General features: G+C 31.3%; 4 protein-coding genes across 4 annotated transcripts in view; 2 read left to right on the top strand and 2 right to left on the bottom strand.

Moving 5' to 3' along the window:
- Window positions 1-3593: 3593 nt before the first annotated feature.
- Window positions 3594-5229, top strand: LOC129912170 (UDP-glycosyltransferase UGT5-like). The gene is made up of 4 exons (XM_055990314.1): window positions 3594-4279; window positions 4335-4503; window positions 4572-4608; window positions 4655-5229. The coding sequence occupies exons 1-4, from the start codon at window positions 3594-3596 to the stop codon at window positions 5227-5229; spliced, it is 1467 nt and encodes a 488-aa protein (XP_055846289.1).
- A 13609-nt stretch (window positions 5230-18838) lies between these two features.
- LOC129912178 (uncharacterized) lies at window positions 18839-42138 on the bottom strand. Its single transcript, XM_055990325.1, has 10 exons — window positions 41395-42138; window positions 41167-41335; window positions 40349-41093; window positions 33374-33916; window positions 33031-33212; window positions 32696-32966; window positions 31627-31879; window positions 19868-20437; window positions 19646-19814; window positions 18839-19576 (listed from the first exon to the last, which is right to left on the bottom strand). Exons 1-10 carry the CDS (start codon window positions 42078-42080, stop codon window positions 18839-18841), a joined length of 4326 nt encoding a protein of 1441 aa, XP_055846300.1. The 5' UTR covers window positions 42081-42138.
- Window positions 33092-34201, bottom strand: LOC129907078 (UDP-glucosyltransferase 2-like). The gene has a single exon (XM_055983121.1). The coding sequence runs from the start codon at window positions 33948-33950 to the stop codon at window positions 33261-33263; it is 690 nt and encodes a 229-aa protein (XP_055839096.1). The 5' UTR covers window positions 33951-34201; the 3' UTR covers window positions 33092-33260.
- Window positions 42139-63890: 21752 nt separating the features above from the next.
- The window catches only part of LOC129907079 (RING-box protein 2), a 92273-nt gene continuing 84074 nt past the window's right edge, over window positions 63891-72089 (top strand). The window contains exons 1-2 of the mRNA XM_055983122.1: window positions 63891-63987; window positions 64045-64242. Of these exons, the coding sequence (XP_055839097.1) occupies window positions 64071-64242 (172 nt within the window). The 5' untranslated portion in view covers window positions 63891-63987; window positions 64045-64070. The remainder of the gene's footprint in view (window positions 63988-64044; window positions 64243-72089) is intronic.

Below are 72089 nucleotides of genomic sequence, written 5' to 3' on the forward strand. Positions count from 1 at the left end.
CCCATCATGCATATGCACAAAGGACATACAAAAATAAAAGCCCATAGTTCTAAGGTAAATGGATGGAAATTTCACTAAATAAATCTTCATGCTCCATCATAATAACAATAGAAATTGCCTTCAATCCATTTACCTCACTGCTGCGATGCGATGGTTGCATTCAGCCAAAATTTATATATTTCGCGGTCTATCCGAGAGGTAAACAAACAAACTAACAAATAATACAAAAAATCCACCGAGAGATCGAGCCTGCACCTATTTTCTCTGCTGTGCTCCGTCAAAAACACACAAAATTACCATTTTGAAAACAAGTCTATTTTACCCCTCTACCGGAGATTGGAGGAACTAAAAGTGGGTGTGTTTGCATTCATACACACAAACCCAACCGAAATGACGTTGATGAAAAAGAAAAGCAACCTTGCGACGAGGAGCACCCGCTGCTTTTGTTTGTCTATGAGTGCTTTAGTTTTCTCAAAATCAACAAAAGAACATCCACCGCAGCACAATGTTTCAATTCAAAAACATACAAAGTAAAGTAGGTATAGAGAATAGGAAGGTATACACTGTTATTCCGCCTCAAAAATGTCATCCATACTGCTTCCGTCGTCGTCGTGGGTCGTTCGTCCTCATACTTATCGCGTCGATGTTCGTCGTCGTCGTCGGTCGTTGGCTCATCGCATGAATCAAACCAAAAAACCTTCCTGGCTGCATGAATTTAATTCTTCTACCATCTCATTGTGCTGTGGAATATTTGCATAACGGAATTTCATCCGCCAAACATAGATCTCATCGTGACGCAACCCGTCATCCAAGCATCCGCATCTGCACCGCGTCCCAGTAACTAAAAATGACATGCAGGCGGGCGCGAATAACATACCCCACTCACTTCCTCCTCTTTCATTACACTTTACCCCCGCAGAATGATCCCTCCATCGCGTGGCAAAGCAACTCCAAATCCAAAACTCGCAGTCTCTCTCTCTCTCTCTGCAATTGCATAAATTTGCAAGTCAGACACGCGATAACAAAATTTCATTATGCGGACTGAATGAGGAAAAATATGCAAAGGCAAAAAATAAAAAAGAAAATGAAAAAAATTAAATAAAACTAGACACAATCAGGGGGTAAGAGAATGAGGGGGATTGGCGTTCTAAAATTAGCGCACGTCCTTGGCACAGGCGAAAGAGGCTTTTACGGAAGCACTTTCCAGCGGAAACAATATCCGCACCATTGCACTTTTTGAATAAAACAGACTTTCCCGGATGCACTGCATGCAACTAGGATATAGGACTGGGAATTTACATGTGTTCTAGGATTTTTTTTATACATGCTTGTGTGTGATGATGCACATATCTTATCTCTAGTCTGTCTGTCTCTCTTTCTCTCTCTCTAGAGACTTTCAGATGAATTTAATCATTCAACTGAATCTTTTTGTATCTTTTTTAAGAAAACTTTTTTTTCACAGAATGAGAGAAAAAATAGAAAGTTTTCTAAAGAAAAATAAACAAAAGGTTGAAAAAGAAAGAAATAAGTCGACTAGCTTTTGTAACCCGGTTGTTCATTCAGTCGAAATTTATATATGTTAATCCTGGATTTGTTGTCGAAATGTGAAGCTTTGAAACAAATTTTGTGTTCTCATTCGAAAAAAAATGAGCTAATTCCGAATTTCCGGTTTAATGTGTTTTACTAAAAATTTTAAGTACCCCATTTTGAGGAATGCGAAGCTTGACAATGTCTAGTAATGCATTCATGGTATAGAACATTGAGGGTTTTGAAATTAAAAAAACTTAAGCATAATCGCACCAAGCGTTCGCACGTATTCGCATTTATGTTTATAAATTTGCTTGTTCATTCTCACGCTTCCAAGCTTTTTAGTTTTGAAGCTTCCATTCATTTGTACATTCACGCATTCTAGTACTTAAGCTGAAGTATTCACAAATGCACTGAATAATATTTCACGCGATTACGCATTAACGGAATCAAACATTTTACTAATCACGCTTTACTGGATTTGCGCAATTACACATTCGTAATGTACGAGTTGAAGCTATCACATCAATTTGCACTAATGCAATCGTGAGTTCTGGCATTCTTGTTTTCACGCATTTACAATTCAAAGATAGACACATTCAAGTGTAAAAGTATTAATGCATTTATACCTTAACGCATTCACAAATTTGCGATTCCAAGCAATCACGCTCCTTCGCACTAAAGCATTTTGTAGAATTTATGCTTAAGCGCCTTGAGCATTCATTAAGGCGCGGATTCATGTTATCAAGCAAAAACATATTTGCGCATTTGCAGATTACTCACGCATTAACGTTTTGCAACGCTTTGCGGATTCATGCGATAGCAAATACGAGAGTTCACACTAGGTCTGTTCCAGACTTTTTGTGCACTAAATTAGGCAGTCTGTCAAATTAATGAGAGTTGGCAGAGAGTTCTCTCAGTAGTAAAGAAAACTACGAAAGACTGCCAAAAAGTCTGGAACAAGTTGAACACCATTATACAACACAATTTCATATTTTATGCTTAATTCGATAAACATTAACACTTTTTTAATGCAAAAAACACGTAAACGCTATTCAATTTAAAAATCATTACAATTTGATTTGTTTTCTTCTCTATTTATTTGTTTGACATACGTCAACTTTTCATTTGACAGAACTCATATTTCTGCCGGAAGAAATTCGTTGGGCTAAATTTGTCAGGGTGGTGAAATTTTTTACTCTCTCGTGAGCGCTCTCTTCTACACAATTTTTGAAGTTGGGAACAGACTCTGACCAAAAATAACCAAATATTACCAAATCGGCAGTTGCAAACTGAGTGTGGAGCGGACCTACTACGCTGTAACGCATAAAATAATTCTGATATTAACGCCCTTGCGCATCCAGGCCATTTACTTTTAAACGTTTAGCGGATTCACAAATATAAGCATTTTCGTATTGATGCTTCAAACCATTAAAATGATGCAAACAGTTTGCAAATAATGCAAAAATATGTAAGGAACGCAAAGAATCCAAAAATTCAAAAGAATGCAAGGAATGCAGAAGAAAGCAAAACAACACAAAGAATACAAAACAAAATGCGAATAAGGGAAAAGAGTCCAAAGAATGTAAAAGAATGCCAACAAATGCAAAGAATTCAATGAATGCAAAGACTGCAAAAGTTTGCAAGAAATGCAAAAGCCTTTTTTATTATCCGACTCCGGAAGCTTCTCTCCACTGAATATCAAATGGAAATGGATTTACATAAGTTGCATTTTCATCTTCTATGAAAATAGTAACTAAATGAATGAAAGAATGAATGCTATCGATAGTTCCATAGTTTTTTATTCGATAGTTCCCATCACTAGTTTTCAATCCTAATCAAAAAAAACATTTTTTGAAAAAAATATGCATTTTATTGATATGATATAAAAAAAGAGAAAAAACCATTGCATGATAAGCAAAAAACCAAAATTCAAAAGAAAATTATCAAAATATTTTTGATAAGAAAATAAATGATTGCCAAATTAAGATTACAATTAAAAAATCACCATGATTTTAAGTTTAGTAAACATTTAAACCCCATCAGGAACAGTTCATCATACAAAAATGGGTGAACATCTGAAATTGATAACCCTTTTGGGCTTAATTGTTGCTATTTCGATCGGTTCAATTGAATCGGCAAATATTCTTGGTGTCTTCACAGCAACCAGTCCATCGCACAATATTATTCACATGGCATATGTGAATGCATTAATTGAACGTGGACACAATGTAACAGTAGTAACAGCACTTCCTCTTAAAGACGAAAATCCAAAATATCATCACATCTTAATACCTCCAACTGAGGCTAGTACAAAACGAATGGATGAAATGAAAGCTAACGCAATAAAGAAAGTAACTATTAAGGATAGGATGGATAGGATTGAAAGTATTTTAGTATTTGGTTCAATGATGGCTGATCCACTGAAAGATCAACGATTTCAAGAAATTATGCAAAATCCGGATAACAAATTCGACCTGGTCCTAGTTGGTTTATTCTTATTCAATCCCTTCTATGTTGGATTAGCAGCCCATTTTAGATGTCCAATGGCGATAAGTTATACCACAGCGCCAAATAATATTTTGCCAAATTTTATTGAAAATCCAACGGAAGTGTCATATGTGCCAGTATCGCCGTTGTACGGAATGTCCGATTTAACGACTTTCAAAGGGAGACTTTTTAATTTTATGAAGAATATTCAATTTAGCGTATTTACAACGCTGCTGAACTATCAAATGGAAGGAATTTACAAGTAGGTTTTACAAACTTGTGCTTAAAGTATATTCTTATAATTCTTGACTTTGCAGTGAAATCTTCCCTGCTTCGGATTATCCGGCGTTTGAAGAAGCCAAAAAGAAAGTTTCGTTGGTTTTGTTTAACTATCATTTTACTGATGGTTTGATTCGGCCGAATGTACCAGCTGCTATTGAATGTGGTGGAATTCAAATTAAGGACAAAGCCGATCCTTTACCAGTAGTAAGTTTATAGCAAACCAGTTTATATCAAACTAGTTTATGTAAATATCAATATTTTTTTTCTTCTAGAATCTTGAAAAACTCTTCAATTCCTCTTCGGAGCATGGTGTTGTCTACGTTAGTTTCGGATCGAATTTAATGGGCTGATTCAGAACTCCCTGGCACAGCACCAAATATTCATTATTACCGTTGGCTTCCACAAGATGACCTTTTGCAACATCCCAATTTGAGACTTTTCATCACTCATGCTGGCAAAGGTGCTGTTACTGAAGCAGAACATCATGGAGTTTCAATGGTTGCTGTACCAATGTTTGCCGATCAAATTGGAAATGCTGATCAAGTTGTGAAAAATGAATTTGGACTTAAACTCGACAAGGCTACCATGACAGAGAGCTCATTTAAGGAAGCAGTATTAGAAGTTTTGAACAATCCAAAATACACTGAAAATATTAAACGCTTTTCGAGTCTTACGAAAGACAGGCCAATGACTGCTAAGCAAAATGCAGTCTTTTGGATTGAATATGTGATTCGACATAAGGGTGCTTATCATATGCAAAGTCCTGCGGTGCATTTGAATACGCTTCAAATTTACAGTTTAGATGTTATTGGTTTTCTTTTAATGGTGGGATTTTTAGTCTACAAGTTGATTACGATGCAAGTAAAATTCATCCTTAGGAAAGTTTGCGCAATGAAACTTTCAAAAACACAAAAAATCAAAGACCAATAAGAAAGATGATTTTATGAAGAAGTACCTAAACTTTTTTTTATTTGGTGTAATTTTATAACTAATATTCAAATGATTAATCCATTAAGTGATACGATTTTTATATTTAACTTTATCAAGCTTTTTGAAAATGTTTCGCAAAAGGCTTATATAAAATTTACAATTTCCAAATTAGTCGCCAAACATTCATTTGACGAAAATAAAAAATGATATGAACTTGTTTGTTACATAAAATGTAATTATGAACATTTCACAACAAACGTATGTTCCAAGTTTAATCCGTTGCACCTGTTTGTTTGTCAAAAAAGAAACTCTTTTAGTTTTATATAACTTGTCAGAGCATACTCATATTCCAACCTTATTAAAACTATAATAACAAGCAAAAAAAAAAAACTATAACTTTGCTTCAAAAATTGCACCCTTGTTGACGTAAAAGTTTTCATATAATCTTCTTCTCAAAAAACAAAAAAAAAAAACTTTGTTGCAGCTCTGATATGATAGTTGCGCGAAATATTTTCACGTAATTTAGGAAAAACTTTATGATATTCAACATTTTGCCCATCGAAATAAAGTAGGAAGGTGTACCTGCGATGTACCTATCAACTTTTTTTGTGAAGCATTATTCTCACGTTAGAGTGTTGAGAAGAGAGCTTGAGAATGAACTTTGAATGAAGTTAAGGTAGGTAACTAGTAAATACTGGCACGTATTTCTATGTAAGCTATGAAAGATTAATATGACACGTTGATGATGATTATGATGATGATGAAACTTTGTTTTTTTACATGTAATAAATGCATTTATGAATAATATTCAGTTATGATGTTTTTTAAATTAAATATTCAAAATTAAGTTAATTAAACTATAAAATTAATTGTAATTAAAAGTTAAAAATTGTTTGATGAATGAAGTTGTAAAAGAAACTTTAACATGTTAAAAACAAAATCCAACAGTCCAAAATAATTTAAACAAAGGTTACAAAAAACGTAAGTTTTCTTCTCAATTATTTTTATTGAAATAACAAACGGCGTTTACGACAAAGTCAGAAATCAAGAAAACGGTTCTGCGTGTGGTAGGTACCTACATATAGCTGTGTTTTTTGGTATTGATATCCATATCCGCAGTCAGCGTTTACATACAACCAAGCTGCAGATAGAATTTTGACGAAGTGTATAAGTCTACGTCTTCCTTTTTCTCGGTGTGTGCATACCTATACATTTTTGTTAGGTGTTGATATTTGTGAAATCCTACTGCGGATGCAAAGTGGGACGACCCATAGCAATAAATAAAAAAATCGAATATTATTGCGGTACTTTTGAGTTATTGGTATGTCATCCCAAATATATTTAGGTTCTAACTGCATCAAAATTATTTGCGTTGTCCAATTAGTGCAAAAGTTATAGAGTGCTAAACATTGTTTAGTTTAATTTTTTTTAGAGGTGAAAAATCAGGTTGTAATTTGTCTTACTCCCAAAATTTTTTGTCCGGTAAAAAATTAATTTAATAATGGATAATAACACTCCTCAAGGTATATTAATTAATATTTAACTATAAAAAAATTTTTGTTTTGTTGAGTTATGTTTTTATTAGTGATTTTCCAAGTGTTGGTAGAAAAAAAAAAAAATCATGTGTGCAATTCACACGTGGTAGAAGTGAAACCTTAAAAAATCATTTTTCTTGCAAAAAAAAAAAAAATTGAAAAAATCTACCTATTTTGATTCTATCACCTTCAAATCCATGTTTTTATATGACAACCTATATAAATTTTATATCATCTGAAAGCTTATTGTCTAAGCTCAAAATAAATATATCGATCAAGTCTATGAGACATCTACAAAAAGAGCTAGATTTTTTTAAACTCGATGAAATTTCATCAAAAAAAGCAAAAAAAACATTTAGTTTTATGTTCTCATGCTATTAATTCAATGTTTTTGTTTGACAACCTATAAAAAATTTTATACCATGTGAAAGCTTATTGTTTCACCTTGTATAATGATCTATAAATCTTACTTCAAAGATGTCTACAAGAGAAGTTAGAATTTTTTAAAGTCAACCATGTCGAATTTCCAGACTGATATTACGGTACTTCCTACACAGGTAGCTGGTCATCGCCAACAGATCTCCACAGGTGTTTTGAGGTATTTTTAAATTGTTTTCAATTTAAGATTGTGTAACTTGTAGAGCACGTACCGTTATGTGTGATATATCAAATAAAAGGTTATGTTATCAGCATGCGTATTAAAGTTAAATCAAATTTGTACGTGCACTAGATCAAAAGATATAACGTGTGTTGGAAAAGAACATCTTTTTACCGTTATCTCCGAATTTTGAATATGAAATTAATTGAAATTTTGTACAATTATAATTTATTTAATTACCTATCTACAATACAAATTTCATTCATCTATCTATTCAAACAAAAAAGTTATAACAAGTTGAAGTCGTGTCGCGTTTTCGTTTCATCTTGTTTCAAATCACTACGATACTAAAGAAGTTTTCACTTCAAAAAATTTTTGACTTTGAGTAAGATTTTCTTTTTTACACCTAAAAGGCTCTCTGGGGTTTTTATGGTTTTATACTCAGGAAAGTGTCCTCTAAAGGAATCAAGAAAAAAATCTTGCCCCAATTTGCCCCAAGTACTTATAATCGCGTTTTTTAGGTTCGACCCCCTATATCAAAAATGGCCAAAATTTAAAAACTTGGCTGGATAGTGCGAAAACAGACGATTTGATGGGTTCTGTTTGAAAATTCAACAACTTCTTGGCTTAGAGGAGTCAACAGGAGACGTAGAAGCTCAAATACAGGAAGTAACTAAATTTTATTGCCTCAAAGTAAAGTAGAAGATGGAGCAGTCTTCTAGAAGACTCAATCGGTTCATGAGCGCTAACGAATAATGGCTGAATTCTAATCTGAATATAACTAAAGCTATACATGATTGCGTAAGTGATGACATCAATTTAAAAAAAAAAAATGCAATATTATTTATAACATTTTACCATTTTAATCAAAAATGATGGGATCAAATTCTATAAAAATGCAAAAATTCTTAGTTGTAAAATTTCCGGTCAAAAAATTCACATATATCAAATTATGATCGAGATATATACCAATATTCATCAAAAAATTATATAGATCTTAGTTTTCCCCTAGAATTTAACCCGGACGACTTAAGTTATACCTCCGAAATCGACAATGAATAAAAAGTTTTGTTTCTTTATTTTATTATTTGTTTGAATATTCAAATTATAGTGTTTTATTATCTATACTATTATTAGTTCTATTTTACATAAATTAAAATTATTTAAAAAAAAAAAAAAGAAAATAAAAAAAAGAAAATCCTAAAAAAAAAGTTCGCTGCTCAACTCTTTTAATAAATAAAAATTAATTTCCTGGCTGAAACGTTTCCATTTATCTGGTTTTCATGTTTAATTCATAGATTTAGGTGTAAATAGACGTCTTAATGCAACTTTACGTAGTTTCAGTCACTAAAACACAAGATATTAGAAATGCCGATTTTTCCATACATTCGTCCCACTGTGGGATGGCCTTGCCAAAAAAACACGCCTTATGACAGGTCAAAAATTATATATATATATTTTTTTAAAGAAGAATCTTATGTGCGAACACGTGTTTTTTTATCAAAATCGTTTGATCCATTTTTGAGAAAAAACAACCTTTTCCATTTTGTTCATAAAGCAAGAGTCGTTAGTATTTGAAGAGTGACTTTCGGCATAAAATTATTGCCACTTCTGTTTTTCACATTAAAACTCAAGTTAAAGGAAAACAGGAAATGCATTCCAAAAATCGGGCTTTGAAAATGAGTGAAAATTGAAAATCGTATGAAAAATCACAATTTTGATTTTAGTTTTTAGATCTTTTGAAAAATTATTCCTTTTTTAAAAGTTACTCCTCATTTGATTAAAAAAAACATTCAATTTGCCCTCTAGGGAAAATTCTTATCTACCAAAATTATTTTTTATGAAATTTTAAAGGTTACTAAAACTTTTTTGTAAGTACAAAAATTTTCTATGAAATCGATTACCTAAATCATTACAAGGTAGAAAAAAACAATTTTTTATTCCAAAAGATAATTTTTTTTAACATATTTTTTTATACGAATTTTATAAATATGTTGTATGTTATTCTAAAGCATTCGTGAAATAAATAATTTTGCAAAGATTTTTTTTTCACACAAAAGTTAAATTTGTACTTGCCACTTTTTCTACTTTTTCTTCTTATTCACATTTCATATTGCTCTTCTCATTTTCAATTTTAATCTAAGAAAGTTGAATTAAAATATGTATTGTATATACAAATGATAAATCAAAAAGCTGGAAACTTACTGACAAAGTCGTTTTTATTTTAAAGATTTTTATGTGTTGTTTTTACCTAGTCATTAAATTTGTCAATAATTTATAAATTAATGAAATAAAATATGCCACAGATAATGACTTTCGTTTTTTTTTTTTAATTTGATTTCCTAATATTAAATTTGATCTTTTAAAAAACAGTTTGAATTAATTACTTAATTTTTATTTTTTAATACAATAATTGTGTGTTTTACTAAAAAAGTCAATAAATTAAGGCAATTTGCAATTAGTGTGCATATTAAATTAAATGCAAATTTAAATAAATATAAATATAGTTTTTTTTTTTTGTACATATGCATGAAAATTGAATCAAAGCGAATTAATTAAAACTTACAAAATTAAATTTAAAAAACAATACAAAAAAATCTACTTCTATCAAGGGGAGGATGCTTAAATAAAATAACATAATATTAAATCGATTTTGTTAAAATATTATAACATATTCCAATAAAAAAAAAAATATAAAATATTTTCATATTCAAAAACATTGATATAGCTTCACACATAAAAAAATGATAAAAATATATTAAAATTGGAAAAATATTTAATCCACCAATTAAATCATAAAAAAAAAGAGTGTGTGTACACATGTACACGCGACTGAAGTTATACTTCTCATTCAGTTTATGTAAATGAATTTCATTTGATATTTTTAATTTCTATTATTAAATTAATTAATCCACACTTCGTTTTTTACATTTTTATCAAGTGAACAATAAATTAATTCTTTCATCCTCCTTGCGTCCATGTAGTTTTCAATTTAATCTGTGAAATTTACTCATGTTGTGCGGTTCAGAACGTACGGTATATGCTTAACGAAAGTAAACAAATTGCGCATAAAATATGCTATATGGTAATTTTATGAGGATTGTGTGTGCTTCAGCACTAGTAGTAGCAATATGCAACTTGCAGGGTTGCTACAAAGCTCAAAAGTGAGCTGAGCTCAGCTCGCAGCTCAGCTCAAATTTTGAGCTAGCTCACTTTTGAGCTATGTACCATAGCTCAGCTCATTTGAGCTAAGCTGAAAGTGAGCTGAGCTGATGGTTGAGCTGAGCTGTTGGGTGAGCTGAGCTGTCGGTGAGCTGATAATATTATATTATATTGAGCTGAGCTGAGCTGTGATGGGTGAGAGGATACATTGATTTTTATTTGGAAAGTATAATGAAATATGAAGATATTTTAAACTTTTATATAACACCATATCTTAAGATGTTTGGTTCTAGTTATTAATGGAATTATTTTAACACATAGATATTTTTATAAATAAGACAGATAATTTTTCGTGATCTTTTCTCTTGGTGTTTTTGATAGTAAATATATTTCTATTTTTTTAGTAAAATATTTCTTTTTTTATCATAAAAAAAAATTCCGGTACAATCCGGTTTTTCGACTTTTTTCAAAATTCCGAGAAAATCGGTTTTGAAAGTTGGGGTACATTTTTTTTTTCGAAAAATCCCCGAATCTTTAAACGCTCCTGAAAGCTAAACCGCTTTAGAGCAATTTTTGGGAGTGATGCCAAATGATAGCTTGTGTCATGGGCCTACGCTTTGCACATTATCAGATTTTTAAAAAATCGCCTTCCATGTTAAACCACCACATCATGCCTTTTTTTCAGAATCGCGCCTATTTTTTTTTTACTTTTAAGTTCTCACGGTTTGAGAACGCGTGGACCTACAGGAATGGGAGTTGTACCCAAATGTAGGTTAGAGTCCCCGCTATCTTTTGAAATCAAAAATTTTATTTTCATTTTCTTCAAAATTCCGCGATATAGGCGTTGGAAGTTGGGGGCGCGAAAAAACTTCTGGGAGCTGAACGCTTTGATCTAGAGACAGTGGAGTGGTGCCATATGAAAGCTTATATTCTCAGCTAGCCGATAGTGGTATAATCTAGGGCTCTTGATTCTACCCGGGTAATACCCGGGTCCAATGCTACCCGGGTACCCGGGTACCAAAATACCCGGGTATTACCCGGGTAGCACCCGGGTACCCGGGTACTCGAAATACCCGGGTACCCGGGTCCTCAAAATACCCGGCTTCCCGAGTACCCGAGTATATTCAACAGCTCGTGTAACCAAGTAGATACGCAAATAAAAAATTTAGTTTTTTGTTTTTTCTTATTTTTTCATATTTTGCTATAATTTATTAACCTAGTTGACACTTTTAAGAATATTGTTTGGCATTGTTAGTTGATAACTATAATGAAAAATATAGGGCTGCCACTTTTAAAATTGGAACTTTTATAAAGCAACCTTATTTCATAGGTAAAATTGGTACATGACCAAATTGGTCATATCTTTGTACTTTGGTTCAACCAGGAAACTCTTTAAATGCCAAACAAATTCCCAAAAAGTGTCAACCAGGTTAATAAATTATAGCAAAATAAAAAAAAACACAAAAAAAAGTTTTGTTTTACGCGAATTTACTTGGTTACACGAGCTGTTGAAAACATTCGGGTACTCGGGTACCCGGGTACCCGAGTATTTTAAGGACCCGGGTACTCGGGTATTTCGGGTACCCGGGTGCTACCCGGGTAATACCCGGATATTCGAATACCCGGGTACCCGGGCGGGTCTTCGGGTACCCGGGTTTCAAGAGCTCTAGTATAATCCGGTTTTTCTATTTTTTTCGAAATTCCGAGAAAATAGCGTTTGAAAGTTGGGGTAAAATTTTTTTTCGAAAAATCCCCGAATCTTTGAACGCTCCTGGAAGCTAAACCGCTTGAGATCAATTTTTGGGAATGATGCCAAATGATAGCTTGTGTTATGGGCCTACGCTTTGCACATTGTCAGATTTTTAAAAAATCGCCTTCCATGTTAAACCGCCACATCATGCCTATTTTTTCAGAATCGTGCCTATTTTTTGTTTTACTTTTAAGTACTCCCGGTTTGAGAACGCGTGGACCTACAGGGATGGGAATTGTACCCAAATGTAGGTTAGAGTCCTCGCTACCTTTTGGCATCAAAAAATTTTGTTTTCATTTTCTTCAAAATTCCGCGATATAGGCGTTGGAACGCTTTGATCTAGAGACAGGGGAGTGGTGCCATATGAAAGCTTATATTCTCAGCTAGCCGATAGTGGTATAATCCGGTTTTTCGATTTTTTTCAAAATTCCGAGAAAATCGCGTTTGAAAGTTGGGGTAAAATTATTTTTCAAAAAATCCCCGAATCTTTGAACGATCCTGGAAGCTAAACCGCTTGAGAGCAATTTTTGGGAGTGATGCCAAATGATAGCTTGTGTCATGGGCCTACGCTTTGCACACTGTCAGATTTTTAAAAAATCGCCTTCCATGTTAAACCGCCACATCATGCCTATTTTTTCAGAATCGTGCCTATTTTTTGTTTTACTTTTAAGTACTCCCGGTTTGAGAACGCGTGGACCTACAGGAATGAGAGTTGTACCCAAATGTAGGTTAGAGTCCCCGCTACCTTTTGGCATCAAAAAAATTTTTTTCATTTTTTTTCAAAATTCCGAGATATAGGCGTTGGAAGTTGGGGCGCTCACTTTCAGCTCAGCTCACTTTCAGCTCAGCTCAAATAAGCTAAGCTATGGTACCTAGCTCAAATTTGAGCTGAGCTGTGAGCTGAGCTGAAATGTAAGCTTTTTGCAACCCTGGCAACTTGCCACATGGAAATTACCACATGCAACTTGCCACATGCAACTCTCCACATGTAATTTGCCACATGCAACTTGCCACACGCAACTTGCCACATGCAACTTGCCACACGCAACTTGCCACATACAACTTGCCACATGCAACTTGCCACATGCAACTTGCCACATACGACTTGCCACATGAAACATGTAACTTGCAACGTGTTGTGTGTTTTATGTTTGCCGTACTGCGGCGTACTGCATTTTTAAATACTAAAGTACTGCCTACTCTAAAGGTGAAACGACAGCCCTGCTACCCAGGGTGATCGCGTCATAATCCCTTTGACATTCTTGTCAAAAAGTAAATTTTCATACCCACCCTCCCATAAGAAGTATAACTTCAAAAAAAATGAAAACAATTCAAAGCCTCTTGCCGTGATTTGTTTTTTGTTATAATTAAAATCTTTTATTTTATTTTTTTTTATTCTTCTTGTTGTTGCCTGTTGTTAGTTATTAAAATAAAAAAATAAAAATGACCACAGACACAAAAATCAAAATTCAATATTTATTATTTTGTTATGAGAAAATATTGAGTTTCATTGAAAAACAAATTAAATTGCCACCCACTCGAATGCAAATATTTAATCAACGTGACAGCAAAGTGTTGTTGTTGTTGTTCGATGATATACAACACAACTCTACACACATTGCAACATCATCGTTATAACTTCATCACCCTTCTTCATACTACACCCGACGACGAAGCAATAATTCATTTTGTTTTCAGGACTCGTTTTTTTTTATGTTTTACTTTGTTTTCGATGTTATTGCCTTGTTGTTGCATCCTGGTCGCATGACACTGTTGTATGTAGATATAGCTTGGCTGGCACCTTTTTGCATGCCACACGGTTACGCGTGTCCTGTTGCATAGCCAATTTAAGCTGATAATTAAAACTGCAGTGGTATAGTGTTGTTATCGTATTCGCTATCGCAAGCTCCAGCTCCTGGCTTCAGCTCATGATTTCGAAAAACAATAACATTTAAAATTTATAGTGCAGCAAGTGTATTTAAAAGGATGATACAAAAATTAAAAAAAAAATACAAACACACAGAAAAAAAAAACAGAAATCGAATTATTTTTTGCCACGCATATTGGCTTAACACAATTAATAGCATTTCAATAGGATGGTGGTTTTTTTTTTTTTAATTTGTCTCTTTATACCAAAAGTTTCATATACAGAGCATCGTGTCCTTGCGTCCGGAATCCTATTTTGGACACAGCTGGAAAGTTTCTCCTTCGATAAGTGGTAACATTTTTGCGCCTTCATTGACACTTTGTTAAGTGAAAATGGGTGTCATCCTGCATATATACAAGGTGGCTGCAAAAAAATATAATTTTCCAAAAAGGACTCTATAAAGGCATTGCAATAACGCAATATAAGAATGGTATACCCATCACTTTACAAAAAAATCACTTTTTTTTTGTTCATTTTAAACTACTTGAAAACATTATTTCGAAGGGTGAATCTGAATTTTAATTGAATCAAGTTTTAATTAAATTTGGGAGTCTGTTATATGAAAGCAATAAGCCTTCAGCGTCGATTTTAAATTAAATGATTTCAATGAAACACATACATTTACACAGTATATTGAATGTTTTTATATGTATTTGTATAAAGGAAAGAGAGTTATCGAAAATTGCCATCGATATACGATATTAAATTGCTTCAGGCCAAATAATTTCTGTCTTGGTAGATAATATAAATTTGTTCTTAAATAAAATTTTAATTGAGATTTGGTCAAAACCAAATTTCTCTTAACTTCAGTGAAATCTTTTTGTAAACAATACCTACACATTTCAGGCAAAAATATGCAACAGAAGTTGCTGCTTTTCATAGTTTTTTTTTTCTGTGTGACACAAAAGTATAAATTCATTCAGAGACAAACAAAAGAAATATAAAAAAAAAAAAGATTGGAATAATTCTCGAGTTTTTTTCTGAAATTTTGAGTCATTTTGACCTCAATATACAACGAGATTTAACAAAAAAAATCCCTTTAAAAAATCAATGAAATCTTTTTTTTCATCAAATCAATAATATATTTGAGTTTTTATGTCTAAGTTATATCTTGGGAAATTTTCAAGTGACAAATCGAACTATTAACGGGTCACTATGGCGTATGCGTAACATTATTTTCTATATAAATAACCCTATTCTCTATAAAATATGAGACATAAAAAAGTTCTAGCGACATGAAAAAATAGAAACCAAATTCGCACCCGTGTGCCTATCACGTCACAAAAACACAACAAAGAGGTATGCCTACAGAGGGCTAGTTTATCAAAGATAAAGCCATATTTACAATTTTTTGTTCAAATCTTTTGACGTACTTTGTAAAAGTCTTGTAGGTTCTTTAAAAAAGCGAATTAATTAAAAAAAAGATGTTTTTAAAAAAATAATGGCCTGTACGCATACAAAATAATAAATACTTGTACAGGAGAATTTAAAAGTATAAACAAATTTTGATTTGAATTCAATTTTTATAGAAAAAGTTCAAGAAAAAACATTAACTATTTTTTTTTTTGCAATGAGTTATAGATGTCACGGGTGCTAAAAACTAAATTAAAAAAAATATTCAAGGATTGTTTTTTGCAAATATTACAAATTTTCATTGAAATCAGTTAACCCCTTGTAACCCAACATCGTAAATTTTAAAATTAATAATGCGAATCGAAAGGGCTTTAGCTATAATAAAACACGTATTTTTTAAAAATTCAATAAATTCATGATTTGCTTAGTTATTTCGAAATTTACGCAAAATATTGGTGCTATTTATTAGAAATATGGCGCATTATATCGATAAAGCAATTCTTAAAGATTGTGTAAGAAGCTTTAAAAGAATAAAAATATGTTTTTTACAGTTTTTGGGCGATCTTTTTCGGTTTGTTACAGAAATGTCACATGGGGGCTACAAGGGGTTAAGGCCTCAACGGAGAAGTCATATTCGATTTTTTCAGAACCCCTTAAATATTAACATGTTTAAATTATTTAGTGACTTTTAGAAATACAAAACATAATATCTGTCAAGTTTATTTTTTAAAAAAATGTTCTAGTACAATCTTGTTTTAGTACAATATTGTTCTAGTACAATATTTTTTTTTTACAAACAAATCAACATCAATCAATATTTTGTTTATTTTTCATGATAAGACGACCTCCAACAACAACAATCAAATGTCTATCAAAAAATTGAAATATACCACAGTTAAGTTTATCATCAAGACATGATAAGATTTCAAAAAATTATGAGGGATCTTTTATTTGAAAAACTTCTGAAGACAGGGTTTTTTGAAATCTTATTGGTAAGCGTTACGTTTAAAAAAAATTAAAATGGCGTATTTAGATTGTGCCGGAATGAAGCGAGCTCTGTATCTACTTTTTTTTTTAAATCGGCTCATTTTTACATTGTTGGTGGTTGTCTAAAATTCAACAATAAAATTGTCTACAAAGTTCAGAGTCGTCATTGATTAATAATTTTATTTAAGCGACTCTCCGGAGGGGTTTTCGGAATCAGTTTTTTTGGCTAAAAATAATTGTTGCATACTGATTTTAGAAAAGTTTACATTTCTCAAAAAAGGCTCCAAAAAAAATTCAAAAATTAGTTTGTACAAAGAATGTTTTTTTTTTTTCAAAAATCTTAACGGTACAAAATTAACGGTCTGTATATTTTTTTTCTGGTTTTCTTCAAAACTATTAATTCAATTTCAGCCAAATTGAATTTGTTTTGATTTTTATAAAAGTTAATGCTTAAACTTTGTTTTTCAAAAGCCAAACGGTATTTTTTTAACCCCAAATAACGGTCGGTATCTGTGATTGGTACTGATTTCAGAAAAGTTGAATTTTCTTAAAACGGCTGCAAAAAATTTGTTAAAAAAAAATTCGAAAATCATTATTAACGGTACCTGTCATTAAAATCATTTTAATATAAATAACAAAAAAAAAATTGAAAAAAAATTGGATTTTCGAAAACGGCCATTCCATTTGCATTTTTAGAACATTTTCACGCTTATTATCCAGTTCATCTCGTTGAAGAAGCAATCTTTTTTCTTGAAACTTGGCGAGTCTTAAGGGCTCATTATAAAGTTGAAGCTCTATAGAAGTTTCAAGAAAAACTTATTCAAAATAGCTAAATTGTTAACAGACAAAGACGGTAACGGAGAAGATTTGTACGCGTCTTCTCCGTTACCGCTTTATCTGTGAATGATTTGGCTGCGTTTAATTAGTTTTTCGTGAAACTTCTAGAACATCAACTTTATCATGAGCCTTTAAGACCCACCAAGTTTCAAGAAAAAAGATTGCTTCTTCTACGAGATAGACTGACAAAAAAGTCAATGTGTCTTCTCCGTTACTTTCACGTAATTTACAAAAAATAAATATTTAAATTTACCTTTTTTGATTTAAAAAAATGAGATTTTTACTATAATAGTTCCATGGGTCCACCTTTTTTAAAATCCGGTGAATTTTCTTTAAAAAATTAGTCTTTTTTCTATTCAACGTGTTTAAATGCTTTTAATAATTGTATTAAGCTAAAAAAAATTAGTACGAAAAAGTAAGTTTCAAAAGTATTGACAAAATGGGAGTAGATCAAAGTTTCCCGCGATCAAACGTTTTTCTGAAAATTTTTATTTCTGAATAATAACCTACGACAAAGCAATACAAAATCAATCAAAAGGTAGCGAAAAATAAAATTATATACCAAGAATTAATAACAAAATTAATTGACCCCTCTTGATATTGCCCTCATTCAGAGAAGACTTTTTTTTTTATTTAATATGTCTTTATTATGTCTACAAACCAACCTTCTACTACTTAATATTTCTATTGTTAGCAATAAATTTGAGTCTATTCATTTTTTTCCAAATCAAATTGTGTAAAAATTATTTATCGATTTAAGGGCGAATTAAACTAGTATGCGAAAGCATTTTTCAGATATACATGAGTTGAGAAATGTCAATTTTTTTAATCAAACACAACAATTTAACGGATTTTTTTGTAAAAATATAAAGTGGAGTAACTCACACATCTAATGGATGCAATATTTTATTTAGAAAAGTGATACGGTTCAAGTGCGGTTAGTTTGGAAGTCAATTTAGTCGTTTTTTTTACATGCACTTAAACTTTCACACTTTCAAATTTAACGCCTCACATAAAGTCTGTCAAATTTGTTTAAAAAAAAAGTTCTAGTACAATCTTGGTTTAATACAATATTGTTCTAGTACAATTATTTTTTTCTATTGCAATCTTTTGTTATTATAATATTGTTCTAGTACAATTATTTTTATTCTAGTACAATCTTGTTTTAGTACAAAGCTGTTCTAGTACAATAAGTTCTAACAAAAAAGTCAATCTCAAACAATGTTTTGTTTGTTATTCATCTATTTATCATAAAGCGACCTTCGACAACAACACTCCAGTCGATCACTGATTTGAAAAATACCACATTTAACTTTATCATTTTAAAAACTTGATTAGATTGCAATGAAGCTAAAATTTAAAAATAATAAACTGCAATCAAATTGCTTGAATATTTATTATACAATTATTGATAATAACAAAAAACAACATTGATAACTTTTTAACAACACCACTTTTATCTACTGCTCCTTTAGTTTTTTTGTTTTTGAATGTTTCTTTCCGAAAACTTTCCTCAAAACAAATTTAGCTGGAACTGTAATCAACTTATAGACTATGAAAAGGACTAATAAAATAAAACCAATAATATCCAAACTATAAATTTGAAGTGTGTTCAAATGCACAGCAGGACTTTGCATATGATAAGCTCCCTTATGTCTAATCACATACTCAAGCCAGAAAACTGCATTTTGCTTAGCAGTCATTGGTCTATCTTTGGTTAGAATCGAAAACCGTTTAATATTTTCAGTATATTTTGGATTGTTCAAAACTTCTAATACTGCTTCTTTGAATGAGCTCTCTGTCATGGTAGCCTTATCGACTTTAAGTCCAAATTCATTTTTCACAACTTGATCAGCATTTCCAATCTGATCTGCCACCATTGGTATAGCAACCATTGGAACTCCATGATGAGCTGCTTCAGTAACACCACCTTTGCCAGCATGAGTGATGAAAAGTTTCAAATTTGGATGTTGCAATAGGTCATCTTGTGGAAGCCAACTGTTATAATGGATATTTGGAGAAGTGCCAGGGAGTTCCGAATCAGCCCATTTCCATAAAACAGTTTGTTTGAGACTCGACAAAGCCTTGAACATTGCATTAACAACTTTAGGATTAATTTCTTTGATTCCTAAATTCGATCCGAAGCTAACGTAGACAACACCATGTTCGGAAGAGGAATTGAAAAGTTTTTCAAGATTCTAGAAGAAAGAAATAATTGATATTGGTTTCAACTGACAAACTGGTTTGTTGTAAACTTATAAACTTACTGCTGGTAAAGGATCTGCTTTGTCCTTAATTTGTATTCCACCACATTCAATAGCAGCTGGAACATTCGGCCGAATTATACCATCAGTGAAGTGATAGTTATACACAACTAATGAAACTTTCTTTTTGGCTTCTTCAAAAGCCGGATAATCCGAAGGCGGGAAGAGTTCACTGCAAACTCAAGAAGTTAGAAAATTTCCCTAAAACCAATTTCTAAGACTTACTTATATATTCCTTTCATTTGATAATTCAGCAACTCTGTAAATATGCTGACTGGAATATTTATCATAAAATTGGTAAGCCTCCCTTTGAAAGTCGTTAAATCGGGTAATCTGAACAACGGCGATACTGGTACATATGCCACTTCTGTTGGGTTGCCAATAAAACTTGCCACCATACTATTTGGCACTGTGGCATAACTTATTACCATTGGACATCTAAAATGGGCTGCTAAACCAACATAGAAGGGATTGAAGAAATAACCAGTTACTACCAAGTCGAATTTGTTATCCGGATTTTGTAAAAATTCTTGAAATCGTTGATCTCTCAGTGGATCAGCCAACATGGGACCAAATGATAAAACACTTTCAATATTATCTCGAATAGTGATTGTTTTGGATGACTTAGCTTTCATTTCATCCAATTGTTTGGTTCTAGACTCAGTGGGAGGTATTAAGATGTGATGATATTTTGGATTTTTGTCTTTGAGAGGAAGCGCTGTTATAACTGTTACATTGTGTCCACGTTCAATTAATGCCTTAATGTAAGCCATATGAACAATATTGTGTGATGGACTGGTTGTTGTAAACAGTGGCGTATCCAGAAAAAAATTTGGAGGGGGCTAGAAAATTTTTCAAACATTTTTTAGAGGGGTACGAATAATATATTCACCTTTGATCGAGAGTGAAGCTCTGTGCTGCGGTACTGAAAGTGGTATAGTAGCATTTAACTGCTCTCGACGTCGACAGCTTCGTACTACTGTCTCCTGTCTCCTGTTTTCAAAGTTCTTGTGTGACAAACATCATTTTCGATATAAACGCCCATGTTCCGCAATTCGACCGAAAGTGAATTGAAATCACTTTTAAATTTCACGTGAAATAAAATATCATATTCTTCATTTGGATCAATTTCAAAAACTTCGAAATTGCTTCGAACTGTCATAGCTGAAGGATCATCCTTTTTAATTTTGTTTCTGAAGTTAAATTATTACTGCTGGATGCCATTTTATCGGCAATTTTAATGGAAAAAAAGAAGAATTCAAAAGAAAAAATTAGGAGACACAAATAAGTTATGATAATATTTTGTCCAAAAATTATAGATTCATTGAAAAAGGCACCAAATTTACAAACCGAAATAATGTGAATTGAATTCGATCAGAAAATTTAAATGAGTGAAAAATGCAGAAAGTGAAAGTCTAGAAACTAATTTTCCATTAAATTATTTTAGATGTTTAATTCGAAATATATATTTTTTCATAATATGTTGCTTTTTTAATCCGAATTCGAAGTCCAAAGTGGCATTTGCTGAAAGAAACCATTAGTTACATATGATGACCACTAAGATTTTGAGATATCAAATATTTCTATTTCCAATAGCTTTGAGAAGTATATAATTTTTGAAAAAAGTGTTTATTGAGATTGCATAAGAACTTTTGCAAAACTAAACGGTGATGTTATTCGACGTACGTATTATACTAAAAAGTGATCTGAAGAATTTGGAATTGGACTTAAACCTGAAAAAAAACCAGCTAACCCCCAGCTACAGCTAAGGCTCTTACTCAAACAAACACAAATAGCCGTTTCAGAATTTGGAGGGGGCTCGAGCATCTGAGCTGCCTCTAAATCTATAAGATTTACGAACAAGTTTCAGTCAAGCATATATATTACAATGAAATTAGGTAAAAAATAACATGATCTGGAAGGCTTGGGGGGGGCTTGAGCCCCCTGAGCCCCCCCCTCAATACGCCACTGGTTGTAAAGACGCCAAGAATATTTGCTGATTCACTTGAGCCGATGGAAATAGCAACAATTAAGCCCAAAAGGGGAAAGAATTTTAAGTTTTTACCCATCTCTAATAATGAACTGTTCTCGACGGGGTTTAAGTGTTTACTAATTTTTAAGTCATGCTGACTTTTAATTTGGCAAGTCATTTTCTTATCACAAATATTTTGGGAATTCTCTTTAGACATTTAGCTTTTTTGGCTTATCATGCAAGTTTTTCTCTTTTTTATTTGAAATCATCAGAAAAATCTGTCGACTCAGGAGTGATGAGAATTCATATTTTGGCACCTTTTAAGTGATATGGATATTTACAACATTTAAAAATTTTTAAGGGAGTTCCTTTCGACAACATTTTTTACTTTTAAAAAATGCGTTTTTAAGGTTGTGCCTGAATTCAACGCTTTGGAAGGTCACCAGCACAGTCAAAATTAACCGATTTGAAAACAAATACGTAATTTTTTTTGTTTTATTTTTTTTTTAATTAACCCTTACAAGGAAATTCTGACCAAAACAGTCAAAAAAGCGCAAAAAAATCTGAAATTTTGCACTTCGCAACCCCAGTTTTTAGCGCATTTCATGAATCTTTTGGCCGAAATTTCGTTATGGGGAAGTTGTTGAGGCGATGCAATCACCAACTTGAAAACAGTTTTTTAGCGCATTTGGAATCATATGTGGTAAACATAATGCAAAAAAAAAAATTGAAAATGGCGAATCAAGATTGTGAAGTGGTCGATGTATTTTTTTTTTTTTGAAAATCGATTCAATTTTACATTGTTGGTGGCTGTCCAAAATTGAGTTCAGTTAGCAACTCTTCAAAGGCGTTTTCGGAATTAATTTTTTTGGTCCAAAAATATGTACCTATACTGGTTTTGGAAAAGATTAAATTTCTCAAAAAAGGCTACATACAAATTCAAATATTAGTTTTTCAAATATGTATTTAGTTTTTCTGTGGTATCACAATGGACCCTTAAGGGTCTAAGATAGGTCAAGTATACTTGACCTACTTAGAAAGTATACTTTGCTCGACAATCACTAAAACCTAACCAAACCTTTGATGAAAGAATTTTTTTTCAAAATCTTTATTTCCGTTACCTGTCATAGAACTGTTTTTTTTTTTTATACAAAATTTTTCTCCCAAACTATTAATTCGATTTCAACCAAATTGACTTTTTTTTATTTTTTAAAAATGCTGAAATTTTGTTTCTCCAAACTCAAATTTTCGATAACAGGACATTGAATTTTTTTGAAATTTTGGTTTTAGATATTTATCAACAAAAGCTAAAAAATGGCATACCAAATCCCCAGGGGTAAAAAAACGGCTCCAAGGATTTTATTAAAAACAATCATAGGTATATTGGTTTTTAAACAATTTCTATCTTTTAATGAATTTTTTTTTTCGAAAATTATTATTAACAATACCTGTCATTTAAATCATTTTAATAAAAATTAAAAATAAAAATTTTGAAAAGAAAAAATAATTTATGGATTTTGAAAAAAAATCAAAAACGATACATTTAGGGCCAATTTTTCAATAGTCAGATAAACAGTCAGTTAGTACTTATTCCCCAGATAGAGAAAAAATCAATTTTTCAACAGTCAGATATTATGTAGCTTAGACTGATTCAAAAATTTTTTTTTTTTTTGTTCAAAGCATTGTTGGAAATGCTAAAAAAAAATACTGTAAAAGTTTCAGCCCTTTATGTTAACATTTAGTACCGCCGCATCGCAAATTTCTATTTCCCATACGATTTGTATGGGAAAGATTGTGTATTTGTGTTTAGAATTTTTTATCTTTTTAATGGTTCATTCAAAAGGCTTGACAAAATCATTTTCTTTTATAAAATTGTCCGCTCTACAAAAAAGCTTTTATTAATTTTTTTGACTTACCCCCGTGTTTCGAAGTTATTCAACTTTAAAATATAAAAAGTAGTTTTTTCTCATTTTTTTCCGATTTTTTGACGAAATTATTAGGTTTTTCAAAAAAATTGGCAAAATTTTCAAATATTTGTATTCTATGTTGTGTTTTGGTTTCACAGATCCTTTTATATAACTCTCCAACCCCTAATACTATCATATTAGATTTCTTCAATAAATTCGAATTATTCATTTTTTCAACTTAAAATTATTTTAATCAATTTTTCGCGTGTTTTTTTTTTTAAATTTTATAAATGCAATTTTGTAGAGCGTTCAATTTTATACAAGAAAATGATTAAATCTAGCCTTTTTGATGAACCATTAAAAAGATAAAAAATTCCAAACACAAATACACAATCTTTCCCATACAAATCGTATGGGAAATAGAAATTTGCGATGCGCCGGTACTAAATGTTAACAGAAAGGGCTGAAACTTTTACAGTATTTTTTTTTCGTCATTTCCAACAATATTTTCAACAATGCTTTGAACAAAAAAAAATTTTTTTGAATCAGTCTAATGTAGCTTATTCCTTTTATGAATAAAACAATCTGCTTCTTTCAGAGACGAATAAAAATTATTCCAAGGAATAATCCCAACAAAAATATAAGCTGTTTGAAAAAAATATCAAAAGAAAAAAATATAAAAAAAAACAATTATGAATAAAAATGACTTTTGATTTCGAATATTTTTGAATTTGACATTTTTTTTTTTTGTTTTTATTCTGTAGAATAGATTTTTCTTGATTGAAAAATTAAATTTTGTTAGGTATCTGATTGTTTATGAGCCTAATAACTTTATTCGTCGGACTGTTAACTGACTGTTTATTAGAGATTTAAAAAATCGGCTCTTAATATTATTAAAGCTGTCCAAAATTGTTTATAAATAATTTCTTTTTGAAGTGAAAACTTCTTTAGTATCGTAGTGATTGGAAACAAGATGAAACGAAAACGCGACACGACTTCAACTTGTTATTACCTTTTTTTTTAATAGATAGATGAATGAAATTTGTACTGTAGATAGGTTATTAAATAAATTATAATTGTACAAAATTTTAATTAATTTCATATTCAAAATTTGGAGATAACGGTAAAAAGATGCTCTTTTTCAACACACGTTATATCTTTTGATCTAGTGCACATACAAATTTGATTTAACTTTAATACGCATGCTGATAACATAAACTTTTATTTGATATATCACACATAACGTTACGTGCTCTACAAGTTACACAATCTTAAATTGAAAAAAATTTAAAAATACCTCAAAACACCTGAGGAGATCTGTTTGCGATGACCAGCTACCAGTGTAGGAAGTACCGTAATCTCAGTCTGGAAATTCGACATGGTTGACTTTAAAAAATTCTAACTTCTCTTGTAGACATATTTGAAATAAGATTTATACATCACTATACAAGGTGAAGCAATAAGCTTTCACATGGTATAAAACTTTTTATAGGTTGTCAAACAAAAAAATTGATTTAATAGCATGAGAACATAAAAATAAATGTTTTTTTTTTGCTTTTTTTGATAAAATTTCATCGAGTTTAAAAAATTCTAGCTCTTTTTGTAGATGTCTCATAGACTTGATCGATATATATATTTTGAGCTTAGACAATAAGCTTTCAGATGATATAAAATTTATATAGATTGTCATATAAAAAACATGGATTTGAAGGTGATAGAATAAAAATAGGTAGATTTTTAAAATTTTTTTTTTTCAAGAAAAATGATTTCCTAAGGTTTCACTTCTACCACGTGTGAATTGCACACATGATTTTTTTTTTACCGACTCAAACAATTTTGAAAATATTTTTTACTTAAAAAAACATCTTAACCAACAAAATTAAACTGCAAGCTTGTTTTGGAGATCTATTTTATTTAAAAGGTTTTAAAAATCTTAGCAACTTGAACTCTAAGATCAAGTTCGTGTGAAACAATTTTGCTTGTATGGAATCAGCTTTTTCACTATTTTTAGGATTAGTCCGTTCCTTTTTCTCGCAGAGAAAAAAAAAGAAAATTGAATTTTTTAAAACCATACAGTGGGAAGAAAACATGTTCTGAAGCAGGAATTTTTGTTGTTGCAGGTGTTTCTGACAGTGAATAAGTTGCAAAATCATAAAATGTAACGCGTTTTCGGGATGATTTTGTTGGTATCAAATTTTAATACGAAAATGACTCAATCGAAACTTATGGTATATAGGTTGTAGTGAAATAATTATTTGGTTCTTAGAGTGAAAGCCCATTATTGGGCTTTTTGATTAATAGGTTCTTTTTCAACAGTATTTTGTGATAAAGAAAAATTCGATATCACTATTGTTATCATTGAATTTCTTTCTCTTAATCCCAATGCGATAGCAATATAAATTCATCACCAAAAATATTATTTTTATACACCACTATCCAGATTTTTTGAATTAGTTACTCTTAAACAAGCTCTCGTAACGGTTGACACAACAATCATGCAGACAAATTACAAGTTCCTCTCTTTACTGGCATTCCTTGCTTTTATAATCGGACAAAGTGAATCAGCAAACATCCTTGGAGTCTTCACCAGCAGTAGTCCATCACATCAAATTGTTCACGTATCCTATGCCAAGGCTTTGGCTGAACGTGGTCACAATGTCACAGTCGTAACAACTATACCATTAAAGGACAAAAATCCTAAATATCATCATATAATAATTTCTCCAAGTGAAACAACAAAGAAAAACATTGATGCAATGAAAGCAAAAGCCACAGAAAAATCGACCGGTTTGATAAATTCCGTTAAATCGTCCTTAAATAGCATAATGGAAATGGGCTATTTGCAAGCTGATGCTGTGAAAGATCAGCATTTTCAAGATTTAATGAATAATCCTGATAACAAATTTGATCTTTTGATTGTGGGTTATTTCTTCAATGACTTTCATGTTGGTCTTGGTGCTCATTTTAAATGTCCAATTGTTCTAAGTTGGGCTGCTGCTTCGCATGATATGGTGAATAAATTTGTTGGAAATCCAGCAGAAATTGCATATGTGCCAGCATTAACAATTTTCGGTATGCCAGATCTAACGAAATTCACAGGAAGACTTAAGAACTTTTTTGTGAATATTGTTGCAAAAATCTTAGGAACAATGGTTGATATCCAAATGAAACATATTTACAAGTGAGTGCAGAAATTTTAAGAAATTTTGTCCGATTTTTACTAAAAGTTAATCTGTTCAGTGATATCTTCCCACCTTCTGACTATCCAGCATTTGAAGAAGCGAAGAAGAAAGTTTCTTTGGTTCTATTGAATTATCACTTTACTGATGGAATTATTCGACCTAATGTTCCTGCTACTATTGAGTGTGGAGGAATTCAAATTAAGGATAAACCTGATCCATTACCTGAAGTAAGTTCTTAGTTTTTTTAGTCCTTATATAAAATATTAATTTTTTCTTCGTTCTTAAAGGATCTTCAGAAAATTTTCAACGCCTCCTCAGAACATGGTGTCATTTATCTCAGTTTTGGTACCAATATCAAAGGTGACGATATGAATCCCGAGCTTTTCGGAATTCTCTTCAAAGCCCTATCCAGCCTAAAGCAGACTGTTCTTTGGAAATGGGATGGTAAAATTGTTCCTGGTAATTCTTCAAACATCCACTATCGCAATTGGTTGCCCCAAGACGATATCTTAGGTCACCCTAATGTCAAACTATTCATCACCCACGCTGGCAAAGGAGGCACTGCTGAATCACAATTCCATGGAGTACCAATGGTTGCTTTACCATTTTTTGCTGATCAATTGGGTAACGCTGAAGTGGTAGAAAGAAGTGGTTTTGGACTAAAAGTCGATCAGAAGACAATGACTATTGAAAGTTTTAAAGCCACAGTAAAGGAGGTTCTTGAGAATCTAAAATATAAGAATAATGTCAAACAATTCTCTGAACTTTACCGAGATAGACCAATGAGTGCGAAGGAATCAGCAGTCTTTTGGATTGAATATGTGATGAGACATAAAGGCGCTTACCACATGCAAAGTCCTGCGATTCATTTGAATTCTTGGCAAATTTTAAGTGCCGATGTTATTGGTTTTCTGCTTTTAGTTGCATTCGTAGTTTATAAGTCAATAGCTTTACCAGTTCGATTTGTTTTGAGGAAAGTCTTAGCTAAGAAATATGCTAAAAATGAAAAACTTAAGTCTCAATAGAATAATTAGCAACCTGTAAAATTTAGCAAGTAATGTTTTAAATGTGTATCTACTAGAACTGATAAAAATTATTTCAATAAAAAAAAAAACACCGCAAATGATTGCCAAAAAAATGATTGAAAAATATTGATTCATAATGATGACTTGCAATTTTTTCGGGTGCATACCTACCATAAATGTATGATGGAATCTTGAATGAATTTTCGTTTTTTAATCACTGTTCTGTTTATAACTTGTTTCAGCTTTTATTGCTTTGAAGGCCGTATAAAAACATAAAATTATATGTGGGAGTTTGATTTTTTTTTTTTTTTTTGAGTTGAAATTTGCCAAGAAAAAGAAAGCTTGGATCGACTTATTTGTTAGTGACGATGCAAAAATTTCAAAAAAAAATTGTAATATCAAAAGAGATTATTTGATTGATTTATTACTTTCAGATTGTTGGTAACATGCGTGTTTTAGCATGAAATTGCATGCATTCAAAGATTATATTACCTTTAGCAGAAAGTTATAACAATAGAACTCATGCAGTAGGTTAAGTTAGAAGTTATAAACAGTAGGTGGCCAGGCGATTATGACTTTTGAAAAATGTAACTAATTTTTTAACTTGCACTTGCAAAAAAATAAATTATTTTTATTGTTTTTGTTGTTTAAGGCACTATGCCGTTACATAATATTTATTAAAATAAAATGCATGACTGGGGTTGCACATACTTGCTCTTATGTTAAAAGTAACTCTTTTTATTGTACAATATTAATTTTTATAATTAATAAAATACCTTTTGAATGATGAATGATGATTCAAACAAAACCAAGTATGCCATTTTAATTTTTTGTATAAAAGAGAATTTTCAGAAAATTGTGTATAAAGGAAAATAATTTTTTTTTGAAGTGAAAACTTCTTTAGTATCGTAGTGATTTGAAACAAGATGAAACGAAAACGCGACACGACTTCAACTTGTTATAACTTTTTTGTTTTAATAGATAGATGAATGAAATTTGTACTGCAGATATGTAATTAAATAAATTATAATACCTAGTACAAATTTTCAATAGATTTTCATATTCAAAATTCGGAGATAACGGTAAAAAGATGTTCTTTTCCAACACACGTTATATCTTTTGATCTAGTGCACATACAAATTTGATTTAACTTTAATACGCATGCTGATAACATTACCTTTTATTTGATATATCACACATAATGTTTAGTGCTCTACAAGTTCCACAATCTTAAATTGAAAAAAATTTAAAAATACCTCAAAACACCTGTGGAGATCTGTTGGCGATGACCAGCTACCAGTGTAGGAAGTACCGTAATCTCAGTCTGAAAATTCGACATGGTTGACTTTAAAAAATTCTAACTTCTCTTGTAGACATCTTTGAAATAAGATTTATAGATCATTATACAAGGTGAAACAATAAGCTTTCACATGGTATAAAATTTTTTATAGGTTATAGGCATGAGAACATAAAAATAAATGTTTTTTTGCTTTTTGGATGAAATTTCATCAAGTTTAAAAAATTCTAGCTCTTTTTGTAGATGTCTCATAGACTTGATTTTGAGCTAAGACAATAAGCTTTCAGATGGTGTAAGAATTTTTATAGGTTTTTAGGTAAAAAATGCATTTAATAGCGTGAGTATATAAAAATACGTGTTTTTTCGTTTTTTTTATGGAAATTGATCGAGTTCAAAAAATTCTAGCTCTTTTTGTAGATGTCTCATAGACCTGATCGATATATATATTTTGAGCTAAGACAACAAGCTTTCAGATGATATAAAAATTATATAGGTGGTCATATAAAAAACATGGATTTGAAGGTGATAGAATAAAAATAGGTAGATTTTTTCTATTTTATTTTTTTTTTGCAAGAAAAATAATTTTTTAAGGTTTCACTTCTACCACGTGTTAATTGCACATATGATTTTTTTTTTATAAAACGGCACTAACGATTTTTAAATTTTTTTTCTAAAACTTCCTTCTTATAACATATAAGAAATCATGTTTCGTTGAACACGGCATAAGTGCCGTTTTATTAAAAAAATACCTACAATATCCTACTACATAAAAATTTTCAAACACTTTTCAAAAAATGTTTAAGAAAATATTAATCAACACTTATTTAAGTTTAAAAAAAATCATCAAACCGTTTTCGAAAATGAGTTTTTCGAAAATTGTAGATACTTATTTTTAGATATCGCGTTTGCATAATAATTATTTTTATTCAAAATTATTTGAAATCGTGTTTTAATAATTAAGAAAAATAACCTTTTTTTACATTTCATATGAAATTCTTAAAAAAATCAAATTCTATTACTTTAAGAAATATTAAAATTAGAGCTACTTTTACCTAAGAGCAAGTACGAGCAAACCAGTCGAGTATTTAATTTTTTAAGTCATTCGTATACCTTATACAAAAGAACAACTCGTTCGACGAGATGAATGATTTTTTTAATTTCAATTCAAAACTCAACGCGAAGCATCAAAAAATTATCATTATTTGAAAAAAACAATCTTTTCTCCAGTTAGCTGTCATATATCTATTTTGAAAAAGTTGGTCTATCTTTTGATAAGAAAATATTGTTTTTCGAAAATCATTATTATCGGTACTTGCCACAGAGCTGTTCTTTTTTAATTTCTGAAAATCTCCCAAGTGACTCAATTTCAAAAGAATTTCTTATAAAAAGGCATTGGCGTATATAATTTTAAATTATAATTCAAGTTTTGAAAAAATATTTTTTTGATTAAAAAAAAAAAATTGATACCAAATTGCACATCACCCTTATTTTTTGATTTTTTCTTCTCCAAGAAATTATTATTAAAAATTGTTCTTTTTATAAACGCTGTAATGATTTGGAATATTTTTTCTAAAAATGCATCTTAATAAAAAAAATCAAATTGCACAAATTTTTGGTGCTCAAATTTATTCAAGATGTTGTTTTTTTTCATTTGAAAAATGTTGTTTATTATTTTTTTTTTTTAAGTTCTTTTTCCATATAGAAATTGGGTAAAATATATAAAAAATTTTACAAAAATAAACAATTTAAACTCTAAGATCCCAGTCGTGCATTTAGTTTTATTAAGACAGGAAAAAAAAAATTGTTTTACAATGTTTAAAAATAATTTGAACAAACGTTAAACACTAACTTTTTGATGTTTTGAAAAACAAAATACCAAAATTTTCAAAATTAGGTATTTGATAAATTAATAATTTTCAAATTTGTTGACCTATAACTTTCTTAATTCCGATAATTTGGCATACGAGTATAATGTTGTTACAAATAAAAACGATGATATGATAGATAAATGCGAAAACTCAGGATTATGATTTTACAAATTTTCTATGGTGTAAGAAAATAAAATTTGGGAGTGAAGCAAATTGCTAGGTCAGATCTTATAGACACGTGTAAACAAATTATCAAGATACAGATTGTGCAGAGCCTCGCTTGTGCCTTTCACATATCACAATATAATATATCGCACTTAAAAAACAAAAATCATGATGATTTTGCTTAAAATGTTTAACTTCTGAATTAAAAGCAATAGCTACTTTGATTTTATCACGAATACTTCAGACGATACAAAAATAGGATTTATCAAAGACACGTTTATTGTATCTTATCACAAAATCAGTACTATTGCAATCAATAGCTAATACTTTGAAAGGATACACAAACATTTTAAAATTATTCTATTGGGTCTTAATTTTATTGTTTTTAACATTTTTCATAGCAAAGACTTTTCCAGCTACAAATCGAACTGGAATAGATATTGACTTATAAACTAAAAATGCAACTAAAAGAAGAAAACCAAGCACATCGGCACTAATAATTTGCCAGAAATTCAAATGAACTGCAGGACTTTGCATGTGGTAAGCGCCTTTATGTCTCATCACATACTCCATCCAATAAACTGCGGTTTCTTTCGCACTCATCGGTCTATCTCGGTAAAGCTCAGAGAATTGACTCACAGTCTTCTTATACTTTGGATTCTCAAGAACATCCTGTAAAGCTGCTTTAAGGCTTTCAACAGTCATGGTCTGCTGATCGATTTTCAGCCCAAATCCACTTTGAGCCACTGTGTCAGCGTTAGAAAATTGATCACCAAAAAATGGAATAGCAACCATTGGGACACCGTGGAATTGTGACTCAGCTGTAGGGTAGAAGGGGGAGCATTTGCCAGTGGGGTACCTTTGCCAGTCCAGGTTTTTTTCCAAACCAACAGAATATTAAATACCGAAAAATCATTTTCTGTTGCACATTTATGATTGAAAACTTTGCACAAAGTTTGACAGCTTTTGGCTGGACACGAAATAAATTAGACGCTTGCTTTAGTTTTTTAATGTTGAGAACCAAAATATGAAGGTACATAACCGTCGTAAATTGTAGGTATTTGTCGTGTTAAATTACTTTTTGATACAAATATCTTTTCAAAATTATGTGTACTATGCTGTGTAGAAGCGATTTTTTTACTGTTTAACTTATAAAAAAGTTATAAGTAAATTTTTGAAAGATTAGCTTGTGGGGTGCATTTGCCATTTGTTTTTGGGTAGGTTTTGCTCTGGCAAATGCACCCCATGGGGTACATTTGCCAGAAGCGAGCTTCCTCAAAAGAGGATGGCAGAATCCTTAAAAATCAGTCCCTTCTTCGTATTTTCAGCTAAAAAGAAGTTTTGTTTATGATTATTGGATTTATTTGTATTAACTTTGATATTTAGGTAACTGGCAATCCCTCCCCACCCCCGTGGCAAAGCCTCCCACCTGGGGAGGCTTTGCCACATCACTTTTCGTTTTTTTGAATAAATTATTAAAAATAGAAATAATTAATATAGCAAAATGAAAAAAATATTTTAGTGAAGATAATAAAGTCAATAATAATATCAGATATAAAAAAATTAAAAGAAACGTAAAAACTTTGCGTTAAGTCAATTTTCCTAAATCCTGGCAAATCCTCCCCCTTCTACCCTACTGCCTTTGCCAGCATGTGTGATGAAAAGCTTAACATTGGGTTGACCTAAGATATCGTCCTGGGGTAGCCATTTGCGATAGTGGATGTTTGTAGAGTTACCTGGGACAGTTTTACCATCCCATTTCCAGAGAACAGTCTGCTTAAGGCTTGAGAGGACTTTGAAAAGAATTCCAAAAAGTTCAGGATTCATATCGTCACCTTTGATGTTGCTCCCAAAACTGAGATAAATGACACCATGTTGTGAGGAGGCGTTGAAAATTTTCTGAAGATCCTTCAAAAATGAAGAAACGATAGAAATATTAGGATCTAAAAGGTTTTAAGGTATTAGGACTTACTTCAGATAATGGATCAGGTTTATCCTTAATTTGAATTCCTCCACATTCAATAGTAGCAGGAACATTTGGTCGAATAGATCCATCAGTGAAGTGATAGTTCAATAGAACCAAAGAAACTTTCTTCTTCGCTTCTTCAAATGCTGGATAATCAGAAGGTGGGAATAGTTCACTAAACAAATAAGCTTTTAGTAAAACAAAAAAAGGGAACCAATTTGTTAAATTTTCTCCACTCACTCATATAAATACTTCATTTGAAAATTCATTATTGTTTCCATGAGCTTCGACATGAGAAAAATAAAAAAGTTTTTAAGTCTTCCTGTGAATTTTGTTGGGTCTGATGCACCGTAGACATTTATCGCTTGTACATATGCGATTTCTGCAGGATTTCCAACATATCTGTTGAGCATATCGAGAGGAGCTCCTGCCCAACTTAAAACAACTGGACACTTGAAATGAGCTCCAAGACCAACATGGAAATCATTCAAGAAATAACCAACAATTAAAAGATCGAATTTGTTATCGGGATTGTTCATGAAGTCTTGAAAACGCTCATCTTTCAGACTATCAGCTTGAATACTTCCCAATGCTAGTAGATTATCCAAGGCAGTTTTAGCGGAATCAATTAATCCGCCAGGTTTTTCACTGGCTTTTGCTTTCATTGCATCAATTATTTTGTTTGCTGCATCACTTGGAGTAATTAATATATGAAGATACTTGGGGTTTTTGTCCTTTAAGGGGATTGTTGTTACGACTGTTACATTGTGACCACGTTCGGCCAGAGCCTTGGCATAGGATACGTGAACAATTTGATGTGACGGACTGCTGCTAGTGAAGACTCCAAGGATGTTTGCCGATTCTATTTGTCCGATTAAAAGGGCAAGGAAGCCTAATAGAATGACAAACTTATACCATGTCCACATGATTGATGTGACAACCGTTACGAGAGCTTGTTTAAGAGTAACTTATTCAAAAATTTGGATCTTGGTGTATAAGAATCAAATTTTTGGGTTTAATTTTGGTACTGATATTATATTATCACATTGTGATTGTGAGAGGAAGATAAAATCAGTGATAACAAAAGTAATAACAAATTACCTACCGGCTATAGGTATGGTTGGAAAAAGAACATTTTTGTTTAAATTTGTACCTATTGATCAAGAAGCTCAATAAGGAGCTTTTACTCTAAACTATTATCGCATCATTTTATTCACCACAAAACACCATGAGTATGTTTGTATTTCAATTGAGTGCGTAGTAAATTTTGATCGTCAATTATTTTGAGCTTTTTACCAATGGAAATAATATATTATCCCACGCATGCTCCGTTGATTTTGGTCAATAACAAATTTTATCACAAAAGTCTCTATAATATAATTTAAAAGTTCCTACGTTAACTTTTAGAGAAGTACATACAGGTAAATAGACAAATTTCGGGGCTCACTTTTGAGGAGAATGCTAAAATGAAAAACTAGATTATTAAAACAAAAATGTGATTTTTTCTCCTATCCATTACCAGAATTGTTGTTTAAGAAGTAGAATTTTGATTCGCTCGAAAAAAAAGAAGAAAAAAATGCAGGAATTTACGTACTTGCTCTTGTAGCTTAAAGTAACTAAATGCATTATTTTGATTAGGTTGTTAATATTTATTTTATTCAAAACGAGATAACCGCGAAGAGCTGACATCAGGAACAGTTATTTTTTTTTTCACAAAAAGGAAAATAGCGACAATACAAAACAATAGTGCATTTTTCGAGAAAACTAATGAAAATAGTTTTGTTAGAACTAGACTCTCCAACATCGTAATGTTGGTTTACATTAAAACCTAGAATTTTGTTGGTTCGAAAACAATAATGTAGAGCAATTAAAACCCTACTTTTTGAGTTCAAAAAAAAAAATCTATCATGTCACATTTATGAGGTAAAAAAAAGATCAAGGGGATTTTTTATCTTTTAAACATGACGAAATAGACTTAATTACGAATTTAGAATATTAAATTTTTTTAGGAAAGTATATTTTAGTTCAACAAAAAAAAATGTTCCGTTTTATTAAAAATTGAATTTTTTTATTTTATATCATGTTATTTAAGCTTTACTTTAAAACACAGTTGGCAATAATGTAAAATCAAAATAGTCAATTTTGCATGAAAATAAATAAGGCAGATGTCAAAATTGTGCTAATGAAACAAAAAAAAAACAAGCAATAATAAATACAATAAATATCTCTATGTTGTTCTAATTTGGATCTTTTTGGATTTTAATTAAAAAAATTTTCTCCATACTTAATTTTCATCTAAATGGGTAACACTGGTACCTACCAATCTACATAATTCTGGAACAAGAGAGAAAGCATCTCTCTCTTTGCTCTTTCCTCAATTGATATAAAACGCACGACTAGGTCGCACGTACTTGCTGTTATTGATTTTAATTTAACTTTATGATTCATTTTATAAGATACCTACGCAAAAAAGTTTAATACATTTTGCTTATAGGACGATGAAACAAAATTGTTAATCTAAGCATTTAAAATATTTACCTATAGTCTATTGAATAGACCCTTTTGGATGGAACAAATTCGTTCAAGACTTTTTATTGGCGATTATGATTCCTTGGCATACAAGAATACTCCAGCCAAAAGTGCTACTAAATCCATTGGTGCATTTCTGAGAAAACGGCAACACTGGTCGGTTTTCAGTTTTTTTGATTTAACTCGAAAACCAAGCCTGACTTTGAAATGGTTCAAAGACACTTTTCATAGCAAATTAAATTTTCTGTCAAGTTAAGATGGTTAAAAAATTTTAAAAATTATTTTTGACTAAAATTCTAACCTAAAATCAAAGAAAAAAAAGTTAAAAAATTGACAATTTAATTTTTTTTTACTAAATCAAGGGGCACTTTGTGTTTGTAGCCGGGACGTCCAAACTTTGTACTAATGAAATAAAGTAGAGGTAAAAACCTTTGATAATATGTAATTTTCAATTTTTTTTTGTCAAGAAACAACTTAAATGTACCTATTCAAAAATTAGCACTTTTTCTAAATTTTTTACTTTTTTAGTTAAAAGCAAGTTTTTAAAACTCGATAAAATCGTATTAATTGGTAACTTTTAGACTTTTAAAGTAAACATACTTCGAGGGATTGATTTAATATAAACTAAATATGACAAACAAAAAAATTTATTTGCATCCTTATGGCCTTTTGTGCAATTTTGTGTATGTGCATTTTTATAAATACGGGTCGAATGGATGGACGGAGAGCCATTAGCTTTGGTCTATTGCATAGAAGAACATTAAATACCAACTCTTTTACTGTTTTCAATGGCCTGAAAAACAATTCTTGTAAAATCCGCGACCAACGAAAAGTTTCTCTTGAAAAACGAAAAAAATACTCTAATGAGTTTGAAACAAAATAGCTCAGGCAAATTAGTAAATCAAATTGCATTTTTCGCGGGACAAATTTTTTCCATGGAACGTGTTTAGGTGAATGTCCTTATCGTAAAAGTGAATTTTTTGGGATGATAAGATATCGAGAACAGCCGCCATCTTGGAAAAGAGGTCGGTGCCGTTTTTATTTTATAACTCCATTTTTACTCATTTAAACCAAAAATGACCGAGAATAGACTTATTATCAATTAAATTATCTAAAAAATGATATACAAATGAATTCCGTGAGTTAGTTAAATTCAATTTTATAGTCGGTCAAAGTCCGGGTTCTTCTCGCAAGGTTAAGACAATATGACATTTTTTCAAATATCTGAAGAACTTTTTATTTGTTTGGGATTTTCTTAAAGAATGAATTATAGCACTTTTAATTATCTATGAAATGAACCCTTTATTGTTTTTGTAACCATCACATTGTAGAAGCAACCAAACGTCGAAGTCATGATATACAATTTTTTTAACTGAACATATTTGGGATTTCAATAGTTCAAATAAACAATCAAAAATTAAACACAATAGTCTCGAAAACATAACGGCTTACACACCTCATATCTTGAGTTATACTTATCGTAATGCTGAGATTGAGGTGTTCATGTTTAGGAAAAATGACAGGGTATCAGTTCTTATATTTAGAATTTTAAATAGTGTCACTTTAGCTTATTCACATTAATTGGAAAATTCACTTCATTTAAAACCTCGAAAACCATATAAAGGTTAACATTAAAGATTTCAAACTTTGAATTCAATATTTAAACGAATATAGTTAAAAAACTGTTTACTTATATTTTCGTTATACCTCCACTTCAAAAATTTGCTCGGTCTAATAGAAGAAAACTTGTTATTTTCTCACTTTTGACTAGTAGAATGTGAACTTCGACGTTAGATGGCTTATACATTATGTTGGTTACAGTTACGATAAAGGGCTCTTTTTATAGATAATTAAAAGTGCTATAATTCATTCTTTAAGACAATCCCAAACAAATAAAAAGTTCTTCAGATATTTGAAAAAATGTCATATTGTCTTAACCTTGCGAGAAGAACCCGGACTTTGACCGACTATAAAATTGAATTTAACTAACTCACGGAATTCATTTGTATATCATTTTTTAGATAATTTAATTGATAATAAGTCTATTCTCGGTCATTTTTGGTTTAAATGAGTAAAAATGGAGTTATAAAATAAAAACGGCACCGACCTCTTTTCCAAGATGGCGGCTGTTCTCGATATCTTATCATCCCAAAAAATTCACTTTTACGATAAGGACATTCACCTAAACACGTTCCATGGAAAAAATTTGTCCCGCGAAAAATGCAATTTGATTTACTAATTTGCCTGAGCTATTTTGTTTCAAACTCATTAGAGTATTTTTTTCGTTTTTCAAGAGAAACTTTTCGTTGGTCGCGGATTTTACAAGAATTGTTTTTCAGGCCATTGAAAACAGTAAAAGAGTTGGTATTTAATGTTCTTCTATGCAATAGACCAAAGCTAATGGCTCTCCGTCCATCCATTCGACCCGTATTTATAAAAATGCACATACACAAAATTGCACAAAAGGCCATAAGGATGCAAATAAATTTTTTTGTTTGTCATATTTAGTTTATATTAAATCAATCCCTCGAAGTATGTTTACTTTAAAAGTCTAAAAGTTACCAATTAATACGATTTTATCGAGTTTTAAAAACTTGCTTTTAACTAAAAAAGTAAAAAATTTAGAAAAAGTGCTAATTTTTGAATAGGTACATTTAAGTTGTTTCTTGACAAAAAAAAATTGAAAATTACATATTATCAAAGGTTTTTACCTCTACTTTATTTCATTAGTACAAAGTTTGGACGTCCCGGCTACAAACACAAAGTGCCCCTTGATTTAGTAAAAAAAAATTAAATTGTCAATTTTTTAACTTTTTTTTCTTTGATTTTAGGTTAGAATTTTAGTCAAAAATAATTTTTAAAATTTTTTAACCATCTTAACTTGACAGAAAATTTAATTTGCTATGCAAAGTGTCTTTGAACCATTTCAAAGTCAGGCTTGGTTTTCGAGTTAAATCAAAAAAACTGAAAACCGACCAGTGTTGCCGTTTTCTCAGAAATGCACCAATGGATTTAGTAGCACTTTTGGCTGGAGTATTCTTGCATGCCAAGGAATCATAATCGCCAATAAAAAGTCTTGAACGAATTTGTTCTATTTTTGCTCTGGAGCTCGGGTCTATTAAATAGACTACTATAAAAAAAATCTAAAATTGATATTTATATATTTGCCAAAGTCTACTGGTTTTTTCAAATAAAAATTTTTGAGAAACACAAACTTTTTCGTATAGGTCATTATGGCAGGAATCGTTAATTTAAATCCTAAAAATAAAATTTTAACTTGCTCTTTAGAGAGACTCCAAAAACAGAATTCGAGATAAAGATAAAGTTAGACAGAATTGCGAAACCCACTTTTTCGCATTCTACATTATATAATTCTTATCTCATGTTCAATTTTTGTACGAATCCTAACCATGCCCTACAGTGCCAATAACTCGCCACTTTAAATGATGACAGGTGAATCATACACGCTCCACTGAGATTTATGTTTATAATTATTATTGTTTTAAATTACGTCACTCATTTGCTGACTAGTTAATTTTGCTTAAGATTATTTAATTTCTAAACTTCAATTAGTTGCATATTCTATTAGAAAAAAATTCAAAAGTTTATAATTAAATTGTTGTTGAGTGCAATTTAGTAGTAAAAAAATAATTAATAGTTATTTAAATTGAGAAAATGCTCCACAATATGTTCGAGAGTGTTTATTTGTATTCATTTTACAAAAATCTAAAATTGAAAAAATTAAAGTTCAAAGCCAGAGATGAAAACTCTTGAAAATCGGATTAAAAATTGTAATATTTCAAAAACTCGAACAGATAGATTTAAATTGAGAGTAATTTCGAATCCAGCATATAAGAAACAAACTATAAAATCTCAATTAATATAATTATAATTATACGTCATCGATTACAGCTTCAAAAAAAAACTGATACATAACAAACGACAATGACCCTTTTTGGAATGCTTTTTGCATATTATGGACTTATTGTTGAGGAGTTCCTGCAATCATGTCTCTTTGATGAGTTGCTAGTTTTTTTCCAGGGTTATTATAAAATCTATTTTAATTGTGCTGAAAATCATTTGAAAATAATTTCTAAATCAATCTAGATGTAAGTAATAATTTTCAACCTTGTGTGATAAGTTTGGAATTTTTTTTAAGAAACCAGTGATATCAGCATTTCTTCAGCACATAATCTCACCATTTGTTATTTTAAATTATATAAGATAAGATATCAATTTTTTTTTCGACAACAATTTCTTGTCAAATAATTCTTGCATGCAAGTCAACACTTATCTTGCAATTTTGTTGAGTTGTATCCACTTATGATTAACCTACTTCAAACAATTTACCAAAAAGTGAATATTCATATTGGAAATGATTCATCACAACAGCTCAGCAAAAACGAAATTTAAATAGGTATCGTTGATAAAATCTATAATCATGGAATGTTGTTTAAAAAACCGAACTTTTCCAAACTTTGGTTTGCTGATTCGAGTGGCGGCGCAGTAAAATTTCAAACACTGAATCATTTCGGCTAACTGATTTTCTGTGTTAATCAAATCACAAAACTATTATCTAGCGATATTTAATTAAATTTTGTTACCAAATAAAACACACTAATTTTATCTATGTAGTCCACTTCAATTTGAATAAAAATCCAATTCATCAAAAAAAAAATAAAATTTATTTCATCTTATCATAAAACTGATCAAGATAACATATTTTTTTTTTCAAAAATAAGTCTCAACTACTTGTACTACGACTATTAGACTTTCCTAAGATATAGTAAAATCTATTGAGTTTTGGTTTTTTGATTTTTAGTATTTTTAGTACTTTTCTTAGCAAAGACCTTCCTCCATATAAATCGAGTTGGAATTGAAATTGACTTATAAACTAAGAATATAACTAAAAGTATAAAACCAATAACATCGGCACTAACAAGTTGGAAAGCATTCAAATGCACAGCTGGACTTTGCATGTGATAGGCTCCCTTATGTCTAATCACATATTCAATCCAGAATATTGCTGTTTCTTTCGCACTCATTGGTCTGTCGCGGTAAAGTTTTGAAAATTCTTTAACATTTTCTCTGTATTTTGGATTCTCAAGAACTTCTTTGATAGAATCTTTAAGAATGTCAACAGTCATAGTTTTTTGATCGACTTTTAATCCAAAACCACTGCTAACCATTAATTCAGCATTGCCCAATTGATCAGCGAAAAATGGTACAGCAACCATTGGTACTCCATGGAATTGTGATTCAGCAGTGCCACCTTTGCCAGCGTGGGTGATGAAAAGTTTGACATTGGGATGAGCTAGAAGATCATCTTGTGGCAGCCATTTGCGATAGTGGATATTTGGTGAATTACCAGGAACATTTTTACCATCCCATTTCCAGAGAACAGTCTGTTTTAGGCTTGAGAGGGCTTTGAAGAGAATTCCGAAAAGTTCTGGATTCAAATCGTCACCTTTGATGTTGGTCCCAAAACTGAGGTAGATTACGCCATGTTCTGAGGAAGCGTTGAAAATTTTCTGAAGATCCTTTAAGAATGAAGAAATGATAGAAATTTTAGGATTTAAAAGGTTTAAGAAGTTTAATGGTTTTAGAACTTACTTCTGGCAATGGATTAGGTTTCTCTTTGATTTGAATTCCTCCACATTCAATAGTAGCAGGAACATTTGGTCGAATAATTCCATCAGTAAAATGATAGTTCAATAGAACCAGGGATACCTTCTTCTTAGCTTCTTCGAATGCTGGATAGTCAGTAGGTGGGAAGATTTCACTAAACAAGCTTTAATAAGCAAAAAAAGTCTCTTTTCCAAAATTAAGTTCTTGACTTACTTATAAAGACTGGCCATTTGATTATCAATTAAAGCTCCAAAAATGATGGATGTAATTTTCGTAAAGAAATTACTAAGCCTTCCTGTGAATTTCGTCCAATCCGGAATACCAAACATTGTCGAAGCTGGAACATATGCAATTTCTGCTGGATTTCCAATAAATTTATCCACCATATCATAAGAAGCTCCAGCCCAACTTATAATAATTGGACACTTGAAATGAGCTCCAAGACCAACATGGAAATCATTGAAGAAATAACCCACAATTAGAAGATCGAATTTATTACCAGGATTATGCATGAAATCTTGGAAACGTTCATCTTTCAAGGCATCAGTTTGAATTTCTCCAAGTGCGAAAACACTGTTAATGCCGGTTTTGAAAGCCTCTAAACCTGATTGGTTTTTATTGTTCATCAAAGCTTTCATATCATCCATTTGTTTAGTTCTAGCTTCACTTGGTGGAATAAGAATATGATGATACTTTGGATTTTTATCCTTCAAAGGAATAGTTGTTACGACGGTTACATTGTGACCACGTTCAATTAAAGCCCTAACATAAGACAGATGAACAATTTGATGTGATGGACTACTGCTAGTGAAGACACCAAGTATATTTGACGATTCAGTTCGTCCGATCGCAATGGCTAGTAAGCCTAATAGAGTGACGAATTTATAAGTTGCTGTCATGATTGCTAGCCCCGTGAACCGTTACGAGTGCGAGTTTAGAACTTACTAAATTTCATAAAATAGCGTGTGAGGTCTATAAGAAGAATATCATTAATTTGAAATTCATGTTTTCTCGCATTTGAATAGCATTATCTTTGTGAGTGAGATAGAGACAAAAAGTCTGATAGCAAACAATAATTTTACAGCTGTTGAGATAAAATACAAAATATTTTTTGAGTGTGTGTCGAATGAAATGTGCGATTTCATTCTTATTTTGTTGATAAATCATCGTTACGTCAGGGTACACACAGAAAAGCGTATAGTAAGCTTATGCGTTTCAGGTTGTGTTATTTTTTTTATTAGTTAATGAACTAGAAAGAACCTTGGTTCTTCCAAATTTTTAAGTATTTTTGTTTGTTTTTTTTTTTTTGTAAAGCTTTTTTGAATGAAGCTTTCTAGATATTAAACCGGTTAATTTAATGAAATGAAACTTTAAATAGCTTTATACAACAAAATTTTTTGCCGGTAATGGGCCCTTATAAATAGCGAGATAACACAACTTAATGTGATGAAATACAAGCTACAAAGCGAATAACTTTTTCTTAGGTGATAGGTACGGGGTTCAAAGTTTCCTGGTGATCATTGTATGCTTTTGGTGTTCAAATTTATGTGGCCACTAGATAAAATTGAATAATAACTTATTTTTGGAAGTACTTTTCGGATCTTGTGAATAAATAAAAAAAAATTAAAAGCTTTATTTTGAAGAAGCCAAACAGAGTTACTCATATAGTAGCTTCAGTTTTTTTGTTGGTATTGTTTTATGTGAATAGAAAACAATTCAGATTTAGATGGAAAATTTTCAGCAGAACCTTCATATTTTTAAGTTTGTATTGCTATTCATGTGCTTCGGTTTGGGTATTTTAATTTTAAGTGATGTTTAAGTGATGTTTTGTGGGTTGAATACTAAAGTGGTGATGCTACATTTCCTTATTTAATGTCAATAAATGCAAAGCTTCAATTTTTAACCAGAATGGTTTTCTGGTTTATGGGTTTAATGGTTTATGGGTTGAAATGAATACAATACAGTTTTGCCTTAAAATTGTGGTTGTTAACTTTTAAGTGGCGGATTTCTTTTCGATTTTGTGATTTTTTGATTTATTTATTTCTCGTAAACGACATACATAGTTGATTGCGACCAAAATTCTAATACAGAAACGTTAATATAATGGCTACATGGAAATTTTAAAAAATTTTGAAAAAAAAAAATTTTTAGATTTAAAAAATATTTTAAATTTTTTTTTTGAAAAATTAATTTGTTGAAAACGGGTTGATGCTTATTTTTAAATTTCTTTGTTATGTGTTGAATAATATTTTCTTAAAAATGCATAGGTACCAACTTTTTTTGAAAATTGTTAGAAAATTTATGCATACCTAGGTATATATACAAAATTACTTAAAAGAAAAACGGCTCTGAAGATGTTCAAATTTTTTTTAATAAGAATTCCTTTTTATAGAAGAATTTAAATGGAATACTTGGTTTTGTGTAAAAGATCATTTAAAACGATTAATTAATTTTAGAAACAGATTTTATTATGTTTTTCTAAGATACTTATGAAATTCCTTTAAAATATAAAATTATAAATTTTTCGTAATCTTTTTCAATAAAAAGCTTTATCATTAGAGTTACTGTTACCATTAGAGCAAGTACATGCGACCCAGGCGTGCATTTTATTATAAATTAGCACAAATTTAACATCTCCTATTTATTTTTCATAATAAAATTGAATATTTTGGGGCTATATGGTTGCCAACTTTGTTTTAAAGTTAATATTTAAAAACATGATTGATGAAAAATTACAATGATCAATAAAACTGAGTATTTGTGTTTTTCGGTAAACCAAAATGCTTTACTTAGGTATTCTTTTCTTGTAGATTTTAATATTCTAAATTCAAGTTCAAAGTCAAAATCTATGACCTAACATTTTTTAGAGGCTTGCCACCCTGATAGGGTGAGATTTACAGTGAAATGGGATTGAAGAAGAAGCATTTTTCTGAAAAATTATAATTTTTTCAGAAATATCTTACATATCCTTATCTTAAAATGATAATGTCACTTGACTCATTTAAAAAACCTCCAACCCAACTGGGACAAACACTTTTCCAATACGTTCCCTTATAGTTTTTTTTGTGTATTTTGTCTAAGAGACAAACATTAGAATTTCACATTATTTCACCGCACACACAAAACACAACAACATTACCATTTCAAAAAGAAACCACCCTCAGCTCTGGCCTTGATGTGTATGCCATATTATTCGAGGACTGTTTCCATTTTTTTTTCTAACTTTCAAACAAAAGAACATCCGTTGAGAATAGTGCTGAACACAACATCAAACTCAACCTTATTATAAACAAAAACAGAAAAAAAAACTCCTTGCCACATAAATTTCCATCATCATCATCATCAACATAGCGCACTAAATTTTACCATGAATGAAATATTATGTCTCCATCTCTCCTACACTGCTTCGAATCCTTGGAAAAGCTTATGCCAAACAATTGGTTCTTGGTCGTCAGCAGCGTATAGACACTAAATTAAATTTGCAAGTCAGACACGCGATAACAAACAACAATTCCTACGAGAGGGTAGGTTTGGATAACAAAAGAAATCAGCACTAGACCTTGTCTGCAACAACGGTTGAAACGCAAGACTTCAAAAGCATGACAAAACATACAATACCCGCAATTTCAATTTTAAAACTTCGAGAGAAAAACCAACTCATACTAAAGTTGGATACAAAAAAATAGATTATTCACCTTGAGCAACATTCACTTGATTTTTTAATAGAAAAGACAATCAGAAGCAGTCTCAAGAACGTTAGGTAGGAGACACTTTCAGGTACGCAACGCATTTTTTATTTTTAAATAGAAAAGGGTTGGAAGAATACTTTTTAAGGGCCCAGCCTTGCTATAAAATCAACAAATCACATTAGAGTGAGCAAAAATAGAGCAGAGCATATTTCACTTTACCGTCATACAGCTCACATCTACTTGATCAGTGAATAACTACCTAGTTTAACAGTGATTTGCCAGTTTAACAGTGATTTGCCAGTTAAATAGTGATTGACTATTTTAATAGTGATTTACCAATAAAACAGTGATTTATCTGTAGTTTCTATTGTGATTTACCAGTTTCTACTGTGATTTACCAGTATAATGGTGATTCGCCTGTTTAACAGTGATTAACTAGTAAAACACTGATTTATCAGTAGTTTGAACTGTGATTTACCGGTTTCTACTGTGATTTACCAGTTAAATAGTGATTGACTATTTTAACAGTGATTAGCAGTAAAACAGTGATTTATCAGTAGTTTCTATTGTGATTTACTAGCTGCTACTGTGAAGTACTAGTTTCTACTCTGATTTACCAGTTTTACACTGACTTACTAGTTTCTTCTGTGATTGAGCAGTGATTTAACAGTTCAAACTGTTATTTACTAGCTTCGCTTTTTATTTACCAGTTTTGACTCCGATTTCACAGTGGTCTATCAGTTTTAACTACGTTTAAACCCTGATCTACCAGTATCGACTTTGATTTGACAATTCCAGCTGTGATATTCCAGTTTTAACCGTGATTTAGGTTTCAACTGACATCGCCTTAAATTAAGGTAATTTTACCATCTGACACAGCCCTGCCTTAAAAAAAGTGTTTTATTGCAGCAAAATTGTACCTGGCCAAAAATCTTCTTAACCTTCTATTCAGCTCTTCTCTGGCATCACAGCAGTGTGCTAATGATGACAACAATAGAAGCGGCGCACAAAAGGCACAACATAAAACATCTTATTATTTATTCCATGCATAATCTAGTGTCGTTAGAAATTAAGAGATGACAATTTGCTGGCGTTTGCAATTTTAGTTTTTTTTTTTGCGCAAAGAGGGTGAACGTGAAAATGGAGAGAAGAAAGAAAACAGAAGAAAATTTAAATAAATGCACATGACAAGACCCAATACAAAACCCAAACAAGGAATTGTCAATAATTCAAACCTAACCCCTAAGGATTCTCGGAGCCGGATAGACTCCTGCCGATTGAACCCCGAAGGCATTAGTTTGCTGCATGTATTACAATAATCGATCCCTTGTCGGTGTTTATCTCTTTGATGATTGTCTTTAGGCTGGCACGTGTCTGGGTCTGGTCTAGTCTCCGTCCCCTTGATCCTTGAAAACCCATCGAAATCAAACAGAAAAAATATTACAATCTTAAGAATCAAATTTCGTCGATTTTCTTTTGTGTGCTTTTCTTCAAGTGTCCTTATGCTTGCTCCTTGGCGTTGAGTCATATTGCATTTCCAATTTTGATCCACTTGGTTATCTGTTCCCCTTTTTGAATTCTCACTTACCTTAGCTCTTCGTTTTTCGTACCTTTTATTGTCTTGTGACATTTTTTTATCATTTTGCTTTTTTTTATTTTTGAACTCCTTAGTCCTGCCAATATACACCTTATCCATGCCATCATCAACCGGTGTCACATTTATTTTCCATCATGACAAGGACACCTGTCAGTGTTGGGCTTCCCGCGTTTTGTTTTTCAAATTTTCTATGCGACTATCGTTCTTCTAGTCATAGTCGACCGACAACGAGGCTTGGAATTGGAATGAAAAATAAAATACATTTTATGAATGAATGCCTTGCAAAACGGAAATACCTCATTTTCTAACAAAATGTCCTTTTTCGCCATAAAGCATAGAGAAGAAAATAAGGGAGTGGAGTGGTTGGTTGGTCTCTTTTCTTGTGTCGTGTGCACAAAAAAAGTGGTTTACCACACAGTTGGAGTTTTAAGTGGGTGGCAAATACTTGGGGTTCTTGTCGATTGTGCTCTATGATGGCAGAGGTAACACCCGGGGTATGAATAATATTTTTAATTTACACAAAAGTTATGTCCTTTGCAAAATTTACTATATGGGTTTGACAACAGGGACAAGGATTTATTTTCATGAAAGAAGACAAAAAGAGAACATTTTTTAATAATTTCAGTTAATTTGTGGTTTCATTTTAGAGATTTTTGCTTTTTTGACCGTGATACCGAAATGTTGAGGTCACCGTTGGAAAACGTTTTTTTTTTTTTCAATTTGGATAAAGTATTCATGCTAAGGAGTACAATATTTAATATCTGTATTAATACAGTCTGCGTAAATAAGTATAACTAAAAATTTTAGTTTTTCAAAAAAACGGTTTTGAAAAAAAACGTGAAAAATTAAATAAATCTTACAATTCTTACATTTAATACCAATACCAAAATTGTCTTCTTTTTTGTTATTGGACGTTTTGGGAAGTTTGAAGAAACTGATTGAATTAAATTTGGCAATACTCAGTCAATGCCCTTTTTCTACGTACCAAAGTCAAGGTATGTTTAATGTATATCTTGACAAATTAAGGTAAAAAATTATTTTTTTACAAATAATTTTTTGAAAAAATTAACACCTTACACCAAAATTTAAAAAAAAATCGATAACTGTTTTTCAAAGATTTGATTTGTCTAAAAAAAAATATTTATTTTGTTTATATCCAAAAAATAATTTTTCTTTAAATATTATTTTAATTAATATTCAAGCTATTTAAATGCTCTTGTATAAGCAATTTCGTGGTATTCAATTAGTTTTTTGAAAGAAATTCATATATTAAAGAAATGTTTCTACCTACTGTTTATAATGATTTTCCAAAAAACTTTTTCATAAAAATTAAAACTTTTAATACTTGATGTTTTTAATCAAAATCGTTAAAGCCGTTTTTGAGAAATTTAAACTTGTCTAAAGCTGTAAATAAGCGTATTAGTAAAATAAAATTTGAAAAATATATTTAAAATTAAAAATTAAAAACTTAAACTTTTTTGTTATATTTATTTTATTTTTAAATTTGAAAAACTCACAATATTTTTTCAAGTTTAAAAATAAAATAAATATAACAAAAAAGTTTAAATTTTTAGTTTTTAATTTTAGATACAATTTTCAAATTTTATTTTATTAATACACTTATTTATCAATTTACACACAACATGGAGACAACAACACAAAACTAAAGCTGTACTTTATTATGTACCTACACAAAATTAAAACAAAAAAATTAATTTAATTTTTTAATTCGAAAGTTAATTTTTCAGAACAAGGTAAAAAACAACGGTTCTGGCTTTACAAAAAAATAAATCACGTTGTTGCAGATGTAACTTTTGGTTTTTAGTAATTTTTAACTTTAATTTTTCAGTTCAAAAATGTTTATACAAAAAGGCACATAAATATTTTCAGAGTAACACCGCCCCACCGCAAAGTAGATATGCCTTTTTCTAATTAAATTATGTAGGTACAATATATTTCTAAATTTTGTGTGGGGTTAGTCGTTCTCTAGGAATAAAATTGTGATAAAGTTCTAGTTAATACGATAGTAAGTGGAAAAGGGCATACTTTGCGATGGGGCGGTGTTATTCTGAAAATATGTGTCTTTTTTGTACTAACTTTTTAAAAAATCTACGAAAATTTTGGAAATGCAAATTTAAAGTTAGGCTCAAAATGATATTGCCAATTATTTTTTTGAAAGCATTTCTAAAGAAAATTAAAATAATTTTGAAGAATCTTGGAGTTTACGAAAAAAATTTCATGGGGAAAACTAGTTCATCAAATTAAAAAGTTAATTAAAATAGTATGCTCTGCCGGGATGTCTTGGACTGCTGATTATACCTATAACATATCAGTAGATTATACATCCTATTTCGAGATTTTGGAGACATTTTTTATCGGATCTTTGGAGATATATGTCTCCATAGAACCTTGTATTGTTGAGGGATCAGTGCAAAATTTCAAAATTTTTTCACGAATAGTTGTAAACTTGCTCTCTTGTATAATGCCACAGTTGGAAAGCTGTAGATGTATGAACCTACTCAGTATTACTAGGGTTGGAAAGGGGAGACATGTGTCCTAGCCCAGAAACGATGTCCTTTACAAAATACTGGTAATTTTTTGTTGAAGTAACGCCAATGGCGTTCTTATCAAGTCGTGCCTATTTCTTTGGGTGGGACCTTTGAATAAAACCCTGTATTTCGTCGAGTGTGGTAAGCTCTGAACAATTGTTAGCAGATGGATTATTGTTTCTAAACCTTGCGTTCTCCTGATACGACTTCCCGAAATCTATTTCCTTTAGATTTCAAGGTCCATTGGTGGATTTGGTTGAAATGATAAGTTCAAAGAATGACTGAATTTTAGGTAGGTACAGCCAAACTGAAGATAGTAAGGAATCCAATGCAAATTGACACTGGAACTATTCACTATTGCCATGGGTCATAATAATTAGTATGAAGAAATAAGGATCTAAAACGATCAAAAACTTCCCCTCGTAATTTATTCCAGCGAGACATTAACTCATAATTTGTTTTATTTTTATTAGAAAATTCGTATAACATTGCATTATTAGCTTGACTCTTGATATAAAATAAAAACACTTCCATCCTCCATCGAAGTATTCTTAAATCATATATATTTTACGATCTTATCGTATTATATATGAACCTTAATAGCCCTAATTAAGAAAGCCATATGTCATCTTATTTCTCACTAAAAGCACAATATATACTCCATACCAAAGGCTCATGTCACACTTTTTTCTATTGAAAGCAATTAAGCCATTTGCGCTAAATTAAGTAAATTAACGTCTAGCTAGCTCGTATATTGCCCACTAAAACTTTTTATTGCCCCACAAAAAGTCGTAAAGCAACTTGGAAACGACAACAAACAACGACGATACCGACACGTCTTCATCCTTGTCATCGCCACATCGTTCCATATACTGACTCCTGAATGTATTCTTACGGTTTAGTGGATGAAAGGCCAATAAAACTAATACTGCAAAAGGGCACCAGACACTTTGTACACAGAGTACAAATAGAGAGTACTGTTTACAAAGAGAAAGAAAGAGAGTCCTGTCACATAAAATAAAAATAAAAAAAAAAGGAAATCGATGTTGTAAGACTCTATCCGCATCCGCATTGCTTTGACTCTACACAAGATATCCTCCTTCGAATTCATTTCGAGTCTTTTTAATGGGGGTGTTGTAGAAGTCGTTTAGATGGATATCCTCTTCCAAGTTGTGTCATCTTCCACGGGTCATTTGCTGCAATTCTCCAACAACGTCAAAGTTATTTTTCAAAATAATAAAAATCCAACAACATCACACAATTTCCCATGAAAATGGACCGACAGAAACTTACAAAGGAAATGACTCCAAACCTAGAAGAATGAGAGTGCATCTAAAGAAATTTACTTCCGATGAAGTTAAAGATTTTATGAACTTTAACGACGAAACTCATCGCCGCGCTTCAGAGGCTTGAAAATCCGAAACCAAAGGACCTAAAAGATGGGATAATTATGCAAATAAGGTGCATTGTCTGTGTAAATCAGGTCAGAAATGGGGCTTCTTTTGTTTGAAATTTCCTTTTTGAATCCTTTTTTTAAGGGAAAACAAAAGGACGAAAATACAAAAAAATATTAATAAACTCGGTCATGCCCATTTAGGATTTCATAAAACAAATTCTCTCCCTTTTTCCCACCCTCAATCGACTCTGTTCCTACCACGCCTCTAAATCTTGTCGAAAACATTAATAACAATCATCTTTTCAAGTGCTTTCCGCAACAATTCGCCCATGAAAATGTAATTGCATTCCAGGATATACAAAAGGAGTTGGGTTGCAATAGCAACACAATAAACCTGAAAGAAACCCCAGTAGGGATAGGGAAAGAGTTTTGTATTTTCTATTCACTATTTGTTCATTGTTAGAGAGGATATAACTTTGGTACAGAGAGAACATGATGATGGGAAGCGCTGTGTGTGTGTTTTCAAGGCGCCTACTTGGGGCATCTCACAGGGATTTTATGTTGTGTCAGCAGAAGAGCAGGGGTGGTGTGGTGATGGTGATGGCGATGGAATTCCTGTTTATTTATTTTATTTTTTTTTTATACTTTTTTTTATAAGGAAGTCTTACACTCTTTTTTATTGTACTTTTTTACACCCAACTTGAGTTTATTGCTTGAACAGCGTGTATCCTTAAAGTACTTAGAGGATAGGAGTGGAGTTTGTACTACACTATATACAAGTAAGTGCTCTATACACACACACACTTACATATCCAGGGAACTCTTTTTTCCTAGGAAATATACGACGACGGGAGGCACTCTTGACGATGCGATGGGCTTACAGCAGCAACAACAAAGTGAGTAGAGTGAGAGGATAAAAAAAAGAAAAAAACTGAGTAAACGATATGGAACGAGAAGCGTTTCCCTAACAGCCTGTTATTTAATTTAACGCTTACTTGAACGATGCGAGTTGTATAAATCTGCAGGAGAGAGGTCCATATAAAGTTTTTTTTTTTTATTATAAAACTCCACCGTACCTTCTCATCTCTCATGTTGTTGGTTAAGAGTAAAGTAGATGGGGGGTACCTATATGAAGATGGGAAAGAAGGATGCTTCACTTATGAAGATGTTAAGAGCTGTTAGAAGTTATTAGAGGCTTTGCTAGGTGAAGTTACTATACCGACTATAACGTAGTGCTAACGTGTTTTTATGTTGTATTTTTTTTTCCTAAATTCACACAATATAACATGCAAAAAGGATTAAACGAGCTGTTGTACATTATACTCGTATGTAAGACAAAAGAGTTTATTTTTTATGGGAGAACTCAAAATGCTGTTTTATCGTTGGATTAAGCTAATCAACAACTTGAAGTGTTATGATTATAGGTTATAGCATCATTAATGGTTGAATTGTTTATTTTTTTATGTATAGAAAATTATTGATTTAATTTTAAACAAAGGAAGAGGAAGCTATTATATGTTTAATATGAGTTTCACTTTCAAAAATCGCGGTTTTATATTCAAGTTAACCGTTAAGTGGGATCTATCTTTATAAGGGTTATTGCCGGTCAGTTGTGCTATTTACTAATTTTAACTTTGTGGTATAAGACCATTATTAAAGAACAAATATACATAGTTAAATTATTTCGTTGCTTTTATGGGGAATGACACAAGAAGAAAATCCACAATTTTTGGAAGACCCTTTGAAAGTTTTTAAATAACAGGAATGTTAGTGAATATTGACAACGATACTATTTTACAATGCGAAAACTAAAAGAAGTAGTAACCGATGACAAAATAAACTCAAAAGTCTCACGTGAAATGTCTCACTTCAAATGTCTCACGTGAAATGTCTCGCGTGAAATGTCTCACGTGAAATGTCTCGCGTGAAATGCCTCACGGGAAATGTCTCACGTGAAATGTCTCACGGGAAATGTCTCACGTGAAATGTCTCACGTGAAAAATCTCACGGGAAAAATCTCACGTGAAATGTCTCACGTAAAATGTCTCACGTGAAATGTCTCACTTGAAATGCCCACGTGAAATGTCTCACGGAAAATGTCTCACGTGAAATGTCTTACGGGAAATGTCTCATGGGACATGTCTCATGGGACATGTCTCATGGGACATGTCTCATGGGACATGTCTCATGGGACATGTCACATGGGACAGGTCTCATGGTCTCAATTAAATGTGGCAGGTTCTCTCGTTAAGAAACGTTTAAACATTTTTGTATTTCAAAAGTAGGACCGTATTTGAGCCAGTAAACGTATTATTTTAAGAAAAAAATGCTCTATTTTGATAATATCGCAAGTATACGGTTAATTTTGATACAAACTATAAAATGTATTCTCGAGAGAGAATAACCTAAAACTCCTTAATGCCAAATTATAACCAAATCGCATCAATGGTTTGGGCTGCAACCTGAGATTAAGTCAGACAAACACACAAAAATGTGAGGTCCACTTTTTTTTGCATTCTCTTTTATCTTAATGTCATATTTGATTTCTAGTTCGAATAAGATTTTATTTTATGAATCCTAAACTTGCCTTTTAGAACTTACCTATTTCGCAAGGAAATAGATATTCAATAAAATCTTAGATTTTTTCGTAAAAATCGATAAACTCGTTTAAAATAATTTCGGTTACTGTGGTGTATGAGTAACATTTTTTTTGTCATGAATGAGCTAGCAATATTCGTATTCGCGTTAAAAAAAACCTAAACTTGATGTTTACTACACAATAAATTATGTTAAACAAAGAACCACTTTAAATAAATATCAAATAAATATAAACATAAAATGTATCCTAATTCGCTGCCGGTCATAAAAGAACTAACTCTAAAACCATAACATAGTCCTTGACCAACTTCTAAATGCAAGATCCCTCTCAATACAAAACTTTACTGCGCAATTTTTTGTCAACCGTCTCATTTCTACTTAGAGTTAATGGTCACATGCGTACAAAAGTTTGCAAATTCACCTCATATCCTTGCAAAAAAAAAAAAAAAAACAAACAAACTCCTCAAAGAAAGTTTGGCCCTAAAGGTTTTTCCTTTTTCCCACAAATTCCATACACATCTTTCACTTGTGGGCAAGGTTGTCGACAAAAAAAAATAAAACGAGCCTCTTCTACAATCCCCACTGGGAGTTCAGAGTAAACTGTAAATTATATGAATTTATGTAGTATTCCTTTATCACTCAACTTGTGTCCTTGCCAACATTTTCAAAGGGGAGCAAGGTGATGCACAGCAAAAAGGAATATCGTATCCTCATCTTTTCACCAGCAGCAGTAAATAAAAAAAAATAAAAGAAGAGACTTTTGGACAAGCAAGGTAGAGGTATACAGAAAAGGAGAGGTGCCAACACGAGTGCAAAACTTTCTTTCAAACACTTTTATCAACTCTCAGTGGTGTCAAGGATGCTTGTTAAATTCAAGACCTTTTTTGTGTCGTTGTCGTTCTTTTTTTATTTTTTGTTGGTTTTCCATTTGCAGCACAGCTTTTTCTATTCTGGAAACCAGAGTATTGTTGTATTTGTAACTAATGTCCTTTGGAGGATTCTAAGTGTAATCTCTTATGTTGGCTGCGATTGCGGAAACCTGATAAAGGTCCTTTTGCTGCATTTCGTTAGAGAATCGTTTTTGGTCTATGTTTTTGTGCCAGATTCTATAAGAGAGCGGTGTTATGCGGGGATAAATGTCGTCGGCAGCAGCATGTGAGGATTACAAACAGTATAAAAGCAGCACCCAGATAGCTTGTTAGAATCTCATTAAATTGCAATTGCAATCGTGTCCTGGCGATCTGAATAGAAAAAGGAAGGCCCACCCCATAAGGACATTGAGAGAGAATTTAATGCATCCCAAAAGAGTGGACCATTTCCATCATTTTAATTATGCAAATCCTTGTGTAGGGCAATTAGTGTCCTCGAAGGACACCGACAGAATGCAGCCAACATTCTCATCGTCGGTCGTCGTTGTTGGTCGGTGGTAGAAAAAAAAAGTTGCCTTTTTCATTTGAATGTGCCTTTGATAAGTTGTGTAGTTACTATTCTGAAAATTCAAGCAGATAGCATACATTATATACCTACTCTGAAGGATATTTGCCAATTGGTATATTCTGTGTGCCAAAAAGGAAACCATGTGTATTTTAGCTTTTAATTACCGATGATATCTCTCATCCACTAGGAAATAGTGAGAGAGAGAAAGATAGGAAGGACAGCAAAAGAGGCTGAAATCATAATTAACTATTCGTTATGAATGTTTGACGTGACTTCGTGCAAAATCTATATCAGAGCACGATTTTCTGGTCAAAGGATTTATTTGAAAGGCATGAATGAATATGAAGAGAAGAAGGTTAGCTAGCTATATGCTGTAAGTCGTAGTCATTGGCATTGAAAACGTGCTATGAAAGGACACGACACAAGTTATTGGATTTTGGTAGAGAGGATGTGAGGTCAAGATTCTAACCAATAAATAACATTACAATATTAGTTTCAAGATCTGAATAAGGATGAGAAGCAAGGTGCCACCATCAGTGTGAATGGAGCACGTTTAATTCGTGCTTTTGCTTTTTCCTTAATAGTTAGATAAGACTTGATATAACCTTGTGACTATATTTAACTCTATTCTTTTTTAGGTAAGTTATTACAACTTTCTAAAGAAAATAGTTGATATATGAGTTGGTCACAAGGTTATCTCAGGAAATGCACGGTTGGATTGGGATCACACAAACCTGATCTTGTGTTATAAAGTTGTAAATAGATTATAGGATTTTTTAAAAGACATCAAAATTTAAATGTTTAAAAATAAATCGATATTACATTCCGGATTTTTATGTTATTTTCATCAATTGTAATTTTATAACACAAAACTGGAACAAAATATTATTTTAATATTTTTTCTATGTCGTTTATATATCAGTTAACCAATTTCAACAGAAAATACTGATCTTTAATGCATATAAAAATTTAAAAAATTGAAAAATAAAGTAGAGTCAGAATTTCAGCTGTGAAAAACTAACCGGATTTTTCAAGGACGGTTTTAAGCGTCACTTCAATAAAATTTGTGTTTGCAGTGACAACAAAATTGTGAGCTTTGTGAATTTCATGAATTATTTAATGGAATAACGGAAAAAACGCGGTATAGTCGTCAAATTCGTTACTGAGTTGTAGAACATTTTCAAACATACATAAAACAAAATATCATCCCTTTGGTGTTGCAAATTGCAATATCAAGTGAGTTTGATATCGTCAAAAAATAAAAAATCGAAAAATCAGTTGAAGTAGATCACTTGGGTGGATGCCATCACAAAATATCCCTAAAAACTGATAGGCGAAAAAAGAGTTTTTTTGATAAAAGATCCTTTTGCGACTTCTTAAACGATTTCTGAGGAACTTAATCTGCTTTCAACATCAACAGTACTGCATGAATTATGAACGAAATGAAATAAAAATTTGTTTAACAATTTTTTAGTTTTATTAGGGGTTGAAAAAAGGTATTACATAGAAATTTTTATTTTTTTACATATATATACATTTTTAGAAACATAAACCATAAATGGGTTAGTATGCAGCAAGGCGATTTCCAGCAAAAAATTAATAACCCATATATGGTTTAGTATGCATTCAAGGTATGTTTTGTAAAGTATGTTTTTATTACAATGGACTTTTCATATTCATGGAATTTATTCAAACTCTTTCTTTTATCATTGTAGCAGAAGAACATATTCCATTTTCTACACATTGTGTACGCTTTCAGTCCGCAAATTTGACATATTGGCGTTTTTCTTTTGCCATTCAGGGATATGGTCGATGTTTCCAGTTCGCACTGAATTCAACGACTTTTGCCCTTGGTTGTAGTGAGTGAATTGAAGTTTCGGGATAAGATGGGGATGAACTTCCGTGACTTGTATAACTCCCTCACCTTTGTTTTGTTCCATCTCTGCTTTGATCACCTGCCAAAGTTGAAGGTCGTCCTCTTTTTCGTGACATTGTAGGTTTCAAAAATTTGCATATAAGTGCTCTGAGATGGCTTGTTTGATGTTAAAAAGAGCCAGAATCTGAAGCTAGATCATCATCACTTCGAAAGCCATCACCAGTTGTAGCATTTACACACTTATTTTTTGTATAGAAAGTCTTCGAATTCATTTTACAAAAAAAAAATAAAAATCCCACAAAAATCAGTAATGTATGTCGCCTACGCATGAAAACCCATATATGATGTTTTGGAAAAAACGCCAAAAAAAGACAACAATTATTACAAAAACAAAAAACAAACTTCGTAAACATATAAAAGTATAATAAAAATACATACGAAACTTATTTTTAATTGGATGCAACTTTCTTGTTTATTATAAAAAACACCTGAAAAGTACACACTTTTATTCACTGATTTGCCCTTCACACATGCTCTTGAAACAATGAGTTTATTTCAGAATCACGACTCTCTTACTGATAATAAAAACCGATTTATTATAAAAAAAAATAGACGTAGTTTTATTATAGTTTTTTCTTTTTGACATTTGGTGCAATGTAACGGAAATAAATCGATCTTCTTCTTCCTTTTTCTCGGCGCTGTTATGATCTCGATGTCGAGGGGATCATAACTATCCCACGTAACTGCTTCACACTAGTGATCCGCCTGTGGGGTTCGCCGGGTTGACCTCAGAAATCGGCGGCAAGCCTCCCGGTTTTGTATTGTTCCATTTCTAAGGCCAACTGAATGCTGGTGGTTTTGCATTTGCTTGTACCAGGAGTTTTTAGGCCTACCTTTCTTTCTATTTCGTGTTGGAACGTTGTGTGATATTGCTTTTTTGACGGGGTTCTCAGGATCTCTCCTTTGAACATGGCAATACCAACTGAGTCGGTCGTGTTCAATTTTTTTTTTTTTTTTTTTTTTTTTTTTTTTCGATATGAAATCGATAAACCATATATGGGTTGGTATGCGGTAGAGGGTTAAGAGATATGGTCTTTATGTCTTACGGATCGGAAAAAGGTCATTTCTTTATACTAAGCACTGTATAAAAAGGTAGGCAATGAAAGGATCTTAAGGGGGGAAATCCCTCCGGAATTTTTTATTTTTGCATTATTTTTTTTTTTGCGTAATAAATTTATTTATCAACCGAAGAAACTATTTTCAGTGGTCTTAGCCTTAAATGAAGCCTCAAAAGTGCCTAGATAGTCCCGAAACCAATGCGCTCCGAACCTACCATAGTACGAAAACGAAACCTTTAAACGCATTTTTTTCGAAACTAGTTTTTTTCCGCGCCGTGCAATGTAACTCAAAAACTGTAATGAAGCTATCGACTTGAAATTTGAAGCAAATTACTCCTTAAATCATTGGCACAACATGAACCTAAAAGTTGAATAAAATTTATACAGTAAATATTTTTTTTAACTACTTCTTTGTAAAAAAAAACATGTTTTTTTCGTTTTTTTGATTTCAAATTTTTATTTTTCATTTAAAAAAAATAAATTTAGGTTCATGCAATGCGTACTAATATCATTTAACGGAAAAAAATTTCCTTTTTGATTTAAGATGATTTCCTGGACCTGTACATTGCACGGCGCAAACTAGAGGCGTCAACTTTGAAAGGCTCCAGAGCCGCGATTTTGTTATTTTTTCATTTCAAAAATTTTTTTTTCAATTCTTGATAATGTCAACAATATCTTGTCTTTTTCCAAATTTCAATAAGTGCTTTCATAAAAAAAGGTGTTGTCTGGAGGGATTTCCCCCCTTAAGAAACACTTTAAATTTGAAAATGAAAATACTTCATCATGGTTGTATTCACAAAAAATCATCTGAGTTGCTCGATGCCAAAACGGAAAAATATGTTTTTCAGTGTTAAAAGCTGTTTTAGCTTGGACATGGACATGTTTGAAACCAAAAAAATATGCTCCCTATCGTGAAGCACAGAGGATCAGTGATCATTTGGGGTTTTTCCAGCTATAGGCTCTAGCCCATTACATCAAATCAACGGAATTATGTATCATTTCCAGAATAAAGAGATATTGGAGTCGATAATGACTCCATTAAAGGAAAAAGAAATGCTTTTACGTCGGCTCTTTCTGTATATTATGATGCCAAAAACATTTAAAAGCTCGTTAAATAGTAGTTTGGAGTAGACAATACTCCTGACTTGGAATAGCAGTAACAATTATCCGATTAAAAATTTTTGGGCCATCTTTAAGTGACGGGTAGAGAAGAAAAAGCACACCTCACCAACTAACGTAGTTGCAGCTTTGAAAAATGACTGGGAGCATATTTCTAGTTCTATTTTATTTAATTTGGCCGAGTCCAAACCTCGTTGGTGGCGAGCAGTCTCCAAAAAAAAAAAATTAATGAGCAAAATATTAACTTTGAATATTAACATTAAAAAATACGGTTAGTTTTACACAGCTAAAATTCTGACTTTACTTCATTTTTCAATTTTTAAATTTTTTTTATGTTTTAAAGATCATTATATTTTTTTTTTATTTTTGTCGGAATTCAGCTTTTGTTGCATTTTATCACTCTAATTTTCAACAGTGAGATAGCACGTTGGTAAATCATTCGCCTAGTAACCCAAGTGTTGTAGGTTCGATCCCCCAGCGGCTGCCCATTTTTTCTTTTTTTACTTGCGATATAGGTACTATATATCAAGTTATGCATTCGTACAAAAAAAAAAGTTGAGATAACATTTTTCCATGACATTGATGGTAGACAATGCCAAAAAAGTGGGTCCCGGAAGTCCGTCTGTCTCTCTGTCTGTATAAGGAGGTACAGCCTAAACGCATGAACCGATTAATGTCAAACTTGGTATGTAGCGTTATTTGGCGACTCTCCAGAGGATTTTTGGAATTAATTTTTTTGGACAAAAAATAGCGGTACTTGTCTTATACCGATTTTAGTAAAATTGAAATATCTCGAAAACGGCTCCAACGATTTTGTTTAAAAAATTCAAATGTAAGTTTTAAGCTAAGATCTATCAATCAAAGAAAAAATTTTTTTTTGAAAATCATTATTAACCGTACCTGCCATAGAACCATTTTTTTCAAATCCGATTATCTCCGAAACTGCTTATTCGATTTCAACGAAACTTTTTGTGAAGAAGCATTTTTATAATATAAATATAAACCAAAAAAATAATTTTTGGATTTTTAAAAAAATTTTGAAAATTTTTTTTTTGAAAAATCAAATTTTCGAAAACAGGACATTGAATTTTTTTGAAATTTTGTTTTTAGATGTTGATTAGTGATTTCTACAAAATGGCATACCAATTTTATTTTAAAACTTTTTTTCCAAAAAATTATTTATAAAAAATTAGTTTTTTTAAAAACGGCTCTAACGATTTTGAAAATTTTTTTTCTAAAAATGCATGTTAATATATCAATCAAAACTGCATACTTGTTTTGGAGAGCAATTTAATTTCAGATTTTTTTTTATTTTTTTTTTAAACGAATTTTATTTTTTTTTCCAAATTTCTATATAAAAAGTCTTAAAAATTTAAGCAACTTTAACCCTAAGAGCAAGTTCGTGCGACCCAGTCGTGCATTTTATTTTTTAATAAATTGATGCTTTTTTTTAAGTTGAAACAACTTTGATTTAAAGATGTTTCATAAAGGTAAACCACTATAAACTAACGATGTTCTACTTTGATTTTAAAATTTTCGTCTTCAACGCAAAATCAACTTGGTTTTCGTTGATTTTAAGTTGTTTTTTCCCTCAGTGTATGTGAATATGTTTTCACGATAAAGGAAATGAAAGGATCCACTTTAAGCTCAAAGAATTATAAGAACAAAATTAAAAAAAAAAAACACGTATACGCCATAGTGTCCCATAAATTCATTAAAAATATAGTTGCTTAGTTACAACAATACACATCAATGTGAACCATGGTGTTTTAGACCGTTCACATTGAGAAAATCCGATAATTTGTTTGTGGTTAAAATTCTTCATAAAAACCAAAGGGTTGGGTACTCCCAACTCCACAAAATATCCCAAGTGTTTTGCAATTTTTAAGGCCACATGTTATTCTTGAAAGGAAAATGGAAATCTTTTCCAATTTCCTATTAATTTACATTGGAAATCTATGAAAATAATTTTGTATTCCATTTAAAGGAAGAGTATCGAATTAGGTACCATTGCAAAATAGAAACGTGTTCAAGTTATTTTATACCTAGAAATATCCTGCCTGAAACCAAAGCTAATCGCAATGTTTGCCCTCATTTGAACCAGAGAACCAGAAAAAACCACACATAAGCAGAAAAACCGCTCAATATTAATATTCCAATGAAATTGACAATTTTCGGTTTATTTTCTAGAGAGAAAAGAGATAGGCTGAACCGAACCGCATATATCCTAAACAAATCCAATATATGTATGAATATGTTCTTGTTTGGGGTTTTTACCTATCATATGGCTCCGGGTCCTAAAATCGACCTCTGTCAAACTGTGTATGCCAACATATCGTAGAGGGGCTATGGGAGTGGGTATAGTGTATGGATATGCATGCATCAGGCTGAATTTTGGAATTGAAGTACTTTGCTGAAATAATAATAATTTGTCTCATGCATTTATTATATGAAATTGAAACAGCCACCACCGCACCCAAAACCACCACTGCCATCATCGCCAACATTATACACAAACACAAACACATGCACATACCATCATACCGCAAAAACCCATACGATTCATATGTTGGAATTCATTTTGTGGATACCGGCTGGCTGGGTTGACTGTGGGTGTGCTGCGGCATGAATCCTCATGAATCCTGGCACCGATTCAGCGGTGGGTTGCAGCTTCGATGTAGGTGAATACAATCCACCACCGTGTGTACTCTCAGGTGGATAAAGGATTTTCGTATGCAGGGGTTTCAGAGAGCTGATATATGATGGAAGAGGGTGAGCTCTTATTTTTTTTCAAGTCTTATGTCATTTCCTCTTGTATAAATATCAATAAATCAACAAAGCCAAACAGTATCCCATTATGTCAAATTAAATCATGATAATCGCTTTTAATGAATAAAAAAAAAAAATATAACGGTAAATATTATTATGTGGGAGGATAATAAAGCATTTAATGGGATTACATCATCGAATTTTAAGCTGGAAAACTGTCAAAATGGTAATATGGCCTAGTTAGATTGTTTTAAAGTGTTTGGTGGAATTCATACAAAATGAGCACTTAGGTGGGCAATTTTTTGGTTTGTCCTTACTTTACAACATTACATTACATTAATATTAAAAGTATTCATGTAACGGTGTAATATCGTGGTGAGCGAGGTAACGTTGGTCAATGTGTCAAAATTTGTAACAATTGAAAATGACATTTCGTTTACCACATTTGCCACTTTAATGCGTTAATATCAACGCAACGCCACGCCACCCGTTGCATGATTTGGAATATTTCTTTTAATATTTGGATGTATTTTAAACATTGTAACCATTTCTGCTTTTTATAAGTGGTGAGGTCTGGAAACAAATCTTTTTAAAAAGTAGAGAACACCATGTGTGACTTTTTTGAGTATGGGAATGAACAACGTTATGAGCACGAATAAGAGAATTAAAAAATAAATAGATAAAAAGAAACATCGAAATCAAAATAACCAGAACAAAATTGAGAGTATTCAATGAAGATAATCTAATGTTTTACCTTTTAAAAAAAACTTGAATATCATCAATTTGCAAAGGAACCCTTTTCAAAATGGCTATACCTATTGTGTATAAAATTTAAATTTTTTTAGGTATAATTGATTGTGACTGATTTTTCCTTATTTTTTTCAAAAAATTTTGAATTTTGTTGAATTAAGGCAACTCTAGAAAACTTAAAATCAATACAATTAGAATCCCGACAAACAATTTTGGTTCTACAAAGCTTTACAGATGCAATTGTTGCTTCTGTAAAGCATTATACAAGCAAAATTGTTAGTAGGGATCGGCTTTTCCATCCCTGGGTTGTGGTCTTTAACGAAACAAATTAACGGTGTTCACATTGGCCGCACTCCACCGTCTCATTTTGACGTTTATGTGTTGCTTTCTCACTTGCACTTCATGGTGAGAAAAGAGATGTCAAAAAGAGGTAGGAAACTTAAAACTCATTTACAATCTTCGGACTCACATAGCTGTCAAAATGAGTCGGTGACAAACTTAAGGCCAATGTGAACACCGTCCTTAATATGGAATTGGGAGCGATCAAATTTCAATAAATTGTCAAAACAAAACTTCTGTCGAATTCCTTTCAACAAAAAAAAAAAAAATCGAATTAAAGATCTTCGAACTTGTTCTAAGTGTTGACTCTTGTAGCTTGTAGGAGCAAATATTTTAACCAAAACTACCTCTTTTTGTTTTGTTTAAAATTGGTATTTCAGCTACTCGGGAAGAAGAGCGTGAATAGATGATAGTACTAGATTAACCAAAACATCTACTAGTAGTAAACTACCACCTCCAATGGAACAGGGCCTTTGTATATAAAATCTATAGTATTATCATTAAGTGAATTTTTTTAGTTTGTTCGCTACCTGAGTGGTCACGAGGGCGCTTAGATCGAATTCAATAATGGGAGTAAGGAGATGAGATATACATTTCTGTTTGAAATTTGACATAGTTTTTAGTTCGTTCGCTAGCTTACTATTTTGGTGGTGCTGTTTTTTTTCATGATAGTACTAAAGATTTTATATACAAAGAACAGTGGTCCGTTCTTTTTTGAATATAGTTAACTATTGTTGTTATGTCAAAAAAATCGTTGTATTTGTTTTTGTTAGATTTTGTTAGAAAATTTCAACTTTGATTTAGGAACGAATAATGTTACATTGTGTTGATCTGTCAAAAGAAAATTTTTTGAGAGTAATTTTATGAATGAATAAACAAGAAAAAATTAATTTGGTACTGAAATAATTCTTTTTAATTGAATTCTAAGCAAATTGAAACAAAAATATGCATTCAATAATTTCAAATATGGAAACAAACAAGAAATTCTCTTCTCACATCATCCCCTCTCTTCCTCATTTAGTTGTGTTTGACAGATTAACATTGAAACTCAAGTCCAGGAGCTGAGTTGGAAAAAGTAACAAAATGTAACTATTTGACACTTCAACATTGGATTTAGGAACGATGTTGTGACGTCACGATGTAACACTTTGTAACTTTTTTCTCATTTAGGAACGATGAAAGTTAACTATTGTTAACAATAGTTAACATCGTCGAATAAAAGAACGCACCACAGGGCTAATACAAACCTTAACCACCCTCGTTTTTTTTTACAAAAAAAGATATTCGCAGCAGCTTTCAAACTGTTTGAAAAGTTCACCTACCAGCCGCTAGATGTCAATTAAATTTGTGTAGTAGAACATAATAGTTGTTATCAAATCTCACAACCACAAGAAATCTAGTATTAAAATTCTACTACAATTATATTTTCCAATTTGACATTTCGCCGCATTTGACAGTTTGCAAATAATTTTTTTTTTGTTGTCATCCTGTCATCTTTTTTGTGTGTGAATTTGTGCAACACAAGAATAAAACAAATTTATTTCTTCACTGATTTGCATTGTTAATTAAGTGAGAATTTCCATTAAAACTCTTTTTATTCTACTTATAACTAATTACTTCATAAAGTTATCAAATAAAATTCATCGAAAATCATGGCAGAAGAAAATGAAACTCCATCAACATCGGACAAATTGGAAGAGACCGCCGAGACTTCCACCAAACCGGAGGAAAAAATGTTCACTTTAAAGAAATGGAATGCAGTTGCAATGTGGAGTTGGGATGTTGAGTGTGATATTTGCGCCATTTGCCGTGTCCAAGTAATGGGTAAGTTTTCTTTTATTTAGTTGGAATTAAAGAAATAAAAACAAATTTTGCGAATTAAGCAACAAAAGTTACAAAAAATCGGAAAGTTTCCATTTCGGCGAATATTCAACTAGCGACATCTTTATATGAAATCGGGTAACAAATAATTGGTTCTTGTATGAGATGTATTCTTGTATAGTTTAAAGGTCTGTTCAGGTGTAAAATTTTGGAACGATGAGAATAAAAATTATTTCTTATCGTAAAGCTCTAGCGTTCCAAAGTAGCAATTAGCAGGTAGTTCTAATAGGCAATTCCAATATATGCCTACATGGAATAAAATCATAACATCGTTTAGAGGCAATAAGGATTTTTTACTGTTGACTGATTATTTCAATTAGTCCAGTGCATTTATGATGTTCATATATGGGCGATCCAGCAGTTTGTACCACCCCCAAATTTTTTTTGATCATTCGATAGAGAATTGGCTGAATATCATTACCCTGATTTTGCGCACTCGCGAAATTCACCTTTCGGCCGCCATCTTGGATTTTAGTTTTTGTTGAATATTTCGATTTCTATTTATCCTACATAAAAGTTATGTATGCAAGAAACGTAGGCAATTAAATTTCGCGTCTTTTATGTTAAGAACACTTTTTCGATATTCTGAATATTAAAAAAGTTACAAGCCAACAAAGTAAAAAAACCAGAAAAAAGTGACAATTTTAAAGTTTTGAGCACAAGATTATTTACCTTAAAATTTTCTACAACTCTGGTATACAACTTTTTATTCTACTGCTATAAATACAAAAATTATTAATACTTTTTTTTGTTAAAAATGCTCTTTTCTGTTTGTGTTTTTTATCTTTATAGTCCAGTAATTTTAGGTTCTATCTGCGGAAAAATTCCTACTGGGCTCGATTTTGGTATAGACCTTCGTTACGGCGTTGTTATGAAGATGTGAAAAATCGACATTGATATCGCGTCCGCGTTAGAAGTTATAGAGGTCAAAAGGTCACAAAAATCAGTTTTTCGCATACATCTCGTAACCTGTTGCTTGGAGGTCAATAGGGGTCTATGGAAAATCTGTTAAATTATCTACAAATATTGACTTCTGCATTTTTCTGTAAATCCAACCGTTTTCGGAATAGAGCTGTTTCAAGCGTAGGCATAATACATGATACGTAATAATAGGTTTGTTTTTTTAAGAGTGAATAATTCAGTATTTGAATACTGAAAAATACATGTGTAATCTCTTTTGCTTTTAATTAATACGTTTTTATAAGTTTCACTTGTAATCGATATTCAAACTAACTTACTAACTAACTTACTAACTAACTTACTAACTAACTAACTAACTAAGTTACTTAGCTACTAACTAACTATTTAATAAAATCTTAGCAATTAATTTTGACCCTCAGGTCAAAATTACCTACCCTGAGACATTTTGGTCTCAGGGTAAAAACATTTGAGGGTCAAAACACCCCAAATCAATCTTAGACTACTTCTAAGAGTCATATCGAAACTTTGAACAAATTTATGTAGTTTAAATGACTACGTTATAATATAGTTTGAAATCGGTTGGATTTACAGAAAAATGCATAAGACAATATTTGTAGATAATTTTATGATGAACAGATTTTCCATAGACCCGTTGTATAGCAGAGTTGTAGAGAATTTTAAGGCGAATAATCTTTTCTCGATACGTTTTTTCATAATTTTGATAAAAAGTGCTCAAAACTTTAAAATTGTCACTTTTTTCTGTTTTTTTTTTACTTTGTTGGCTTGTAACATTTTTAATATTCAGAATATCGAAAAAGTGTTCTTAACATAAAAGACGCGAAATTTAATTGCCTACGTTTCTTGTATACACAACCTTTATGTAGGATAAATAGAAATCGAGATATTCAACAAAAACTAAAATCCAAGATGGCGGCCGAAAGGTGAATTTCACGAGTGCGAAAAATCAGGGTAATAATATTCAGCCAATGCTCTATCGAATGAGCAACAAAAATTTGGGGGTGGTACAAACTGCTGGGTCAAATTATAAATGCACTGGACTAAATTTCAAATTAATCAATTCGAAATTAAACCCCATTTTTCTTCCGTTAAAAATGTTAAGCGACATGTACCTAAATGAAAAATTAATTAATTAAAAATAGTGTCTTGGATAATAAATGACAAAAAAACTTTAATTTACCAAAAATAATTTATATTCGTTTGTACTAAAACGACACAAAAACGAATCGCTCTGGACGCCAAAGAGGCTTGAGTAAAGAAATTATCGTGTCATAGGGAAGAACCCGACTAACAATTTTGCTTCTGTAAAGCTTTATACAGGGGTGGGGTCAAAATTCTGCCGGGGTCGAAATTCTGCTTTTCAAAATTCTGTTTTTAAAAATTCTGTTTTTCAAAATTCTGCAAAAAATTAAAAAAAATTAATTTATTGCAGAATTCTGTAAAATCATCTTTTTGAAAATTTGTCATTTTTAGAATGCGTATTAGGTAATTTTTGTTTTATGAATGAATAAATTTGAAATATTTAAGAAAAGGTTTAATATAAAACATTTCCGAAAATAATTAATTAAAAATATTTTGTATCAAACAACATCGGTTCCAATTAGTTTACATATTTTATTTGAAAGAAAGTCAGTATATGGAATTCAAAAAATATTTGCGACACTTAAATAAATAAATTGCACGACTGGGGTCGCACGTACTTGCTCTTATGCTTAAAGTAACTATAATGTTAAAGCTATTTATTCAAGAAATTTAAAATTTGATATTTTGAAGAAATTTCATAAGTATGTAGTATAAAAAAATTAAATCTGTTTTTATAATTAATTAAACTCCGTTTCAAATTATCTTAAAAAAAAAAAAAACAAATATGCCATTTTATTTCTTGTATAAAAAGGTATTTTTAGAAAAAAAATTTCGAAAATTGTAGGAGCCGTTTTTTAAAAAAATAAATTTTTATATATAAAATTTTTTTAACATTTTTCAAAAAAAAAGTTGGTATGCCATTTTGAAGAAATAATTAATTTACACATAAAAACTAAATTTCAAAATTTTTCATTGATCCGTTTTCAAAAAATTGACTTTTCAAAAAAAAATTTTGAAATATTTTTAAAAAAATCCAAAAATGCGGTTTTTGAAAATTTTCTAAAATTTTAATATTATCTTTACTTACACACTTTTGTATAAAAATTTTCATTTAAATCGGGTTAATGTTGTACGAGATATTCAGAAACGAAAAAAACCGTTCTATGACAGGTACCGTTAAAAACGGTACAAAAAATATTTTTTTTATTTAAAAAGTTGGATCTTAAGCCTGGTACGCTGCTCGCGCTAAACTTTAGCCAAGATAAAACTCCCATACAAGTTATCGATAATTTGTATGGGACTCATTTTACCTCGGCTAAAATTTTTCGATAATTTGTATGGGAGCTAAAATTTAGCGCGAGCAGCGTACCAGGCTTTATGTGTAGTACTAAACACAAAAATTTTAATCAAAATCGTTAGAGCCGTTTTTAAAAAAAAATAACTTTTCTATTTCCGTTATATGGCAGGTATAGTTAGTTTTGGTCATAAAAAAAAATTTCAATTTCCCCTCTAGGGAATCACCAAAAACTGCTAACTACCAAGTTTGAAGAAAATCACTTCACTCGTTTAGGGTGCAGCTCCAGATAGAGACAGACACACAGACAGACAGACAGAATTGCCGGACCCACTTTTTTGGCATTCTCCATCATCGTAATGTCATGTAAAATTGTTATCTCAAGTTCGATTTTTTTTACGAATCCTAAACTTGCCCTATAGTACCTATATCGCAAGTAAAAAAATTAGGAAAGTACCAATGTTGAATTACATTAATGAGGTGTATTTTTTTTAGCCAGTGCATATGCTATAAAAAAAAACAGAACTGGCAGAATTTTTTTGTTCAAATATAATGCTGGCAGAATTTTGAAAAGGCAGAATTTTGAAAAGCAGAATTTTGAAGCCAGAATTTTTACCCGATCCCCTTTATACATGCTTCTTTTGCTTCTATAAAGCTCTATAAAAGCAAAATTTTTAGTTGGGAAGGACGAAGTGCGGAAGGAACTGCGAAGTTAACCCAAATTGGCGCTCCAAGAGCAACTCGTTTTCTTATCGTTTTAGTACAAACGACTTACGTACAAACTACAAAAACAAGAAACTCGAACGCCAAACGACCAAAAATCTTTAATTAAAGAATGTAAAAAAATTAATTCTTGAGCCTACATAGTATCACAGATTATATAATTTACTATCTGTGCTAGTATGCTGAATGCTGCTGAAGGAAAACGAATATTTTCAATTTTTCATACAAAACTAGCACAACGAAATCGTGCACGAAAATTTTGTTATGCTTTCCAGGACATTTTTCTTGCTCCAAACTATATTTTTTGAATTTGGAGACTTGGACAAATTTTCGTTTCGCTTCAGCAGCTTTTAGGCTTTAATCTCCAAAAAAATATCAAATTAACGCATAGAAATCTTCTCAAAAGTACATAACGTCGGTCTCATAAGACAACCTCGTAACTCCACTTTTTTTCAAAAATGACTTTTGAATGACATTCTTTAGAAAATATGTCAGCGGAGCAACCCAAAAAATTTGGGGTCATTCCGAAAACTCTAAATAGACTTAAATTCAAATTTTGCACAGCGCGTTTCTTCCCAACTACTCTGTTGTTTGTTTACTCTTTCGTCTCTCCTGTAAAATTTTGATTTTGGGAGTTGCGAGGTTTTCTCATGAGACCGACGATAAATGGTTTTCGATATTTTTGTTTTTACAAATAAATAATTTTTTTTAATTTTTTTAAATAAATGATCAAGAACTGAAAATAAAGAAAGAAAATTGAGGAACCAATACAACATTATGAGTATGTATTAAGGGAAAATAAATATATTTTAATCAAGGGGCATGGTAGTGCCTATCCAAGTTCTCTAGCCATTTTGGCACTCACTACACTCTTATGTATAGGAAATAACTAAGGGCATTTTCGACCCCCTCTAACCACACACTCGCTTCATTTGTTAAGCAAGTTGAAAACAAACTCCTCACAAAATTTAGGATAAGTACTTTCTGAGATATACGGCTTGAAAAATCGCAAAATCCGTAACTGACTAACTGACTGCCACACAAAATTATGGAGAATTTTCCGTTATAGTAGAATATAGAAACTTGTTATTTGGCAGGGTGATGGGTCATGTAGATCATACAAAAGAAAAAATCGAAAATATGATATTTTCGGGAAAACGACGAAGTTACGAATACCAAAGTTACGGGCGACAGAGTTACGAGCGTCAAAGTTACGCGAAACCGAAGTTACGAAAAACTAGAGTTACGAATTCTAAAGTTATGTTAAGCTATGACATGTGATTTTTGGGTTGGCAACAATTGCGAGGAACGATATGGAATTATGGAAATACAAACAAGAGATAAACATTTTTCTCATTGGTCAGAACTAAATGAGTAAAGCGAAAATGGGTGTTATTTAATCTTGTAAAATTTTTATTGGATAGGTATAGATATACATATATGGTTTTGTTTTTGTGAGAAGATCGCAAAAACGTTGAAATAGAAAAAAAAAACATAAGTTTGGGGAACATTATTGAATTTAACTTCTTATTTGTCCAACTAATATTGCAAATACGTATTTTTTTTTTTTTCTATTAATTAATATAATTATTCATAGCGTATTTTGTAATACCCACTTTGTTATTATTTATATTAAAATAATAACCAAACCACCCCTTTTTTTACATACGTTATTTTGGTATGGTGAACTGATGTGCAATGGGGTTGTTTTTTGCATAAAAAGATTAAACCACACCCATTTTCGTTAAAATCTATTAAAATAACCAATGAGAATCGATATTCTCTTATTTATGTTTCCATAATTCCATATCGTTCCTCGCAATTGTTGCCAACCCAAAAATCACATGTCATAGCTTAACATAACTTTAGAATTCGTAACTCTAGTTTTTCGTAACTTCGGTTTTGCGTAACTTTGACGGTTGTTACTCTGTCGCGCTTAACTCTGTTATACGTAACTCCGTTACCATTTCGATATTTTCAATTCAGGGGCGTGGTAACCGGTCAATTTTCTCTAAATTTTCATTCAATATTATAGAACACTTCTGATTATCGTAGAATCTTGGCCCTTGGTCGAATCGTATGCAAAAGAAATATTTTTAAAATTAGAAATTCTTTTATCAGGAAACGTGGTCCCCATCCTTTGATATACTATAAAAGACCTAATACGTAATACAATCACAGAACTGCTTTAAAAAACATAAGAAGTATCGAAAACTTGAGATTTTCAAAGAAAAGAAGCTGGAATAACCAAATAATAAAGATTTTAAATGCTACGGCAAGTTCCCCCATGTTGAAGTTATGCTGGTACAAAATGCACTAAGATATAAAAGTGTACCATGTTATAAAGTTTGGTTTTAAATTTATATCAATTAAATTTTGATCGTTAACTTGGCAAGTTTTCAAATAACCTTTAAAATTGCCAATTAAAAAAAAAAAAAAAACTAGAAAAATATTCATAAAAAAATATCACAAAATTACATCTCTACAGAGAATCCTCACAGAAAAGAACTGAAAAGATCCAAATAGTGCAGATTTGTGTGTTCAATGAGGAAAAACTAAATTTCACTTTTTTAGCCTTTATGATTTTTCTCCGAAAGAAATTGTAGAGTGTAGAGTTAAATTTATATTTAATTGAAGAACAATTGATCGAAATAATTCATAAAAATTAAGTTAAATTGATAAAATTACCAAAAATTCACTTATAAACGACTTGAAATAAATGCGAGGGTTTTTTTGTCGTCGGGTGTACTCTTGTAAAACATCAATTCAAAAATTTTAGACTATCGCATTGAGTTTTGTTTTGATCTTTTTTCTTGTTTTTGGAATATCATCATCTAATTTTAATCAAAATAATTTTGAAAGGCAATGCTGATGATTTTTTCTCGGTTTTGATTTAACATTAATTAAGTTTAATCTAATATTTTTTTTATTAACCCTCTGTCGAATTTGGCAGGTCAAAAATAAAAAATTACGATTTTTCAAAAAAGTGGTCACAAAAAAGTCTCTTTATAAGGGTGAAAATATTTTTTTTTTTTCGGAATTGTGAATACAATATTCGAATTCCTCGGAATATTCTACATCAATTTCATACTTGATTCTCCATGGTATAAACCAAATTCGCACCCGTGTGCCTATTACGTCACAAAAAAGAGGTGTGCCTACAGATGGTTAATAAGATAAGTTCGTCAATTCAGATGTGGCCTTTAAACACTATTATTGCACAATTTTTGATTATCATAAACTTGTTTTACAAAAATAATTCGTTATTTGCCAATGAATTATCTCAAAAAATGATACTAAAACACAGAAACATTGCGAAATAATGATTTTATCACTTTCTGTTTTTAAAGAAAGAAATAGTATAAAGCATGCTCTTTATACTTGAACTTAACTCCAATTTCCAAAACGCCACCGAATTTGTTTGACTAATTCTTGAATTTCAGAATCCCATATTGATTAAAACTGTGTGTTAGTACGCACAAACTTACACTCTCTGTTCTTTTTTAATGACAGAATAGTTTTTATATCCAGTAAAGAAAAGTCAAACATAACATTTATAATATCAATGTATATTTTAATCAAAAATATTCAAGATTTATATGGTCTCAACAATTATTGTTGTTGTTTATTTGTTTTTTCTTTGTATATATTTTTTTTCATCAATTTCTTAAATCTAATAGGGATTCATTTTATCAACATCATTTTTTTTTTAATAATCTACATACATATAAATAATATTATTAATTATTTA

This window comes from Episyrphus balteatus, chromosome 1, assembly GCF_945859705.1.
Source record: "Episyrphus balteatus chromosome 1, idEpiBalt1.1, whole genome shotgun sequence".
Taxonomy (NCBI): Eukaryota; Metazoa; Arthropoda; class Insecta; order Diptera; family Syrphidae; genus Episyrphus; species Episyrphus balteatus.

What these genes read in the sequence shown, in the direction of transcription:
- LOC129912178 (XM_055990325.1), bottom strand. Translation starts at nt 42,080, where the DNA reads ATGACAGCAACTTATAAATTCGTCACTCTATTAGGCTTACTAGCCATT. An exon ending in CAAATGGCCAGTCTTTATAA is followed by an intron (nt 41,336 to 41,394) that starts GTAAGTCAAGAA and finishes AAGCTTGTTTAG; the next exon opens with TGAAATCTTCCCACCTACTG. An exon ending in AACCTGATCCATTATCTGAA is followed by an intron (nt 32,967 to 33,030) that starts GTAAGTCCTAAT and finishes TCATTTTTGAAG; the next exon opens with GATCTTCAGAAAATTTTCAA.
- LOC129907078 (XM_055983121.1), bottom strand. Translation starts at nt 33,950, where the DNA reads ATGTGGACATGGTATAAGTTTGTCATTCTATTAGGCTTCCTTGCCCTT.
- LOC129912170 (XM_055990314.1), top strand. Translation starts at nt 3,594, where the DNA reads ATGGGTGAACATCTGAAATTGATAACCCTTTTGGGCTTAATTGTTGCT. An exon ending in CAAATGGAAGGAATTTACAA is followed by an intron (nt 4,280 to 4,334) that starts GTAGGTTTTACA and finishes TTGACTTTGCAG; the next exon opens with TGAAATCTTCCCTGCTTCGG. An exon ending in AAGCCGATCCTTTACCAGTA is followed by an intron (nt 4,504 to 4,571) that starts GTAAGTTTATAG and finishes TTTTTCTTCTAG; the next exon opens with AATCTTGAAAAACTCTTCAA.